The sequence below is a fragment of the Anas acuta genome, chromosome 4 (assembly GCF_963932015.1).
Source record: "Anas acuta chromosome 4, bAnaAcu1.1, whole genome shotgun sequence".
Taxonomy (NCBI): domain Eukaryota; kingdom Metazoa; phylum Chordata; class Aves; order Anseriformes; family Anatidae; genus Anas; species Anas acuta.
The window spans coordinates 5,479,429-5,551,517 of record NC_088982.1 but is presented as its reverse complement, the minus strand read 5'-3'; the positions used below and the strand labels follow the sequence as shown (position 1 = coordinate 5,551,517).

General features: G+C 41.4%; 2 long non-coding RNA genes across 2 annotated transcripts; one reads left to right on the top strand and one right to left on the bottom strand.

Annotated features, from left to right (window-relative positions):
• Window positions 1-1,689: 1,689 nt before the first annotated feature.
• LOC137855184 (uncharacterized) lies at window positions 1,690-21,124 on the top strand. The gene is made up of 4 exons (XR_011095570.1): window positions 1,690-1,808; window positions 19,401-19,535; window positions 20,222-20,399; window positions 20,723-21,124. It is a non-coding gene; the product is annotated as an uncharacterized lncRNA (long non-coding RNA).
• Window positions 21,125-41,495: 20,371 nt separating this feature from the next.
• Window positions 41,496-48,778, bottom strand: LOC137855445 (uncharacterized). The gene is made up of 3 exons (XR_011095732.1): window positions 48,663-48,778; window positions 44,257-44,803; window positions 41,496-41,630 (listed from the first exon to the last, which is right to left on the bottom strand). It is a non-coding gene; the product is annotated as an uncharacterized lncRNA (long non-coding RNA).
• Between the last annotated feature and the right edge of the window lie 23,311 nt (window positions 48,779-72,089).

Here is a 72,089-nt window from a genome sequence, read left to right as displayed (position 1 = left end):
TATAAACAGGATGGTTTTCTCTCATTGTGAAGCTCTGGAGCTTTTGAAGAACTTCATAAGAGCAATTCTTTATATAACTCCATTTGAGGCTCTTTCCACCCATATGTTTTGCCCTCTCTTTAAGATTTCTTTGCATTTCCATTCCCTTAATCCCATTTCCTCTTTCCCTCAATGTTCTACCATTTGCAGTCATCTTGCTGACATGGTAAGTTTTTCATTTTCCACTGAGAAATGACTCATTTATTACAGTAGGGGTTCCAGCTCTTCACCGACTGCTTACAGACGCCTTTTGAATTGAGCTTTGAAATGGACTTCATGAATAATAACCCAAAAATAACCTAGTGATGTGATTTGACTTGGGCTCTTGGAAACTCATAAATCATCTTGAGCATCATCAGTTAAAAAAAGTCCACTGTGGGGAAGAGCATGCATTTGCCAAGCCAGAAATAGGCGCTGTGCAACCTGTTTACAAGACTTCTAAATGCAGACGAGTGGGGAAAGTAGGTCATTTTGGTCGCATGTGGAGACTTGGATGGAGCATCCAGTGCTTTGAGAGCTCGGAGACATCCATATCAGAGCTGGGAAGATGTCTCAGTCCAGATGGCTTGTGCCCAGCAGGGAATGGCACAGCACAGAGGCAGAAGGAGTTGATGGACACCAGGCAGTCCTGCAGATGCTTTATCTCCCAGGGTGGCAGAGGGTCAGTGTGGTCGCACACGTGAGGCTAAGTTCTGGAGCATCAAGTTGAATGCCAGGATCTCTTTGAGGTCTCTTTTCTCTTTCAGGTGGCAGCACAGGTGGATGGTGAATGATGGCAGTGGTTGGTCATAGGGCTTGGCACATGAGGTTACCAAGCAGGAGGCAGTGCTGTGCTGTCTCTTTGGGCTGAATCACAGGGGACTGAGAGGAAGACACCCAACAGTTTTGGGTCTCCCTCTTCTCCCTCACCTTGCTCTGACCTGCATGTAAAGGTGGGCAGGGTCTGGAAGCTCGTGGAGGTCCATGAGGATGGGAAAACAAAGAGAATTGATATGATTCACAGGATATGCTCTGTGCAGTTTATTTGTAAACAACACTTCGGTCTCACTGGGCACATCCTCATGAAGGCTTTGGGAATCAAGATATGGATTTACCATCTGCGGAACTGACAGCATCACTGTCAAACAGTATTTAAGAAGAATGAAATCAGTTCATGATAAATGCCAAGCCCACTAACGACTCAACAATTCTTATGTGTAAATAAGTTAATACAGTGTTGAATTGCATTAATTCAATATTAATATTGGGGAGGAGGGAAAGCCGTTCTTTACGAGAGATGCTCTTTTGTGAGAATAGTCTGCTTATAGTTCTCTTTTTATGGGTGCCATGCCAAGCAGGTAACATCTATAGTACCTGTAGTGCCTTCCAGGCTGAAAGAGTGTTAGTGTGGGATAAGATAGACATGGCAACACCAGTGCTACACACAGGTGTTCTTCTATTTTTCCTGACAGCGTAATCTGAAATGTGTATGAGGTCAGTGGCAATGGCGAGTAAAGGCCAGAGAAGTGGACAGGGAGAGGTGTTTCATACCTGGTCAACTACAAGATGCCATTAAGCTAGCTCAAGAGGAGCATGTATCTCAGCCCCCCTAACACCTGTGTTAGTAGAGAAAGGTACAAGTGCAGCCCAAGCAGGGCAAGGCTCTCAATAGGCAATTTTAGCCCCATGGGCTTCACCTGTGTTGGCCTATGACTGCACCTAAAGCTGATGCTGAAGGAGCTCTGATTTGTTGGTGAACTGATTTAAGAGTTTGAGCCCTCTATCACCTGGTAATGCCTTCCAAATATCCTTTTTGACCTCCAGCTTGCTCCTCTCAAGTGCTATGTTGGCCTTGCAGAGTGCTGTGGGTGAAATTATACACTTCTCTCATCACAGAAAAGCAGCAGTGTGTTTATTGATATAACGTGGTGATCTAACAAAGCTTAACTGCAAATAAGACAGCGGCTTAACAAGATTTGAGAGGGCAAGGTATGCTTGATAATTTACTGCATAGAGGACAGGGTAAGTCAAATGTGTCAGGGAGACCCTCCTGTTGACTCACGAGGTTCAGAGTGTACCCTCTTGTTTTCTAAACGCCTCAAACAGAAGATTTGAGATCTAGATCTAGATGCAGCTGGATCCCCTCCTAGTCCCAGATGTGGTTAATGGTTTATGTCTGAGGATTATATGTGCACAATTGATTTAAGATTTAATCTTAGCAAAGCTTACAAAGTTTAGCAGGCTATTAACCTCTTACTGAGGACCTGCTGCAGCAAGGAAGCACTTGCAAGGGGTAAGGGATCTCCGCAGCAGGTGTGACCTTGAGAGATGTCCCTACTCAATGGGAGATCCCACCATGAAGAAGAGCTCCAAAGGCTCTTGGTCTGCTCGCTGTTTATGGGGTAAGATGATGGACTGGCAGTCATATGGTTGTTTTGGTTTTGGTGCATGCTCCAATGGCCCTCAGCTGCTGAGCCAGATGTCTGCCAGGTTCTCTAGCACCCAGCTTGAGCTGATGCTGTGGTCACTACCTGCATGAGCAAGGCCAGTATTTGTACAAGGCAATGGCCACACCGAAGGTGAGAAGTGTTGTGGGGGGAGCACAGCATCACACAGGGAGAGAGGGGAAAGGAAAAAGTGCTGAATGTCTGTACAGCTGCCCTGGCACTACTGGAGCTGGTTACTGCAAAACTAAGTCTTTTTGGCCCTAAAGCACTTGTTCTTAGAGCTTTAGTGGATGTGTATTTGTGTGAAACAGGACGGTGAAATGTGCTAGGCAAGCCAGGTTTGAACCGTCATCACTGCAGATTCAAGGATCACTTACAGTCCTTCCCTTCATGGCCTGGTGAACACAGCAGTGTTCAGCAGTGACTAGATAAATTATGATGAATACAGCTGTATGATAATGGGCTCGTTGCAACTCTGCCAATGTCATAGATCAAATTCGGTTCAGCGTTTCAATGTTTTGTCTAAATTGATATCCTGAAATATTGTGTCTGCTAATTGTGACTTAAATGCTTGAACTCAGTAGAAGCTTGGCAGCTGGCTGTGATTAATTGTCATATTTTGGTACCACTGATGCTATGGACCATAAAGTTTGTTTCAACAAAATGCCAGCTAAAGGGAAAGTTAAATGTATTAAAAGGCAGGAATGGTAAAATTGTCTGGGCAGAACACCAAGCTCAGGAGTGGCATTTTTTTCCTTGCTCTGCTGCTGAGTAACTATAATAAATTTCCCGAGCCTTACTTTGCCTGCTTCATCTATACTGTGCTCAGAGAAGGTACAGTCTCTTCAAACCCGTCTGTATGGTGCCTTGTGAAATGGGGCTGTAAATACTGCAGTGCGCCTACTTACTCCTGTAGTAAAAGCAATTGTAATTCGGTCTCCCCATAAGCATGGCTAAAATATGGTTATATCTTAGAGCATGCACCAACTGAGGTGCGAGAAAAGTCAACTGAGGAAGGTCGTGGATGAGGCTGGAGTAGATAAATGGGATTTCCGTGGTGACCTGAGTGACAGGAGCCAAGCGAGGTGGTGAGGGTGGTGGGACTGGTCACTGCAGCACCAAAGGAGAGGGGAAGGCCTCTGGGCAGTGGCACTGGGTCTCTCCCAGTACTCACATGGCCACTGGTTTCTTTCTACTATCTGAAGCCATAGAGGCATGACTGTGTCACGGTGAGCAGCCTCTCAGGAGACTTCTGATTTCTTATTTTCATTGCCCCAGCTGCTTCTGCTGGCAGCTGGCCAGTGATTAGAGCCCGTTCCCTGTGCTGCTCCATGTATTAAGCTGAAGACCATTTCCTTGGAACACATCTACTTCTTTCAAGACATGGTTTCTTGGCAGTGAGGCCAGTTTAAGACCAACTTCTCCAGGTATTTGTTTGCCTGTGCTGCTGCAGTTTCCTGCTCTGTCAGTGAGATGGATCATAGATCAGGTTAAAAATAACCCAATTTCCACAGTGTCTTAAGGGCAACAAGGAACTTATGTTCTCCTCTTAACAAAAAGAGCAAATTTGGAAAACCCATTGCCTTTACTGAACTTTAGGACTGTCTGTGGACTCCTGACCTCTTCCAAAACATCTCTCAGCATAATGCTTTAAAACAAAGGTTATTTGATATCCCAGTGTGTATTCCAGATGGCCATGGTGCCAGTTTTATCATTGAATTGTGCCTCTATGTTTCCCCATCTTCTTTACCTTGGACGGGGGATCAATGCTCTGCTTCCCATTAAACCGTTTGGGAGCTGGATAGATCCACCAAAAACTTATGCTCATTAAATCAGTTCCTTTTTCATTACAACCAAATCTCTACTGGAGCAATTTTGAGAGGCTTTCAAGGCAATTGAGACAAGCTGTCTTTGTATGTGCTTTTCTATTTTTCTGAGAAGGGCACAAGTTCCTAATTTGACTGTAATCTCATCACTTCAGTGCTTAGTAGAATGCCACTAAGTATGTCAGAGACATATTTTAGCTCTAGGAAGTCCTTAGCAAAAGATCTTAGGCAGTACAACTGCTTAAGCAATTTCTAAATGCCCCATGTAGCTATTTCTACTGTATCTTTCTCCTGGTTGTTTTTATTGAAAATTTGAAAGAGAAAATTGGCAATTAATTATACAATAACAATGATGATGATGATTATTAGCTGTAATAAGAATAACGATAGAAGAGAGCTTTCCATCCACATAAAATGCCACCGAACCTAGATGAATGAAATCAGTACAGAAAATATATGGGTATTAAATTCATAAAGTAATTTCCTTCAGCGTTGTTATCATATCTTCTAGTGTAATCCAAGAAAATAGATGCTCACAATGCAGCTATAAATATTCATCTGGGCAACAAGCTTTCAGTCTCTCATCTCCTGTGATTGGCTTTCCATTGTCAGTGATGGCATTACGTTATTTCCTTCGAGCCGAGCATGCGAAGGCATCAGGTGCACAATGGCAAAGTTAGAGATAAAACTTACTGAAATTAAATTCACTCCTGTTGAAACCTGATAAACATTTCCTATCTCCAGAGCCACTCTTGTGAAGAAATGTTTTTATAATCTATTTGGCCATTAAGTGGAATAAAAGGGCTCTTGGGCCTGGTTCATCCTGAATAAAGGACATGGACATGTGCAATGCCCTGTACGAGGGGCCCGACATCCTGGCTGCTGCTTCCTAGTTCCTGAGTTAATGCAAACAATATTATGTTCCCTAAAGGAGTTTTATAGTTAGAAAGAGTTATATGGTAATAAGAGTTATATAGGTGCAATGCACCTGGGGTGTATAAAATGCTCAAATTGCAACCCTTTCAAAGAAGTTATCATCCTTGGAAGTGGCTATAAATATATGTGAAAAGGAACTGAGGACTGAAGGGGAAAAAGTCAGCTGAAGTTTGCTATTGAAGTTTCCCCTGCCCCCTCCTATGAAATTCAAAGTTATATCAAAACCTATTGAAGTAACCCAGAGCCCCTGTAAGATGGAGCAATAGCATCTTATGAGAAACCATAATCCTGGTAAGAAGCCATAACCATACAAATAACCCTTTTCTCTCCTGAAATAAATGACTAACAAAAAAAATCTATAAATGCAGCTCTACACACACAACTATATTTCATTTTTCTTTTTAAGAAAGATGTCAGGAGTCCTACTGATGTTGTTTTAATTCATTTTATTATGTAGCTATTTATTTTCTAAGTCTCTAAGGAAAATATTAAAGCAAAACAACACATGCTTGTAATTTTAATTTAAAGCAAAAAGTCTTGTTTTCATTCCATTTCTACCTTTATTTTGCAATCAATCCTTTGAAAACCAAAGGAGGTTCAAATATTTGATTTATTTGGAAATTTCCTGATGAAAAAAGGTTTTAAAGGTTACTACAGAAAAAAAAAATCATTGTAGAATATAAATTACTTTTGACAAAAATCTGTTTTCCAGAAACAAACTGATGTATAACTAGTCACCCTCTAAACATCACAATGAGCTTGCATGGTATTTCGTAAAAAGTTGATTTTAGGGATGAGCTTTCCCAACTATTCTTGAAGAAGTAACATGGTAAGACCTTCAAAACAAACAAACAAGGCTACCAAGATCTTCATGGAAACTATCAGGCAAGCATGAAGCCACATCTTTGTTAAAGGTGCATATAAATCTCACTGCTCTAAACTGGAAGGAAGCTGGAAAATTTTCCATCCAAAAGGCACAATGGTAGTGATGAGAGGGAATATTTTCCTGTCACTTGAGTTATCAGTTTTGGATTAGTTCTGCTTTTAGTTGTTGTTTTTAAACCTCTGTTGTGGAAGGCAGAAAATAAATCATAATGATCTCCCTTTTGTATTGGCTTTATGTCATAATACCTCTCAAAGTACATGACATGGGTGAGCTGATATGGTATCTGGCTTCCTGTCTCTTCTTGTGTCTTCACGCAGCAGCATATGCAGAAGATGGTTTCCAAAGACATAGACACCTATGGGAGTCATTTTTATGCAGAAAAAAGAGGGAAGGCAGCTGTAGAAACAAGACATACTGGTTGCATAAATATACTAATTATATTATTACAAACAACTTTATTATTTATCTTTTTATTAAAGTTTATACCGAAGTGAGTTGTTTTTCTGAGAAAAAAGTAGATTCAGGTTCTTGCATGAAATTAAAAATATCTTTGCTTGGCTGATGGTTTTGAAAGGTTCATCTCTTTAAACTGAAACACGTGGAATTATTGGGGAGTTGTGCTTGCGCAGCAACAAAACAAGCGATATTCAAGCTACTTATTTTTATTGCTGAAATGAAAATGCCTCTTTCAACATACTCAAAAGCCTGGCAAGGTGGACGGAAGATGAATGACAGCAGTTGCAATACAGCCTTGGGGAACTGTTCCGGAGTTATTCTTAACAACCCTTTTACCTTTAAACCAGGTAATGTAATAACCATGAATTAACTATTTATGCTGTTTGTGACTGCTGTAAATTTAGGCTACCATATTCTATTGATTTAGTGTAACTACAGTCATGCTTATGGTACGTTGAGTTAAAATGTCATATTTAACCTCGTGCATTGATTTCTAACAATATGAAGTCAAAACATGTTGTCTTGTGAAACAGCTAAGTTATAAAAGTCAAATAATTTTCTGGATAAAAACCCTATTCCAGAATTAACCAGTCAATATCTTTCAAGATTTTTTCCTTGTTGTCTAATTAAGAAAACCCAAATATCATTTGTGAAAGGCAAGTCATTCGTATATTGCTACCTATGCTTGTCACCAAAGCTTGTTTCTCACATAACTTCAGATAAAACCCTGCAAAGGAAAGCCCTTCTGAACAGGCAACACACCAATCTAAAGTAAATCAGAGATGAAATTAATAAATACATAAACAGATCCACTTGTCTTGGCTTTTGGAAGAAGGTGGAAGGCATGGAGGAGAAATGTGTGTAGTGCAATCCTCTGGATTTGGCTAGGCCATTGCAGGTACTAGTGTTGGTGCTGGCCCTACTCTGAAGATTTGTGACACAAAGGCACAGAGCATTGGAACAAGATACAGAAGAGTTGCCCTTGGCCACAGTTTGTCTTAGACTATATGCAAGAGTCAGCGCTCTGGCTTCTCTGGCTTGCATTTCTCATTAGGGATGTCATTGTTGTAATGAGTGTCTCAGGCTCAGCTGCAGTGTGAGTCTTGGGGTATTCCTCCCCTTCACATCTGCTGCCAGGGCTTTGCACCAATTTGTCTTTAAAGCTTCACACTAGCTGCAGTAATGCAATCAGAGAATAGTAAGAGAGGAAGGAGGTATCTGGGAAGATGCAGGGCACATCCCTGTAGAAAGGGAGATCTTTGAAGGGGTAAGTTGATCTTCTACCCTCCTCAGCCCATGGGTCTCACAAACTGGTTGAGCTGGGAGGAAGAGACTCACCTTGCAATGAGCTCAATGTGCTGAAGAAGCAAAATGTCTTGACCTCCTATTTCTCTAACGTAGAGCAAAACTAAAAAAAAAAGATGGGCAGAGAATGTGAAAGTTCCTGTTTTATCTCTGCTTGTGTGTGAGTTTCCTATTCTGCCTCTAAATTACACCTGATATATTTTTATTGGACCAAGATGTAAAAGCTAGATTTCATTGCAGTCATGATTTCTGACCCACTAAGTGTTACTGAAAATTATCCCTTGAGGCAGAGCAACTACTTAATACTACATATCCCTTGTGTTCAGTCACAAATACTGCCTACAGGGTCTAGCATTGCTAAACTGAGTGATTATCTATTGCTAATTGCAGTCTCTAGACAGACAGGGGGAACAGACATATGGTTAGAAGAATGGCTCCATTTTTTTTTTCTTCCACTGTTTCGGCTGCTTACTGCTAACTGCAGCACTTTGGTCCCTGAAAAATGTTGTAAAATCTGAAGGAGTCAGGGAAAAAAAAAAAATTTGCAAACAGCAGCTTCCGTTGGCAGAAACATTGTTACTCCCAGCATTTCAAGGTGTTTTTATGCCAGGCAGCTGAGCTCAGGAGTGGCGAAGTCATTAAAATTGTTCTGGACAAAGCACGGGAAAATGTGTTAGGGAAAATATTGTGTTGACCCTGAGACAGGCTTAATGACCTAATCGGTCTCTTAATGCAGTGGCAATAGCTGCAAAGAGTGCATTTATCTCCCTGCAGGGAGATCAATCTCCACGGGAGTGCTGGGCAGGAGCAGGGACTCTCTTTAATGCTGTAGCAACCTGTTCATGGAAAGCCTCTGAACGTGTATGTGGTGCAGGATCCAGCGAGTCCAGAGGAGGCCAAGAAGATGATCAAGGGGCTGGAGCAGCTCTCCTATGAAGTCAGGCTGAGGGAGTTGGAGTTGTTCAGCCTGGAGAAGAGAGGGCCCCAGGGAGACCTTACAGCAGCCCTCCAGTACCTAAAGGGGGCTACAGGAAAGCTGGGGAGGGACTCTTTGTCGGGAGTGTGGTGACAGGACAAGGGGGAATGGTTTTAAACTGAAAAAGGGGTTTAGATTAGATATAAGGAAGAGATTCTTTACTATGAGGGGGGTGAGACACAGGCACAGGCTGCCCAAAGAAGCTGTGAATGCCCCATCCCTGGAGGTGTTCAGTTTAAGGTTGGAGGAGACTTTGAGAAACCTGGTGCCTCAACTGCACAGCTAGAATGTAAATGAAGAGAAAAAAACAAACAACATCAAAACACCTTTTGCCATTAGTTTTACAGAATACCAAAAGCAATTGCATTTTGTGTATGCAGTGAATCTCCTTTTCATCTAAAGATCTAGGAAAGGGAAAATGGTAACAGTGTGTTTTTTATTTAATGCTACTGTTGGAGTTCCCTTTTAGGTAAACATTATCTTCCTCCCCTCCCCCCCCCCCAGGTTTAATATCATGAAGATATGCTTTTAAACAAAGCTAAGACCCAATTCTGAGTAAGAGAGCAAGAAAAATGTTTTCAGTAGGATTCACCTTGTCCCTGGGCATGTGATTTTCACAAGGTTCAGCTCCAAGATCCACACTGCTCTTAAAATTAAGTGCTCATGTAAAAATGTATTAGGGAGAGACCCCACCCCTACCTGACATTTGATCTTTCTGCAATGCCTGAAAAGCATTATTCATAGATTAAGTCCCAATGTAGTTTTTAATCCTTTGGCTACCTCCTTCTGAGCAAAAACTCAGTCTGTCCTGAACTGTGTAAGGGAGCCCCAGCCATTGCCACCCGAGTGTTGCTAATTGCTGTATTGTTTTTCCCTTGGCTGAATGGTTTCTTTCTATGTAGTTGATTAAATTAACTAAATTGATGTTAGTGGGACAGAGTGTGTTCTGGCAGGAACAAACCCACTGCATTAAAACAAACAAAAATAGGCATTTTTTTTTTTTTTACTTCCAACAGCTTCTGACCAATTATATAGTGTACAGCTGAATTCAGTACCCTGAAACTTTGCTGTTAGAGTGGTAATGATGTTTTGATTATGTATCAATATTATATTGATACTGATAATGCATCAATGTTAATATTCAAAAGATGCTATGTGCCTTCAGGTTTTCAATGCAAGTGACTAAAGAGATGTTTATGCTCCTCAGGTTTGGAAAAAAAACCAAAAAACTCTTTCCTTCACAATCCCACTAAAATTACTCAAAAATTGCAGTTATGCTAATCTTCTCTTATTTTTAACTTTGTGCATTAAACACATTAAATATCCAATGGACTGACTTCTGATGCTACATAGCTCAGAATAAAAAAGAGAAAAAATAACCCACTGTATAACTTATCTGGGGTTAAAACTTCAGATCCCCCTGTTGACAGGCCAGCAACTCTTTGATGCCTGGGACGGACGGGTCTGTTTGTGATCTGCCTCAGCAAGCCCAGGGGGATGGCTTAGAAATAGCTGGGGTTCTGCTTGTTACATTTGCCTTTCTGCTCTCCAGTCTCACTCATTTCTGCTGTGTGTAATTCTAGATCAACTTCTCTCTCTCTCCTGAAAATAGAATTTTGAACAGAAAGCGTTAAAAGCAAAATCTTCCTGTACTCAGAATGAGAATATAGTAGCATCAAACTCCAATTCTGTAATCCCCACAAGAGTCTTAGTGAAAGCCCCAAATCACAGAAACATTGACTTGGAAATGGATCTTGGTATAAATCTCTCAGTAGCAAGTGGATTCCTTATCAAATCAGTGTGCATGTGAGATCCAAGGGCATCATGTATACCTCATAAGAAGGTGAACGTTTGGATGCTTTTTTCTTGTTTACTCCTTGCAGCCTCAGATCCATGGATGTGAAGTGAATGAAGTAATTAGGATGAAATTACAGTTGAAGGCATATGTGATGAACACACCCATGACTGAATCTCATGAGCATGCTAAAGCACTATAAACCTCCTTGTGGGTCAACTCATTGTAGAGTTGGGTGCTTTCTTGTCACTGCAGTCTAAGGTCACTTTCCCCAAGGCTTCAAGAACTGCATGTTTTCAGAGGAAAAGACGACTTCAGAGCATTCCCTGATTTTTCTGACTTTCCTCCAGGTCCCCAGGTGTGATCTGCTGATTGCTCTGGAGCCACTGTTCCTGACACATGCTTTTCTGGTGAATGTTTGCCTAAAATCCCTTATCAAGAAGTAGGAGCTGAGCCTTTGTTGTGGTTAATTAAGTGTTTTCTCTTCCAGAACAAATTCCTCTAATGTTTAGCAGAAAAAAAAAAAAAAAAAGAAAAAAATGCTGATGTTAAAAGGGGAATGAAAACACTAAGTATTGTTTCAAAACTGTGTTGCCTGACTTATTCAAATATTCTCCCCTTCCTGCCCCAGGATCAGCAAGGGAGCACACTGTCCATGCTGAATAAGCAGGAAGATTGCCAGTTTTCTTCCATTTTTTAAATGATCCCATTTCAAATTGTGTAGAACCAATAAAGTGGTGGGTGTTCAGGACCGATCCTGACAGTGGAGCTGCTGTTACCTGCAGCATTGCTGTATCCTCATGGTATCTTCCTACTCTTTGTTATCATTTCAGAGGGCTGGAGCACCTCACCTATGAAGACAGGCTGAAGGAGTTGGGGTTGTTCAGCCTGGAGGAGAGAAAGCTCTGGGGACACCTTATAGTGGCCTTACAGCTTCCACAGGGGGCTAAAGGAAAGCTGGGGAGGGATGCTTTGTCGGGGGGTGTGGTGATAGGACAAGGGGGAATGGCTTTAAACTAAAAGAGGGGAGATTTAGATTGCATATTTGGAAGAAATTCTTTACTGAGATGGTGGTGAGGCACTGGCAGAGGCTGCCGGAGAAGTTGTGGATGCCCCATCCACAGCTGGAATGGGATGGGCTTTAATGTCCCTTCCAACTCAAACCATTCTATGCTTCTTTTAAGTCATCTCTCTGCTATGGTCATCCAAACTGGTCAGTCCCTTCAGAAATCACCAAGGGCTAAACTCAAGTTCATATTATGTCTCTGCTGGCCTCACAAGACATGAGCCCTTTTATCTGGCTGCTCGTCATTTCCAGTGGAAATCTGTACATGAAGCAGTATATATAGCTTGACATTTGCATCTTTGGTTTAAATAACTCTTCTTAGTGAGTCTTGTCTCCTGTCATCTTGTAAATAGGACTTAAATACAGCTTCTTACAACTTGAAGAATCACAGTTTGTTTATAATTCTGCTAATTTTAACAAAACTCAATATGTCAGTAATGCAGGGCAGGTATCCCTTAAGGTGCCAATGTATATATATTTTAAAGGTGTTAATAACACTGTGGGCAACTTAAACATACAGTTATAGAAAGAAAAGTTGGGAAAGTGCTTGAAGGAGTCATATTCATTTGCACTGTAACGAAGTTAGGTTAACAGAACCTCAGCTTTTGCAGAGCTGAATTTTTGCGGAGTTTTGGGGAATTTGTACAGGGAAGGTGCTTAGGGCTAGTATAGGGTGGACAGGCTTTGTCCCATGGATACATGATGTCTACAGTGGTGATGTTTGCTCGTGTCCCTCAGGTGGGTCAAATCTACTGGAGATGGCTGATTTGCTGTTGATTGACAGGCTGCCAGGTCACTGTAGATAATTCCCTAAAGTTTGGTGGGAGTCATGAAAACGTTTCTCAATATCTCTGTTACACAGCAAGCCTTTCTTTAAGGGAGGGACAGTCTCAGGTACTATGTGTGCGTGTATGTTAGCTAGTGGGAACCCTACTAGTTACTGGCTGCCAGCTTGATGTAACCCTATTTACTACAAGCCTTTGAGCCTGACCTGTCAGCCAATTGTTCACCCATTGTATTCAGTATTTATTTAGTTGTATGCTGTACACTTCATCCAGAAGGATACTGTGAGAAACAGTACTGAAAGCTTTACTGAAGTCCAGAAAGATTACATCAGCTGGCTTCCCTTGGTCAACTAGATGGGTGACCTTGTCATAAAAGGAAATTATTTTTGTTAAGACGGACCTTTCCCTTGTGAACCCGTTCTGGCCGTGACCAATGACTGCTTTGTCCTTCAGGTGTTTTTCAATAACTCCCAGAATAATTTTCTCCATAATGTTACGGGGCTCTGCAGTGAGACTGACAGGCCTGTAATTACCAAGGTCCTTTTTCTTGCCCTTCTTGAAAATTAGAACAATGTTTGCTGGTTTCTGGTCAACAAGGACCTCTCCAGATTCCCAAGACAATTGAAAAATAATTGAGAGAGGTCTTGTGATGACATGAACCATCATGTCTGACCCTATCCATGTTTATTAGTATGCGAACTAGGGCTGGATGGCTTGTGTGGTAGTTACTCAGCACAAAAAGGAATGATAGGAGAAGTTGTATCAAAGTGTAAAGCTTCACGTTTGTGATTCCTATATGTAGACTATGCCAACTACAGGTAGCTCCTGTAGACTTGCCCAAGACTACAAGGGGATTTGCAATTTTCCTTCTAATTATCAATGCTCAAGTACTTTTCAGTCTCTTTAGTGATTTTACTTTCTAGTGATTTTACTAAGTACTTTTAAGTAACTCCAAAGCCTAATTTAATGCATAGAAAATTTGTAACTAATACATATATGAGCCTGCAAAGTCAATGCTTTAAGCCTTACACCCATGGAGTGTATTGTAGCTGTGAAAACTTCATAGTTACCACCAGAGCAAATAATTTGAGCCATCATCAACTGTGTTCCTTGTGCGTGAGATTATGGTAGTCCCCTGAAATCTAAGTTGTCTCCTGAAGTCCCTGGAGCAGTGCAGGAAAGGAAGAACAAAAAAGTTAATCGGTGTGGATAAAGATGTTGAGTTAGGCCTTCAGCGTGGCAAAGTTACCGTTTTCTCCCCAAAACAGTTAGTTTGGCTGTAGATGTACACAGTTACGTAAGTGTACATTTCAAAAAGACCTGAATCAAGGTCTGTGAACTGCTGGTTGTTCCTGAAACCTTAGAAAGCTGTTTGCTTCTGGTCAGTGGTATGCACAAGGCTTCATGCTCAAAAAGGATCTTAACCGAAACCAAAGAACCACTCCAGCTGAAACTCTCACTGGGTGGCTTTACCCTGCCATCGGGTGTTGCAGACCAACTGTTTCTTGCTACATGACACAACATGCCAAGGATTATTTCTCCAAGGTGGTCTTTGAGATGGGGAGCTGCTTTGTAGAAGGACCAGTGAGGATGTGGTTGTCTAGTGCTGTATGGCTGGTTTTTGGTATGATGGTGTTTGATGTGTAGATACGAATTAAAGGATTATAAACAGGTTTTTGGATTGGGAAAAATCTTGCAATTATGAAAAAAAAATATGACTGGTGGTTATGCAGTTAAATGGGTCTGTGATCCTGAACTGTATAACCCCCTTCCCCCAATATTTATTAGAAATGTGGCAAAGATATATGTTAATACTAAAACACAGTGACATGTTCATAGATTACAGATAGAAAGAATTGTATGTCCTTCAGAATCCTCATCCCAGTTTGAATTACTTCTCTGGGAAAACTAAAACCCCAGTGTGATAAATTGCTATGGATGGCAACTGAGCTGCAAAAATCAGGTGGCCTGTCCAGTTGTTACTTGGCCTGATGACAGAGTGAGAGGCTTAGGTGCAAAACTGAACTGTGAGCTCTTGTGTTTTCAAGCAGATGACCCAAAATGTTATTGCCTCTGTCTGCTCACCTCATCCCTCTGGCAGAGGAACAGAGAGCTGTGGCAAGGGACCTCCTTAAACCACCACAGATGGTTACCTGGTACATCTGAGTCAATACCTTTCATTCACAGCCATCCCCTGCCCTGCAAAAGGGCTCAGTGGCAGCTTGTTCCTCTAGCCCTTCAGACATCAGAGACGCATAAGGCCCCCCTCCCTCCTGCTCTGCATGACCTTGGCAGTGCTGGTCCCCTTGATGCTCCTTTTCCATCTGTTTTTCTTCCAAAGGACAAGGTGGTTTTTGCTCCTGAATGTTGTTCAGGCAGCTGCCCTGACTCCAGAATCAGCACCTGGGTCTTTCCTTTTGGCCTGTTCTCCAGATTGCTGTTAAGCCTCCCTCAGATGTTTTCTATGAAGATTTTCAGAGTCCTCATCCTGTGTGCTGAGACTTGGTGGCACCGAGATGCCTGAGTCTCTCCTTCGTGTTTCCAGGCTCCTAGCCCTGCTCTTTGGTTGTGTGCCTCAGACCTGAGCTATGCTCTGCCATTGTGGGAAGGAAATAATCCCCTAAGTTTTGATATCCAAGAGAGTCCAAAAACAATGTTGGGAGGAAGCAGGGGGGAGTAAATAGACATACTCCTCTGGAATTAATCCCTCCAATTGAAGTTCTATCAATAGCTGGAAAAAAATGAATCCTTGGAGCTTAAGTTCTGACCGATTTACCTTTAATCGCTGTAAGTTGTAGTTTGCTTCAGAGAGCTTTGTTGGGGGTGGATTTAACACCAAAAAGGCAGCTGCAGCCCCTCCCTCAAGTCTGCTCTGATGTCTGAACCACAAAATCAGTGGTGACTTGCAGCCTGCCCATAAGGAAAAGCAGCAGCACCTGAATTACAGAAAGTTATAGAGAGACTTGAGCAATCAGTCTGGAGCTCAGCTACAGGGTTTTATGGAGAGTGGGAAGGCTGGGAAGGGTCATTACCCTTCTAGGGCTCTCACTGGGGCAAGCAGTTGCAATAGTTTGATTTTTTCCTTAGAAGGGAAATTATTGGAGAGACAACCATGGCGATCACTGGCTTATTCACTGCCACTTTGCAGGGCAGTCTGCTGAAAGCTTGCATCTTGTTTTTCTTCCCTTTGCAGATGGATTTTCTACTGCAGGAGCCTGTGGCTTGGATAGCTGAGGTTAGCAGAGCTGGTGCAGCTAAATCTGAATTTCTTTCCAGACAGTGCAACCACAAGACACAATCAATACAACAACACCCGTGAATCTGAGCAGTCTGATTTATGTTGTGGCTTGTCCCTGGGTTAGGTGGGCTGATGACTTTCTTTATAGTAGCATCTCAGTCCTGTACACGTATCTGGCTGCTGTGATCTAGCAGTGCTGACCTGATCCAGCCCCTCTGTCTCTGCCTCTAAAACAACTGCTTTTATGTTGTCTGAGTCTCCTTCCAAATCCTCCCCACAACACATCATTCTCCTCCCTGCCAGCCTTGCACAGTTAAAAGTTAAGGACCGAAAGGAAGCAAAAACCTATCTAGCAAAGACAAATAAATGAACAACACACGTGAAAACGGCTTGCCTTGAAACTTAAATTGCTTGTTAACTTTCTTCTGGCTTTGGCAGGGAAACAGATTATTTCCAGCGTCCCAGCTTTAGGAGTTTGGCTGCTTTTCAATGTCTGACTAGGGCTTCAATGATGGGAATTTTATTGTCTTCAACACCTGCAAAGGCAAAGCTAATAAGTAACTGAAGTTTCAAGGTAGTTTGATGCTGTTGGGTTTGTTAATTGAATTTTTAGCTTGATTTCCTAAGGAAACAAATCTAGCTAGCTAGTTGTGTGCATGAATCTTCCCATTACATTTTAAACAAAAAGTTGACTAGAAACAGTAACCAGAGGTAAAAGAAGTGTCCAATTAGAGATCAGAACTTATCTGTAGTCCCAAAAAAGGGGGGAAAAACACACACACACACAAATAACTAAACAACAACACAAAAGCAAGCAGCAATGTAAGGACTTCTTCAAGTATCCCCAGGTGAATCCACATTGAGACATACAGCCCAAGTGCTGCAAACCACCCTGGTCTTGTACCAATTTCTGCTGCTGCTGAGGCAGTTTGTGCATTTGAAACCTTTTCCCAAGCCATTTGAGTTGTAGGCTGAGGACTGTTAATCCCTGTCATGGCAAACATTGTGTGCCTTCCCTGCAAGGGCAAGGCATGGATCATCTTCCTTCAGTTCATGTTCACAGCACCTAAGTCCTGGCCTCCACTATGTCTAGGACCAAAAATATTTAGAAGCATGTAAGGAAGATTTTGGCTGATCTGTTTTCACTGGAGGATGGGCTCAGGGAGGTCTTTCCCACTGCTTTTGTGTAGGATTCATGAGTTGCCATTTCCTCTATGTGATATCATTCCTCAGGGATGGTCAGATGTCTTCAGTGAAGGCTGAGAGCTAAGATCTACTTGATCTCATCATCCTCCTGTACCTCACCAATTCTGATCAGTTTATTGTTTTACATCTACTGGGTAATTAAAAGAAATATTTTTGCTTGCTTTTTGCATGCATTAAGCAATTTCTGCTTGTAAGAGGAAGAGATAATTATGCATAAGAATGACACTATAACCCAATTAGACACCAACTTGCAATATTTCCTATCTCGTGTAACAAAAAGAAAAAAAAATCCTCATAAAACCATCAACATTGTACTAAGAAGAATTTGATTTCCCCCAGGAATACATGACAGACACTCAGAGTTCACCAGGGACTTTGCTATTTGTATTCACATATACAAGGTGCTGGGCTGTTATGCAGAGATTAGACTAAAACAGTTGGATGGAATAATAGCTGATTGCAGCTAATGCAAGAATTTCTGAAAGAAATATCTCAAATTCCTCTGAGCAGGGTAAATAAAGAATAAAAGCAACTGAATGTGATCCTAACTTGACTGATCTTATGCATGTACCTGGCTTTACAAACAGGGTAATTTTCCATTGCCTGTGCATTTAAAGCACATTTGCTTTTGCGGGACTTTGCCCAGAGCATAAAGTTAATTACATGTCACTGAAGCTTTGCAAAAAAAAAAAAAAAAAAGGTCTAAATAAGGGTGGCTGCAATAGCCAGGAGGAATTGCAGTTGGAGAGATGATATCTCCAAATGTGCTGAGCCGAACACCCCCCACATACACACACACGCACCCGTTCAGCACTGCTCCTTGTTCTGGAACAGCTCTTCTGTGCTTCTGGGGAAACTTGAGGACTGCTGGAGGAAGAGAAATATGCCTCTCACCTCCTGGCATGGCTCTCCAGTCCAGCAGGAGTTATCTTCCCGCTGGAATACTTTGTTGGAACTTGAGGATGGTTGCTGGAGAGAGCTCTCCTTCATCCCCAAGGAGGAGCAGAGAGGCAGTGAGCTGGTCTTTCTCTTTTCTTTACCCTCACTGCGGTGCATAGGTGCTTCCACCCTGCCTGAACTGTGCAGGGTACAGAGAGGAGACAGAAAGGGACCTGGGATAAACGAGTCTCTGTGCCTTTTCTTGGACAAATTAAATTGAATAAATCTATGAGGGCATGATCGAGACCTGCCACCTAGCAATGCTCTTTAACGTCACTTCACTATCTGCTGGCATAAAGCTGCTGTTTTTGTAGTGGACGCGATGAGCTTCAGTTGCTGTACTGCAGCAAGAATGGTGCTGTGACTGAATGATTGCTTTGGAAATGCTTTTTGCAAGTGTTGCTAATGGAGCCACAAGCAGCGTGTACAACTCCAGTAAAGCCCTGATGCGGGAAGTCTTTGGCCTTAATTTCTGTGCAGAACAAAATCTGGTTTAATGCAGATGTAGGAAAAAATCTCAAAGTTCAGATAGGGTCCAAGCATGCCTTTTAAATAAATCCAGTTATCAAAAGTAGACAAGCCACAGCTTCTTTTAGGTCACAGTAATTAATAAAGCTCACCATCTGAATGTAATGCCAGGATTAACACCAAATACCCACCAGGTCTCTCGTTCGGGTGCTCAGAAATACAGGAATATTGTCACTGCATTGTAATTAGCGCGTATGAGCAGCAGAGGGAAGTGTATCACAGAGAAAAACCTTCCGTCAGGGTAGCACAAGCTATTTTTGTGAGCGGTGTTTGGAAAAACAGATTGATAGCAAGCATTTAAATTGAAAGCAGGGCCGGCCCCTCCCTGCTGCAATCCGTGTGTGGCAGGCTTTGCTGTCTGCAAGCATTAGCTGCCGCATTGTTTAAAGATGATTTAACGGCGATGTTTGTTTGGGTGCAGAAAAAGGGTTGTCTGAGATTAAATGCTCCAAACTTCACTGCGCAGAGGTGAGAAGCTGTGCCTGAAGTTTGGTTTTCAGGTTCCCAGAAAGACTGCATGCTCTCAGACCAAGGATTTCCAGGGGCACAGAGGCACAGATGCCTCTTGTGCATCTCAGCTGTGTCTCCTTCATAAGCAGAGAACTGAGTGTGCCCCTTCCTCCTCCCCTACTGCTCTGATTTCTTCAGAAGAGCTGGGGGTTGCCCAGCCTGTGTCCCCCAGGCACCAGGCTGTGGGACTCATCCCAAATTGTGGCTGCTGCTCCGAGTAAATGTGGCTTTACAAAGGTCAGTCGTGGGCATCAGAAAACATTGGTAGCTGGATATCATCTGGGACAAATACAGGGGGCTACCCGTGCACCCTCCTCTCCCCACCTTAAGTTTACTGAGATGATTTCCCCTGTCACCACAGAGAAAATCTGCAAGTTCCCAAGCTGGTTTTGCTTTTTCAATAGTGGTTGAAGAATTAAAGAGGTATTTAATACTATGCCTCCTTTGTGCTGCTATGTCACCTATATACCTTTCATGGCTCAGGATAAATTGGAATAATCTTGGCAGAGGATGTCTCACCTTGTCATCTCAACGGCTCTGGAAAGGAGAGCTCTAAGCAGCTCATCAGTGATTACAAAGTTTCTCTGCCTTTCTTACAACTCAAGAGAATGAAATTTGGTAAGTGGTGCTCAACAGCTGTGCTGTTTGAGATAATGCATGCATATTTGCACATTAATATTTACAGATAATCTTAAATGTGAGAATTCCTACTTTTTTTTTTTTTTTTTTTTTTTTTTTTTAATCCCCCAAGGAAGTCATAGACACGAAGGGGACTATAACATAGGAAAGAGCGCCCAGGACTGAAGGATGCTGGGGAGAATACCAGCCCCTCATCACCTGCTTTCTCCCTTTGATTGTTACACTAAATATTGCCCTGGGAGATGTCCGTAGACAGGATGGTCTTTCTTGTGTCTGCTTTCAGATGAATGAGGTCAATGAGCTCTTCTCCCAGGCAATAACTTTCAGAGAGGCTGTCTTAGATGTCCCTTTCTGTCAACGTGCAACATGCAGATGGATCTTTGTAGAGCTCGGCACTATCTTTCATGGTCCAGATTTTTTGGGGAAAACGAGGCATGGCCATAATTTTCAGTCCAGCTTTGTCATCTCCAAGCTTGAAAGATGGTCAGATAAATAAGGAGAAGGGCACCATGGCAATCTGCTCAGTCTACATGAGAAATGTCACCGGGGCGTGCCAGTGACAGTCACAGATAGCTGTTATTGAGCTTTCCAGTTGGTTACCTTCACTTTCAGCATGCACTGACCATTTTGGACTAACCACTCATCAACTGTGTCTCCTACTGAAGGTGCCTGCAGTTAACTGCACCTCCATCTATCCAGGCCATAAACTCTTGTACAAAGCCAGCAAGCTCCATCTGTCGGTACCTCAAATGCAAGACAGGGATGAACAGAGGGTCAGCCGTGCCTCTCCAGGTTTGGTGTGGTTTGGACTAGTGATTTCAACTGCAAGCAGCTAGGGGAGAGGTTTGTGCTTTTCACATCGTTAAGTGGCTTAGCTGGGTCTAGCTGGGGAGTTGTGGGATAAATGTGAAGGTTATAGTTTTAGAGGGAAGGAGGCCAAGATGTTTCAGTACGAAAGTTTTCTTTTGGTCTCTTTGGGAGAAAAAAAAAAGAACCTTCAATTTCAGTCATTCTCTCATTTTCTTAATCTTTAGTAATTTGGAGGAACAAAGGTTTCTGAAGAAAATGCTATTTCACATTAGGAAATTTGAATGTTATTTTCAAAATTTCAGGGAAAAAAGCACAACACAAACAACTTGGAAATTATCTTCATTCCTTTTCTACAGATATATCTTAAACTTGGATGAACTGACATTGTGAAACACTGTTTAATCAGAAAATCCTTTCCAATTTCTGCTGATGGGTGACGATCTCCTTACAAGTAGTCATAATGGATATGAAGCCAGAAAAACTAAGCGATGCTAGGGCAACCATGTAGATGGTGCATAGAATGACTTCTGGGCAACCAGACTGTGCCTGGATGGATTATGCTCTGATAAAACCATGGCTCTCTCTGCTGCTGACTTTTCCTCTGATGTACTAAATTCAAAGCAACCTGCTCTTTTTGAGTCAATAAAGTGGATTTGTTGCCACAGTTTCTTAATGAACTTCCTGAACACCCGCCAATATGCTCATAACAAGAAATGTTATGAAAGTCATTTCCTAAATGGTTTGGCGTTTAATTTGGTCCTTATGGCCCTAGATAAGTTAAAGACTTGTGATCTGCTTAATCACAGTTATTTGTTTTATGGTCTGTGGCCTTTGGGGCCTGCAGCAGTCACTCATTCATTTCTTGTGATAAAACACTACATTCTGTCCTTAATCGTTGTCTTGGTGATAAAGGTGATTTATAACCATGCTTTTTCCTGTTTGGAGTGGGACACGACAGCTACGGTCTCTCAGGTATATTGCACCCTCCATCAAGCAAAGCACTAATTCTAGCAGAGCGGAGGAGGCTACCTAGCTGGTTTGGAGGTCCTGAGACACATGTATCTCCCCTTAGATAAATGAAGTCAATTAAATCTCCCATTAAGATTTTCTAGCTTCCACAGATGGTCTTTCTTTTTCTCATATGATAATCATATTAAAATTGCATGCAGAGCCATTTGTACATTTTAACGTTAGCGTTTGCCGCTCTGAATCAGCTGGGGGAAGAGGGAATTGTCACAGTTTTCATCAGCCTCTTTTGCTGTCATCGTAATCCTTCCAAAGGGAGCCACTGCAGCCGGAGTCATTATCGGCTAAAACGTGTTTGCACTAGCAGGTGAAAAAAATAAAATGGCTAATCCAGGACTTTCCTGGGAGTCTATTGTAAAATGGAAACATGTTTTCTGAGAAATTATTTCAGAAGAAATGAACAGGGCTAGGGAATGCTGTGCCCAGCTGGCTTTTTTTTTTTTTTTCTTTTTCTTTTTTTTCTGACTCTGTTGAGCCAATACTTTCAGCAATTGAGAAAAGCAAATTTGAGCCTTAGAGCTCTTTGCTGCACAGGGATCTAGGACCAGTCAGTGCTGAGTGCCCTCAATTTCCACTTGTAATGATGAAGGCAATGACAGCGTTGGAGAACACAGTAGCGTGAGGTTGAAAGGGGTCTCGTGGGTCAGCACATTGAGCTGCCTGTAATCAAAAGCAGCACCTCATATCCTCCTCTTCACAGTACCAAGCTCTATCTTCGAGTCAGTTTTTCTCTCTTCTTTTCAGCCCCATCAGGGAGTTGATTTAATGGAACTTGTTTCTAATCGCCGGCTTAAATATATTAATGGTCAATTTTACACTGATTTTTCTTTTTGTCAGTGTTTTCCTTCAGCTTCAGAGCACTTTTCCCTGTCTCTCTGTAAAACCAAGAGAAATTAGATCTCCTCAGCACTCCCTTTGCCAGGATAGGCAAGTCCCATTTCAGAAGAAGAATCATCCTTCCTCATCTTGTCCTCAGAATGGTTTTCTATCACTTTTCCATTTTGGCATTGCCCTCTTGAAGAATAGCGATCAGAATTTCATTCCTTTGTGCAATGGCTTTACTAGATCTTTATTTCTGCCTGGAAATACACGGATGCCTACTAGAAGTTAGGAGAGAGGAATTCAGTTCTTACTGAGGAACCTATAGTAGGATCTTAGGGTGCGGTACAGCTCACCTAACTTTGGATATTCAATAGCTATGCCTCCAGTCTCAGGTTTCTTTCTATTTAATAAAGAAGGGTAAGTATCTCCCCAAAACAATAGGAGATACCTTACAAAGATACCTACACTTTACAGAGTATAAAGTTCATTGTGGGAATACCTATCTCTTTTATTGACAATGAGGAGCTGAGATAATCACCTTTGACATAGTATTGGCTAAAGGTAGAGAGATGAAAATTTAGAGCTAAGGTTAGACGTAAGGTACCGAATACTTGGGCATGGCTCTTCTTGCTGCCACCCCTCTTGGTTGTACTGGGCATATTCAAGCCCATCCTTGAAGATAAGTGTTCCGGGAAGAGGTAGAAGAAATTAAACTCTGGCTCATATGCACAGGTCTCAGTGATTTCAGCAGTTGCATGAGAAACCCACCAAGACTGTCTGTGTTGCAGATGGTTCCTATGGAGATGAGCATGGTAACAGTGGGATGCATAAGCACATGCTCCATCAGCAGTACATCATATACATCTCCCAGACAACCAGGAGGGTCCACAGGTTAATAATGGTTCTCTAGAACAGAATTGCCCTGGATTTACAGCTCAAGGACAGAGTCTTCATCAAAACTTAATGAAGAATTAATTTTAATTCCCATTTATTTTATTCTACAACATTTGCTGACAATGAGCTTTACTGCACTAATGAAATATTTCTTATTACAGACCTGTCAAGTCTGTTACAAAAAAGAACATGGATTATTTTTCCTGTGTGTGACAATGGGCTTTTACTTCTCTTTTTCTCACTTTCTTTCTTTTTGATCATGTACTTAGTTTGTCACAGTTATCAAAGAACCTAAACCTGAGGTTATTCCATCTACATTGGCCCATTAGCAGCAAAAAGGATCTCACAGTAAGAATATCAACCCCAACTTCTCTTTTTGGTGGTGGGGAGGTACTTAATGCTCACTAACTGTTGTCTATGATCTATGTATGTATGGGACTAGGGGCAAGGAAACTCAGATCCTCTAAAGCTCCTTTATAGCCTTGGGCAAATGATTTCATGGCTCTGCATCTGCTTCCTCATTTGTGAATGAAGAACATCATGGAAATGCAGTAAACATTTGGCTTTAAGATTAATGTTGATACAACTGAGGAATATTTACACAATACTTCATCCACTTCTGAAACAGAGTTCTCACTGGAAGAAATGTACATTAGGAAGTCAATGCGATCTAATACCACATAATATGACATGGCTATGGCTGGGCAGCAGTTTGGGACAGAGAAGGAAGAGTGGAACTCAGAACACTGAGCTTGGTACCTCCTTTCTGTGTATAGCAAATTGGAAAAATGATGTATTTGGAAATGTTATTCATAACCACCCACCAGGCTGATAGGTAATGGGAAATGTCAGAGCCTGGTCTGACCTGTACGTACTTCCTTGACTTTGGTATCTTTCTAGGGGTGTTGGTGAGCTGTCTGTTTGAAGGCAGATTTTCACACCTTCCATTTATTTATTTATTAGCATAGAAAACTGGCCATTTTTTTCTTTAAAAGACAGTAGGTTACAGTGAGTATAGGACTCTAATAAGAGTCCTTGGTCCAGAAGCAGTAAATTGGTATGTGGTGATTTTCTCTTCAGCCCCAGGGGATTAAACTTTCTTCATTTTGCTTCCCAAGCTCCCAGAACTGCATGCTATTGCAGAGCACTGCTGGATCACTGTGTGGCCAAGGGTCCAACACATGGATCACAAGGAGAGGGCAAATGAGTTTCTAGCCCTGTGCCTAAGCCATGGGCTCAGTGAATGGTGACGCAGGTGTGGCTTGCTGACCCTGCTCCACACATCAGCTTTGTTTTTTATCCAGTAGCAGTGTCCTACAGAGCATCCCAGCAGCCCAGGAAATCAATCTTAATGTACCATTTCTGGCAGAGGGAGTTGGATCTGCTCTGCCCCATGGTCATGGAGAAGTGTGGTGTGTAGACATGTGGCTTGAGCCTTGGCGCACCAGGAGATGGAGCAGCTGGTCCTTGGGCTGGCCAGGTCTTCTCTCTTCATCACATCCTGGAGCCTGGACCTTGTGCACAGCAGGCATCACAACTTTTGTTGGCTTCAGGTGTTTTTCAGATGGAACTTGCTAAGAGAAGTGGAGCTTCTGACATGACTGACAGAGTGAGCTCTAGAAGATGTCTCAAGTCAATCCTTGAACTATAAATGTAAAACTACCCATCACGGCTGCTGAGGTGATGCATCCCTGCAGAAGAGTGACTCTAACACAACCCACAGCTCTTTTCTGCCTTTGAGTCACACAAGCTAAAAATCTCAGAAATGGCTTTTGATTTGAGACTTGGAGCTGAAGGATCAATACAAGTTAGGGCTAAACATCACAGTACAATTGACTGGGCTCCTGGGTTCTTGCAAAATGCTGCTACTGTGATGACAAATAATAATAATGACAGCCATCATCATTATGGCTTTTGGTTAAAAGATTTAATGGACAGAGTTAAAGAACTTAAATGTCGATAAACTTAATGTAGTTTCATAAATGCTGAAGTTCTGCTTTCCAAAGAAAATATGCCCGGTGTTAATTTGGCTATCAGTATTAAAATGAGTTTCTAAGGTGGGGATAGCCTCCCTCAGCTGTCAGAGCAGATCTCATGTGGTTTGCATGCCCAGCTTCTCAGCTTCTCACTTATAGGGAATCTGCCCAGGCAGTGTTGTATTTTTCTGATTTCCTTCACTCTGCGCTGTGCCTTACTGCTGTGTATGTCCTGCTACATGCTGAGTATGCCAGGCTAATGCTGTAAATTACACCATTGTGTAATTGTTCATAAAAGGCCCATCAAGCCACATGTCCCTGCAAATGACACTAGAATGCCTGCTCAAGTGGCACATAAGTCAATGATGACTGTCAGGTCCAAAGTAAAACCTCAGAGGATAGAAAGAAAAATTGTTGATACTTACAATCTTATCTCCAGCCCTTATTGTTTCCATGTCTTATATCCAGAGCAAGTGGAGGGCAATTACCAGTGCTTTCATGTAACTATTAGCTTAGAGTTATTACCCACTGTTTATAGGGCTGTACCATTCTGGCTATTCCCTTTCAATTGAAAATAAAAAAAAATAAAAGGAAAAAAAGTAACTTGGAAACATGAGCCATTTGTGTAGGATGGGTTCTCTACCCTACTACTACTATTTTGCCCTATGTAAAGTTAACTTATAGAGGCAGGAGGAAACACAAAATGGCTACAGAATTGATCCTTTAAGATGCTTTTTATAAGGCAAATTATGGCTGGCACGAATCTGGAACTACTGCTGGCTTTGCTTTGCTTGGGGCTGTCCTCATTAATAGAAAGCAAGAATTGTATCAAGGAGTCTATGGGACATCAACTTTCCACATAGATGCATTTTGCCTAGAATGAACCTCCTTGCAGTTTTGCTTGGGATAATGCATCCGTAAATCACCGGGGTTTAATCTAATCTGTTTGCATTCTCAGCTGGGGCAGATGTGGGACTGGGGTTGTCGTTGCCAATTTCATGGGTGTCAGCTTGGTGGGGATGGAGCAACAAAGCAGCTGCTTATGGTTGTTTGAGCATGGGGATGTGCATCTATTTCTGGACACAGCTTTGCTGGCTGAGAAAGTAACCTCTATTTCCCCTAACCCTATTTCAGTCCAAAATGAACTAGGAGAACAGAAATCTATTATTTAAATTGGTTTAGATACTTTGGGAATATTGCTTCTGTGAGAATGAGAGTGTGTGCCTGGTGTGCAGAGGTGGGATACTGGTGAAAAATGAAGTTGCAGTTCCTGCCTTGGCTTCCTTCACCAGACCTTCCCATGGTGGCTAAAACCTAGTAAAAGCTGTCAACTCCTGCCCTCAAAAGCCTGATTTCCATGAGGAGGTGGCAGTGAATTTCAAATATACCATGTGTCAGGAGGTTTCCTCATGGATTTTGTCCTTTTGGGATGAGGAGAATGGACAGTTGTGGCAAGCTGAGACAAGATGGAAGAAAAGAAAAAAAGAGTAGTCAAAACATTTCAGTTTTGCAGATTGCCATCTGATGAAGTTATGCAAAGTAAATTTGTGTTCTCTGTTGCCCACTGAAGTGGTAGGAGGGGATAGTGGTGGCACCATCTGCCCATCACTGCTAGAAGGAGAGCTCCTGAGGCTCCAGCTAATGCTGGGTTAGACACCCCAGGTCCCCCCTGACTGTAGGTGCAACAGAAGCAGTAAAATTATCGTAGTGCCCCAAACTGCAGTGATCAGGCACAGGGCTTCTTGTGGGGCCCATGAACAACCCTGATTGCATGATCTTCTCTCCCTTTCCCCTGCTTATTCCCCCTTCACCCTCATTCCTTCCCAAGTAACTCATAACCTAATTACCTTTTTTTAAAAGCAAAATTGTGACCGAAGCAATGTCCACATGCAGATTTGCTATTTCTGATATGGTTGCCTAGGCAATCTCAGCTTTACACAGTATTGCTGATACTGTCCCCCAGCTATTGCTGGCCTGGCTAGTCTCAGCTTCCCACATTGCCCCTGGTGCTCCTGTCCAGCTATCTGTGTACCTCAGCCATACCTCACACCGCTCTATCTGTAACTATTTTTTTTTTTTTTTTGCATTGCTATTTGTTACATTCAGCCCTTTCTTATGTCACACCTCTCAGTTTTCCAGTTCACTTTGCTAGAGCTCAGCCAGAGCCTCGTCATCTGTCTGTAGCCCCAACACTCCCAGAAGGATGCACTGGGCAGAGGCACAGTAGGAAGTATTGCATCTCACTATTTCAGTACAGATCGGTTTAGTCTCTTTGGATTTTCTCTATTACAAAAGTTAAGTCTTCTATCTCATATGCTATTAAAATGTAGCCTTTGGGTTGAAAAGCCTTTTTGATCTCTTCAAGGAGAACATATGCAGAAGGTTGAGGCACATCACAAATCTCTGGCCAACTCAGAGTCCTTGTCACAGACATTGTTGCTTCTCTGTTCAGGATCAAATTTCTTTAACAAGTCCTTTGTTTTACTTCTGGAGAACATTTATGGATTATGTCTCAGCTGTCACTCAGATCTCTGCCTGGAAAACACCTGTGATGGGAACAGCTTGTCTTAAGTTCCTCCAAGAGAAGCTATTCTTTTGGAAAACATGTCTGCATTTGGAAGAATCCGTCAAGCACAGTTTGGGCAGATTACTTGGCATTCATTGCTGTCCAAGATAATGCTTTACAGCTCAGCCTTATTAATTTTCAAATGAGACAGAGCAATGCTTTAGGAAGCATGCTTAGCTTGATCTACCAGTGCCTCGTTCCGAAGCAACACATCTACAGCTTCAAAGGTGAAAGAGAGGAAGAAGAGCACCCAGGAATTATTCACTGACTGTTTACTTTGGCGGAGGTACAAATATTTTAAATGAGGAGCTGGTAGGTCATTACTTGCACATCTTGTACAGCTCTTGTTTAGGGCTGAGAATTTTGCTGGAGAAAGGAGTGAAGGAATGATCTTGCAAACCATATTTCAATTATCTTGTTTCCTCCTTTATTCAATACAAATAGCTCTGTGACCTTCCTAGGGGCTGCTTGCATAAGTCATGAATACGTCCCTGTGGCAAGTATTCAAGGATGAAGCTTTTCATCTGAAAAGAGAGAAAGAAACAAAACCACCAAAAGTGTTTTGGCTATTGAATTTAATGAGAGAAGGTCAGCGTGGTGGTTTTACACTGAAGGGCTGCTGAGCTCCACCACACCGCTCTTACTCCCCCTCCTCAAAGGAAGAGGGGAAGAAAATATGATGGAAAAGGGCTCAAGGGCTGAGATAAGGACAGGGAGATCACTCACCCATTATCATTATGGGCAAAACAATCTCAGCATAGGGAGATTAATATAATTTATTACCTATTACTAATGGACTAGAGCAGTGAGAAACTAAAAGCAAACTAAAAACACCTCATCTCCATCCACCCTCTTCTCCCTCCTTCCCCTGAGCAGTGCAGGGGAATGGGGCTGCAGTCAGTCCCTGAAACTTCGTCTCTGCCGCTCCTTCATGGTCCCCCTCTGCTCCTGCTCCACGCAGGGTCCCTCCCATAGGAATCTGTCCTTCCTGAACTGAGCCTGTGGGGGCTGCCCATAGGCAGCAGCTCTTCAAGAACTGCTCCCACACGGCTCCATACCACGGGGTCCATTCCCCAGGAGCAAACTGCTCCAGCACGGGTCCCCCACGGGTGGCAGCTCCCCCCAGGCCCCCTGCTCCTGCGTGGGCTCCTCTCCATGGGCTGCAGCTCCGGCCCGGAGCCTGCTCCTGCGGGGGCTCTCCATGGGCCGCAGCCTCCTCCAGGCCACATCCACCTGCTCCACCGGGGGCTCCTCCATAGGCTGCAGTGTGGAGATCTGCTCCATGTGGGACCCATGGGCTGCAGGGGGACAGCCTGCTCCACCAGGGGCCTCTCCGCAGTCCACAGAGGAACTTGTGCTGCGTGCCTGCAGCCCCTCCTGCTCTCCTGCTGCACTGGCCTTGGGGACTTGCATTTTCTCACTCCTTAATCCCAGCTGCTGTAGCACAGCAGTTTTTACCCCCTTCTTCAATATGCTGTCCCAGAGGCCCAAACAGCGTCACTCATGGCTCAGATCTGGCCAGCAGCAGGTCCCTTTTGGAGCTGGCTCTGCTCTGACATGGGGCAGCTGCTGGATTCTTCTCACCGAGGCCATCCCTGCAGCTCCGCTTCTACCCAACCCTAGCTTCATAAACCCAATACAATCACAAAGGAAAACTATAAGGATAAAGTTCTTCCTATGCCACAAACAAATAAAAGGAAGGCAAATCCCTCGAATCAATGATTAGGAATTAATTTAGTGAACTGAGGTTATCCCATACATTGAGTTCCTGTGAAAGGATCGTGCAATAGTGGATGGGTAAGTGCCAAATGTTGGCTCCCTATAGGTAGCAGCTATTACAGCCAGCCTATGGAAGGGAAGAATGCTTGGCTGTCCATAAGTGCACCTGGAAGGCATCCATCATCATTACTTACATCGTGCAGGCTCATTAACATTCAGCTCACAGAAGCTAATGGCTGAAAAATCGATGTTGCTAGTTGAGGAGAATGGGAAGGAAAGAGACTTTTTTCCTTCAGGCTGTTTGGAAGAGAGCTGTTTCTACCTTGAAACATTGTCCAGAGGGGTGAAAAAGTAAACAGGAAAAAAAGGTTAGGGGAGGAAAAGAAATGAATTCCTATTGCATGCTGTGAAATAGCAGGCTTTGAAAAGCTGTTTTGGTCTGTGTTATCATGAAGAAATGGCTTAGAGTGCAAAAAAGTGGAAGAAGCTTTCTCTATCCTTTTGCTTTGGCAAGAAATAAATATTGTAGACTATTTGGACCAGAACTGCTCACCTAAAGCATGTCCCAGATGGTGGCAGAAGTGTAACAGCCACAGCAATGTGATGTGTTTCGTAGCTACACTGATGCTTTTTTTCCTCTTTTCCTTTTTCCAAGCTACTTTGGCAACTATTACCTAGCTTGTTTCAGTTATTCCTTGGAGCAGGGTAGCACTGGAATATCCCTTCTGGATTTAGATCCAGCAATTGCCAGAGATGAAAAATCTGAATCCAAATACATAAAACAAAGAAGAGGAGAAAACCAGGTTCAAGTTTCCACCAGGATTTAAAGCCCAAACCCTAAAAGATCCAGGATCTGTTTATACTGGGATCTGCTTGTGAGAAAACAGAGCCATGTACTGGGATAGACCTGCCTCTGGCACTGAACACAAAGATACCATGAAGGCATGAAATAGTGAGGGTTTTGGATGGTGCTGTACAGCCCTGACGAAGAGACAGTGCATAGTTCATTAGTCTGCAATAGTGGCCTCTAACATTTCATTTAACATCTTGGTGGAAACGTATTCTTGACCACAGGCTGCATTTTTCTCAACAGGGAGAGCTCAGCACCTCTGCAGAATAAGCCATTGCATCTACTTAGTTATGGTGTGGGTTGTCCTAGAGACTGTGTGCCTAGTTAACACATCTAACTTTTAGCTGGTTAAAAATTGGTGAGATTATTCTGGGCCTAAGTTATTTATATCCCTTAGGAAGTCCAAAAAAGTAGAAAAGACATACAAGTTTTTCGTGTTTATTCAGCATCTGAATACCAAGGGAGTATGGATTCTCATAACTCATTAGCAGGGCATAATGTCTCAGAGAAAGGAATTATATTATGGCTCACTTGGGACCTTCAAGCTTTTGTGTGACTTATTTTTTCAATGTCCCAAACTTCTTTAAGAGTCTAACTTCTCTGACACATTTTTCATGAAGCAGAGCCAAAAAGAAGGAAATGATTTTGTAGCCATAATCATGAAGGTCAGGAAAAGAAATGAAAGTGAGGTGCGCAAGATTTATACTCACTTGTTCCTCGGAGTTTCTCCCAAATAATTTGGGAGGAACTTGGTTTCAGGTATTATAAATTTGCTATGACGAATAACATTGCAACTTAAACATTATCAGTGTGACCTGGAGGTGGATTCGGAGATCACATACAGGCTGCTGAATGGTAGAAATGGAGCTAGTTAAAATTCTGAAGTGTTTTCTGCATGAGTCAACACAAGACTGAGATGGTAGGAGTTTGAATAATCTGCACACCTTTTATGTTATAGATAATATAATTATGTTCTCACTTCAGCTCACCTATAAAGACAACTCAAATTTGCACTAAAAAGATCTTTACCCCTTTTCTGCTGATCACTGCTTAGCAGAATATTTCACACGAGAGGTTTGTTATCTTTAATAGCACTAAAATTACTTAAAGCAATTACCTGCATCATTTTAAACTCTATGGAGGTTATTAAAATATTCTCCTGGCAACTGTAAAGAAATATGAAAATAAGTAAAGACCAAATTTTATTTCGTCTCAAAGTCATCTGCCTGAAGTATTATACTTGGTCTTTAATTTGTAAACAGGCAGCTTTACTTCCTGAATACCCTCCCATGTTTTGCAAAATTAGAGGTGGGCTTGATGTTAAAGTAACCATTTCAACTTTAGGACAAATGAAACCACCAAACTAAGTATCAAAATAAACTGCTTGGCAACCTCACAATGATATCTTTGTATAGCAACAAACCTGAATTTTGAAAATCTGTTAGGACTTACTATAATAATAAATATCAGAAATTAACTATTTCAAAGAAGGATTGATGTCATGCACCTCTTGCATGCACGTCTTTTTTTTTTTTTTTTTTTTTTTTTTTTTTTTTCTTCTTTTTTCTTTTTTGTTGCTTTAGGTAGAAATCTTTTATAGAATCCAATGATGTAGGGTCAGTAGAGGAAGAACTCTCCACTACTGAAGTTTATTAACTGTAGGTCTAAGATCCCAATGGACAGAGATTACACATAAATTTGTGGAATTACCAGGAAATTGTGCTGGTTAACACCATAGAGAAAAATCCTCTGTTGGCAAGGACAAAGTCTAGTAAGAGTTTCATTGCTAACTGTGATGCACCCCTTGTTCTTGGGTTCTTTTGATTTCAGTCTCCCACATCAATGTACAAGAGCAATGTGGAGCTGGAGGTGTGGCTTTTTATACAATAATGATGTAGAAGGAAATTAGCATAGTTCTAATTAAAGGATGAAAGGAGCAATTAATTTAGTGGGTTTCGACTTCTATGCTGGAGATATTACCCCAGCAGACCTCCTGGAGCAGGGCAGGAAAATGTTCAAAGCATAGTACTGCAGCATGACAATAGCATCAGTGAACATGAAAGCAAAATTAATTGAAATAATGGAAAAGCTAGAGTAATTATGTTACCATTTCATTTATTGTTACAAGTACTGTTGAAATTGCATATTTGTAATATCTGCTGCAATTAATAATCTCCCCTTGCTGTATAGTTGTCATTAAACCAAGTAGTTATCTTTGTTTTATGATTTTTCCTCCACTGAAGAGCCCAGTACTAGAAAACTCATAGGAGAGACTTCTCCAAACTTTATGCAAAGTCCAAGGTTAGGTGATGGTTTGGTAGTGAGATGGTGTTTCTTCCCTGTTAAGCTGTTACTTTAAGTCAATTACAATCATAGTGTAAAAGCTAAAAGTTGTTGATTCAAGCAGTCCTTTTCTGGCAATTTTGCACTTAATGCTTCCTTCCCTTCCACCTCCACAGATAAAAGCTGGAATCAGAGATTAAAACTTTCTCAGGTTGTTAAGCTTGTGGCATCTGCAAAGCCCAGAGTTCAGAGACCATGTCAAAATCATTACCTGTTATTGAATGAGAAGTATATCTTTTTGTTCACAGTCAAACAGCCAAGTCCATTTTATGTTGTTTTTGTATAGTTTCATGGAGTTTGATGACAGGAGGGGTGATTAGATCATCTAATCTAACTTCTTGTGAATTGCAAGCCATTGCATCCAACCTAGATTCTCCCCAGTGACTTTGAACTGAAGCATTCATCTCCTCAGGCAAAAAAAAACAAAAAACAAAAAACTGTTGGGAAATTGCAGCTGAAAACACAAGAAATGGAAGTTCCACAAATATCTGAGGCCCCTGCAATGGAAAGGAACTAACTCCTAATGCTGGCTATGACCAGGTGAGCATCAGATTATCTGTCCCAGGGCTCCAGCAAATGCCAAATCCAAATAAATAAATCATCCCAACAGCTCTGAAAGTACAGGATGGAACAAGCAAGGGGAGATTTTTCTCCTAGGCATAAATCTGTTGAAACTCTGCTATGAACTCTGATCTCTGTTCTCCTGGTGATGTTGGCCAGAATCAGAAAGAAAGAAAGTCTGAATATTCTTGTCCATCTGTGTATGCAAGAGATTTCCTTCCGGTTGATGGAGTAACTGAACCTCTGAAGTCCAATCTTGATATCTGCTAATATCATGAGTATTCAGACTAGCATTTTCTTGCCCTAATATAGGAAACAAGAGGCAACCTTTTTTTTTTTTTTCTTTCTTTTTTTCTTTCTCTCTCTCTTTTTTTTTTTTTTTCTTCCCAGTTTTCCTATATATTTCCTAAACAAGAGGCAACTGATCACCGTTTTTTAAGCTTGGAAGAGATTAATATAGGGTCAAATCACCCAAAGCTAGTTTGAAGCCTGTCTTCTCCAAAGTAACCCTTTATAAACATGGTGTCACCATCTTGCCAGTTTAAGCTCACAACCCTATTTCTAAGCTGATTTAATTCAACACAGCTTTGTTACAACCTCCAGTCTTCATTTCACCTCCCCAAGTCTGGGTAAACTCAATAGATTGAGGCTGAGTTTCAGTTGGGTACTCCCACAATCACAGATGTTTCAGGGTATCCCAGGTGGCCTGCAGCAACTGTTCCAGAAGAGCCAAAGTTTCCTGTAGGTGCTGTGTCACATCTGCCAATCCTGTGCTTTCCAAAACACCCTAGAGTATCTCAGATGTCTACATCTGAGGCAGTTATTTAGACAACTGAATCGTGCTCTGGACGTCATACAATAAGACCTGTACTATAGATGTAGCATGTGAAAATGGTGAGAGCTCTCTCTCCTCTTCTTAAATACACATGGTATTTCCTATAATTCTATAAAAAAAAATAATCAGATATGCAAGCACAGGTCTAGAAGATGAAAAGATTTCAATTAGAAGACTAATTGGTTTCCAGCTCAGAATTCAGACAAAGCTGGCATGTGGACTTGCAGGTCTGGTGTAAGCCTAATAAAGATAATGATATACACTTGTCAAGTGACAAACCTTATACATTAAAAAGGGGAAAAAGTGAGGTTGAGTGTATACAAACTTTCTAGTGTGACAGTGATAGTCAGAAAGAGTTCAACTTTTTCACAGGAATAGTGGAGATCAAGAGAACGAAGTGAAAACAGGGATTTAGTACATATAAGAGTTCTATAACTTATTTTCTTTTATAGATTTTTTTTTAGACATAATGATAACATTCTTAATGTGTCTAGACTTCAGTGAACATTTGTATCACACGGAGAAGTTTGCGATTAGTACACAAGTCATATAGGAGATAAGGTTCTGCACAGAAGAGAAATAGCAGTGTCTTTGGCGCAAACAGGAGGGGTGTTATTATTGGAATTCTACAAAGACCAATCTTTCGATCAAGTGCATTTAACTTTAAATCACTGTTCCTAGCACAAAAGGTGAGATGATGTGGGTGAAACTTGCAGATGACATTGAGCAAGGAGGAGTGTCAGGAAGGGGGAGGACAAGGTAAGATGGGGGAGGAACTGGGTGACAGCAAGGAGTGGAGCAACAGCAGTTGAATGAAATCCAGTTCTACAAAGTGCAGTATCATTTACTTGGGAATGAATAACAAGAGTTTCTGCTGCAGGCTTGCAAGTTGTCACACAGAAGTAATAGAGAAGAATAAGGACCTGTTTGTATTCATTGATCGTGGGATGGCTGTGGGCCTTCAAGATGATAGTGAGAAGAAAATGGCATGACAGTATCTCACAAGGTATTACCAGTAGAAACTGGGAATTATATGGTGCTGTAAGATCTCATTTAGAAAGGTAACATACAGGCCTATTCACAAATATTCAAGAAGGATGAACCCAAACTTGAAATGATGGAGAAATGTACCTTAGTAAAAAGAAATATCAATAATTCTGCTACTTTAACTCAGAAAACTGTACTTTAGGGGGGAATGAGACTATATAGAAACAGTTCTATAAAGGACTGTAACTACATCATGAACACAAGACAATATATAAGATAAACAGCTATCCTAGCAGAAGTACAATTATCTTTAAAAGGACCATGGGTAAAATTTTACCTGGATGTTTGAAGGAAGCTGATAACCTGCAGATATTTATAGTTCTGGAATGACTTTTCCATAGAGATGATAGGATTAAAAACATAGTTTATTGTGGACACTAATGTGTCTGAGGTTGTAATTTTAGGATGCATTTGTCTCAAAAGTTTGGAGAATGAATTGGCTGACTGAAGAAATTTCCCTCCATTTTCTGTTCTACATTCAAAAGTATAATTTTCTGTCTCTGATCAAACTAACCAGTGGTTTGTTTGTTTGGCTTTTTTTTTTTTTTTTTTTTTTTCATTTTAACTTTTCATTCCACAACACATTTAGGCTAGAATTGATTTGGTCTTTTCTATTTATATCCCTGGAGTTGATGACAATTGATGTTCTTTCATTTGGGTTTCAAAAGTGTGAACCACATGATCAATTTATGCCTTGCCACAACTCACCTCAGGATACGATATATACCTGGCATCTAGTTCCTGGGTAACAGATCTTTAGGACAGCTTAATGACTGATGCAGCTGTGCAAGTGGTGATGATGAAAAGAAAATCCATATTTCAGCTTTCGCTCAAAATAGGGGACATTCAATCAGTAATGCTGGGGGAGGACAAAGACAGAAATGTGAGAGATTTTGGACTCTGCTCATTTTTATACGTCAGTAGAAATACTTTATGTTAACTCCTAGATTTACTCAAAGACAGGGGGCAAATAGCCTGTTTGTTACTAAAAGAGCATTTTAATGCAAGGTTGATGGGGTCTGAGATGTCGTTGCTGGGAAACACTACAAAATGTCACTGACCTTTCTTTACAGAAGTTTGATGATCAGAGATGAAATGAAGAAAAGAACTGCATACATGTCAAATCCGTGGCAAGGAAAATGGGAAAAATCAGAGAAACAACTCTGGGGTTAATGGCCCCAATTCACCAAGCTTTATACATGTGTCTGACCTAAAGCACGCCAACGAGTCACATGGACTGAAATAAAACTAATCACCTGCCTGAACGGGCCCCATTTTTAATCTGTGGGATTAGACCAAAAAAAAAAAAAAAAAAAAAGGATAAAAAAAAAAGGATAAATACAGAACTTGTCTAGAAAAGTGAAAATTATGATACTCACTGTTCACTGACATTATGAAATGCCACCAGAAGGTTCACGGCTGTGTGGAGCTCGACTCAGCCTGTGTGCAGGAACGATGGTCATGCTGAAGGCAGGCAGGCAGAGGAGTGGATTATTTTAAGTGCTGTTTACAAACCTATAGTGTATTAGGTTCTGGAAGAGAAATCCTGCTAGATTTCTGAGGAGGAGGACAGGGAGAAACATTACAAGTTCACCTGAGATGCAATCTGCCTCAGTGTGCAAGTAGGCAACAGAGAAACTCAACTAAATGTGAAACTCCAGTTAAATGGTCAAATGGCTTGCTCTAGACTCGTGCAGCTGAGTTTTGGTCTGGTTCTCTGTCTGGGCTTGATTCCATGTTGCACTGCAGAAGAGAGCTGGGAGATGCTACTGAAAGGAAAACTTTTATCAAAGTCCTTAGAGTAATGGGGAATAAAAAGAGGGCAATAAGGAGGGAGATATTTCAAACAGACAGCACTGGTTAGGAGTGATGATTTAAAAAAAAAAAGGGGGAAAAAAAAAAGAAAAAACATCTATAACTTGGTTTGAATCAGGGAGAGGTTTCATCTTTCCCTTTGACAAGGAGGATCAGGGTAGCAGCTTTCCGGTGCAGCTCAGAAACAAAATAATGCTTTTGCCTGTCTCCCTGGGCACCGAATGCCTGGCACATGTCTCTGAGCAGAGCTGTCACCATATACCTGGTCTCACAGGTGCCAGAGATGTCCCATAGTCACTATTGCAGGACAAGATAAAACAAGCAAATGAATAACTCACCACAGTGAGCTCTCTGCAATTAGCACCCATCTGGAGCCATGGGTGGCCAAAAAATTGATGTTCTGCTGCTCTCTGGCCTGCAGCATTCAGCCCCTACACCCCGTGGGCAGGTAATTGGACTCCAACGCCTTTTCTTTGAACTGTTTGCTGTAGTGCTGGAGGATTTTGTTAGATGTTTTATCTTTTATGTATCATTCACATCATTTTGGCGGTTTTCCCAACATTGCAGTGATATTTTTTTGAACTTGTTTCTGATTTTTCTTATTTTTTAAAAAAAGAGAATGCTCCCTGCTGGACCTGAATTAGGAACAGCTCTTCCTTTAAAGTACTTAGAGATGAATTTTAAGGGGTAGAACAGAAGTAGAGGAGGGAGTTACACCTGACTTCACAAGACAAAGAGCAGTGTTGTAATATTCCTGTTTGGAGCATTGCAGAAGCCTGTTTAAGCTGTTGATCTGTGTTTGGGAGGGAAGACCATTTATTCAGCAGAGAGACATAGTAGGTAGAAAGGAAAAGATAGAAGAACTGTTCCCATCTCTTTGTGAAAAAACAAAGCTAGTCCTGTGAGGAGGAAGGGAAAAAAATCAGGGAAACTCTTGCTGTCTGCAAGCAAAGAAACCAAAAAGGTAACCCCTTTTCAATAAACTCTTTCACTGAGAGGTGTACGGACAGCTTCATCCTCCTTGGGGAAACATCTCCATGGGACGAAGCCATGGCTGCTCTCAGCAGCAGTTTTACAGCACTGGAAACTCGCGGGGTATCTCGGCCCCACAGATGATTCAGACTGCTGAGTACTGAGATGCTTTCATTTCAGGAAGTGCTATGAAATTAGGCTTTTCATTGCGACATTGAAATACTCGGGGAAAATCTATTAAGGCAGACCTAATTCAGCTGTGGGACTGGGTCAGCAGGCAGCACAGCGAGGAGAGCAGGAGACTCTAATTTACACAAACTATCTACCATGAGCAAACACACCAGGGGTGACATTTAAATGGTCTCTTTACTCTAGCTGTGTTACTGAAACCAACAGCATAAAAAAAAGCAATTTGTGGATGATACTAAACTAGGGGGAGAGTCTGATGTGACAAGTGACAGAGTGGCTGCCTAGGGGAGCTGGATTAATTTGAAGGCAGCCTAATTGAAACCCCATGAGGTTTGGCAAGGGGAAGCTCAAAGCTCTGTGCTTGGGGTGGAGAAACCAGCCGAGAGCTGACTGTCCCAAACCAGCCCCAGTGGAGAGGACCTGGGGTTAATGAGAGACACTGGGTAAATTACAATCCAGAAATCCAGATCAGCCAAGCAAGGGATGCTGTTATCCCCTGGGGCTGGTGCTGCTGAAGCTGCATCTGGAGGATGGTGCCTACAGCTGGAGAGGGACACGGAGGGGATCCAGCAAAGAGCACATCCTGGGAGGCTCAGGCTGTGTGTTAAGGAGAGCTTTGCTCACCAGGCAGGTGGTGCAGTCCTGGGAGAGGTACCCAGAGAAGCAGGGCAGTCTGTCTAGGAAGGTTTCAAGGCTCAGCTAGATGAAAGCATGCCCGAGAGGATCTGTGTTACTGATGGTCCTGTTTTGGGCATGAAATTGGGCTGAGACCTCCAGAGATCTCTTCCAGCTAACTTTTCTGTGACACCGTGAAGAAACTGGAAAAGTGATCTGTAAGTTTTATCCCGTGAGTGACACTATAAAGTGCTGTGCTAATAAATTTTTATATTTAAGCAGCATTGCCAAGGCCCAGGGATTTTGCATGAATTAACGTTTGGCTGGGAGATTTGATGGCTTGAAGCAAGACTGCAGGGCATTAAGATAGTTGGTCACCGGTTTCCCTGGAAGTGCCCAAGAGTGAAGTAGTTGCTGCAGTTGGAAGAATGTGTTTTAAAAGGTACTAAGTTTTGGAGTTTGTTGTCATATTTTATTTTCTTTGCTGTGAAATAACTCCTGAGGAAACGGATGCATCAAAATGAAGTATCAAAATGATTTTGCAAAAGGTGGCAGGGAGCCAAGCAGGGAAGTGGAAATGCCTCAAATGGTTAATGCCAGTGATGGAAGAAAGTGATTTGACAAGGATTATAGGAGATTTCTGCATGCTCGCTGCAAGAGGTCATCTAATGTGATTGATGCTCTAGCAAAATTTTAAAAGGTTGGACAAATGTAGCCATTAGCAACTTCAACCAACCTTGAAATGTTATTTGCAGAAATTTATATCAAGTTTCCTACATTTATTCGTAAACAGATTTTATTTTTTAAAATTATTTTGGTTGTCATTCAAAATGATTCAGTGATGTTTTCAGTGAGAAAGCTCTGTTGTGCACAGAAGCACAGAAGTTTACTGCAATAGTGGCTTCTTTCAGGAAGCACTATTCTGAATCTTTTTTTTTTTTTTTTTTTTTTAAGTTTCTTTTCCTTGAGCTTTTCTGTGCGTAGATCTGAGCTGGAGAGGAAATTGCAGAAAATCACTAATTAACTTTGTAAAACCTGTCCAGTGAATTTGTGCTTTTCATTCTAACAAATGTTTGAGGAGAGTTGGCATGTTGCAAAGCTGGGAGGCTTAGCTGCAGAGAGACAAATGAGATAATTATAGCCCCTACTAGCTCTTTCTGGTACAATGGTTTTGTTCTGGGTCAGGGGCTACGTGGCCACGTGCCCTTTTTCTGTCTCTTCCTGCCTTCTGTCCCTCATTTCTGGGTCAGGATTGTGTCTGGCCTTGTAGGAAGTGTTTATTTAGGAGTAATAGGGGGTATCTTTCCAACCTCACTTACATAAATTACAGTGGTGTTTTACACAGCACACCAAATACTGTATTTTTGTTGGATTATCTTGGATTTGTCTGTGAGCAGTCTGTCCTTGGAGTCCTTCAAATATACAATCAGTAGCTATATGCTTGAGCTGGCTTTCCAGGTTGCATGCGAGTTTGACAAGAGGATCGAAGCTGAGACTAAATGAAACAGAGCAACTTGGGTCTGGTATGGGGAACCCAAGAAACACAGGTAGTTGTTCGTAGTTGCAACAGCTTGTGATTGAGCACAGTGGATGTTTCTTTCCAACCACATGTGCTACGATGGAAATCAATAATGCTTTAGAGACCTGACTCGTTGGTAAGTTGGAGAAGCCCCTCCCAGCACCCCAGCTTGGCATGGTGCTCTGGTCATGAAGGAGGGACTCAGGCAGTGCAGGAGGTGCTACCAGTCAGACCTGTGCTTTCCAAATGAACCAGCCCCTTTGTTCAACATTCATTCGCCATTTCCACCTGAGAAAACAGAAGCCAAAGTGGATTTCTTAATTTGTTCTCTAGTGCTGTCAGTCACGGCAGGACCTGCACACCTGCGTGTAGCTCTCCTCCCAATTATTTCAGCATTGCCAGATGCATGGTGAATGTTTTCCTTTCTTCTCTTTTCTTTTGCAACATCAGGTGCTGATCACTTCTGGAGTCAAAGTCCTAACTTGATGGACTAGTGATCTGATCTGATCTGACAAAGCCTTGCCCCCATTATTTCTGCCTGATGCTATTTCCCTGATAGAAATAAATCATTTGTCATTTTCTGAAAATCTACACATTCGTCCCCAGAATTTTGAAGCTAGCTCTAGTTCCTTTGCTGTTGTCTCAAAGTGATCCTTTTTGTTCCCCATGGATTGTAATTTTCTGCTACTAAGATAAAGTTGAAGACTAAACCTCTTTCTTTCTTCCTTCCTTTTAATTCCCCAGGACAGATGCAAAAGATTCCCTTGTCCTGCTCTGTTGTTTTGCTATTACCTTGTGCAAGATGAACATCCTAATAGGTACATAGGATTTGCTGTAACAAGTCAGCATATTTGTTTATACAATTCCCAGAGGAACACAAAACCTCTTGAAATGTATATCCTTTTTTGTACTTCAATATGGGATTCAAGAATAGAGTTTGTGTCACTGCAATGTAACTAGAGGATGTATGTGAACCAGACAGTAACTGTTAAATAGTCTGTGAAGCCTCCCATGGAAATCTTCACTGTAAATCACCTTAAATTAATCAGGACAACAACATGCACAAGGGTGACATATTTATGGATGTTTAATGACCATTATTTTGGGACATAGCTTTACCATGATGTAGTGTCATATGCCTTGCAGCCTATAAAGTACAAAAGACACAAGAAGCCCACAGCGTGATCCATTTCAGCCCCTCTTCGACCTCTGGTTAACTGTGCAGGAAAGCCTCAGCACACAAATGTGCAGGTAGCACCCGGAGCAGCCTCTGGGTAGATGGGACATTTCCTTCTGTCTGCTGCAGCACAGGACTCTGCCCTTGGACACATGGAGCGTGTTGTGTCGTCTATTCACAGAGGTAACAATTCCTGTGATCACTGCACACCAGGGATGCTTTTTGCCTTGCTTTTGATCAGTCTTATACAAAACTCCTTATGGTGTATCCCCTTTGCCTTCAGCATTGTATTCTCATTTTTCACTAAACATTAAAGTCTTTCATGCTGATTCCAATACCTATGGGAAATCAAATGTGTAACTGTTCTCTTGCATTGCTTACAGGAAAAAAAATCAGACTTCTATCTATTGCCAGTACAACTATATTGAATATTTATTGCAACTTTGAGAGCTGATCCTTTTTTCCTAGACCCCCAAATTAATTTCTTCCTCTTCTAATTGATTTTATTCTTTCCAGACCTCCTTCCTACCCATCTACAGATGCCCTCTTGTCTTTGCTCCATGCCTTTCATGAATGCTATGGAACATCAGCTGGAATCAGGTGGTAGCAGTAGGCTTCTGTAAAACCAAAAAGCCACAAGAGTTTTGGAATTGGAAGAGCATGGTTGGGGCAGGATCAATGCCCACCTGCCTTGCTCTTATATCAGACTGAAATACCCATATTAACCACTTACAAGAGACAAGGCATGGGCTCAGAGGAGCCATCCTCATGCTCTGATTCCTTATCTTGTTCTTAAAGCAGCTTCCCTCTGCTTGAATTCCAGAAGATATCAGCCCTCCCTTTCTGTTTGCTTCTTGAATTGTTCTTCTGCAAAACTTTTTGATAAATATCTTCAGGCTGGACTCCTTTTAGCTATCTTTTCTCTATTGAACTAAAGATGTACTAAAATAGAAATTCCACCTGCTGTTGCCCAAGATGTGGATTTTACTTTGGTAACAGTGCGTGACAAGTAAAATAAAAATAAAGCATAAACACATACAGGCACGCCCACAGATGTAACACCTTGGTTCTGCTCAAGTTGCTGTGCTTTGTTTTGGACAGAGTGTACAAATTAATGGACAGGTTAATATCATGTTTCTGTTTGCTTAACAGCAGGGTTGCTTGTTGTGGCGTTTTCTGTGGCTTGAGCATGCTTTCTTTCCAATGTGGACCTTGTTTAACTGCTTTATGTACCTGTCTATGATATTCAGTGTTGTGGATATGCATATCATTTACAGAAGAAAATGACTGCTTTGGAAAAAATAAGCACAAAACAAAAAATAAAGCAAGATCCTAGTGGCATGGGCAGCGTTGCTAATAAATTGTCAAAGTATTTTCTATTCTTTTTAGCAGCCAGTTGGAAGCAGGGCTCCTTTTCACAAAGGCAAAGGGGAACACTTTGTCCTGCTAGACACTCTTCTCAATACCCCTAAATAAACCTTTCTTAATGACAATGGAGGAATACTGTACTTACGTGCATAAGAACTCCTGCTTTTACTCTCTCTCGACATCTTCAAGTGTTTTCTAGCCTGTCTTGGATGGCAGAGACTGGGAAGCAAATAAAAGAGGTCAAAACAGCATGGTTCTGTCAGCTGGATGAGCTGTGGTTTTGATCAAAACTTTCTCCTCTCTCTTATTAATTTAAATAATTACAGCTGAGTGTTGAGCAGAGATTTGGCTTATTTTCACAGTTTGGGAACAGGGAGTGAAGCACACCGGTGTGTGAGTGATGCATGTGTGGGTTCATGTATGTGTTGTGTGCATAAAGGTATGCTCATGTTTGGTTGGACTTGGCATCAAGCATTTGCTAAATAAGACCTGACAAGTTGATGGCTTTACTTTCTCTTCCCCAAATTGCTCTGTTATGTCAAGTTGCAAGATGTCATATGAATGATAAACATGAAAAAGTACCCTCCATACAAGCCTAGAGGAATAAATTAATGAGCTATAAACAGCAAACTAATCATGAACGCTGTTTTGGGCATCTGAAGCCTGGATCTTCACATCCAAAGCCACCAGCCTGAAGCTCTTGAGCTAACGGCAAATCTCTAACGCGTTGCAGCAGCAGGTTTCCTCTCCTTGCTTATCAGCCACATCACACTCAAGGGAAATATCAAGTTAGAAGCCAGGAACAATCATAAAGTTTCAAAAGCAATATAAACCCTTCTGCCTGGTTGTGTAAACTGCAACGTGAGGATAGCTGTCCTACTAAAATATGGGTTGGGAGACCAGCAGCTAGTGCAGATCTCTTAGGGCTCTTCTCTGCTACAGCTCCCTGTTGTGAAACGGGGTGAGCATTTCTGTTTCCATGAGCAGAAGGGTGTTACAGGCCAACATTATACCTCTTAATGTTGTCAAGAAAGGTGAGACATCCCTAGGGAACAGCACACATCCCGGTGCATGTGCTTCCACTTACCTCTAAAGTGACCTGGACTTGATCCTACTGCTGTGATCACATTAAACTAGCTGGACCACTGGCAAGATGCATGAGGACACCTTTCTGTGCTTTAGCACGTCATTTAATCACTCTTCCCATGCAGCCTCCCACATGGTAGTGCTCTGTACCTACCTCAGAGGCTATCAGCTGGAGTAATTAGTTCATGTTCACTCAGGAGTCTGAATAGGGAACAGGCTGTAATTCTGATTGCTTCTGATCCATTAAACTGAATTTTAAAATTAAGCTTTCTTTTCTCTCCTCTCCCTGAAGTTGTCAGTGCAAATAGCAAAGCATTTCATGTCAGCTCTTTGTATGGCTGTGCAAAGGAGCATTTCTAAAAGGCCGCTGGCTGGGGCTTGGATGTTCTCTGGCAAATACCCACGTTTTACCTCAAGGCATCCACAAGAGCGGCAGGGCAGCCAGATCCAAAGAGACAGCGCTGGCTTTGGACCAGGCAGGCAGTGCCACTGAACTTTTTTAAAACTTACCGATGTCTGAAAATGCGACGGTAACCTCGCAGAAGAGAGCAGATGACACTCTGCCCCAGATGCCTCAGTCAAGGGCTTTGGATGAGAAACGTTTTATCGAGAGAGTGCCCTGTGCCTTAGCTGAGAGCTGCGGTCCGTCCTGGTGAGAACTTTTGGGTCTTACTCAGCTCAGGATGCTGCTTTAGTTGGCAGGAGCAAAAGCAAATCCTAGGTTGGCAATCAGCTGGCCATTACCTTCTTCTCCTCCTGCCTGTTTGTGGTGGTGGTATCAGGACACTTGCTGAAGACAAGCTCCATTTCTCTTTAACACCTTCCAGGTAGGCTCCAGTATAGCTGCTGGTTTTATTCAGGCAGGACAATGCAGCCCCTTGGAATGCTAAAGCATTCGCACAGGCTTGCGTGATTGGAAGGATTGTTTCTGAGGCCACAAGAGCAAAACCTCAGATGTTTAAAGACTCTCTTTGCAGGGTGTTTTCTGTCATCTGCAAAGAACTTGCTCTTTGATTTCCTTTTTCCCACCTTGCTCGGGCATTGTTGTCAGGAGACTCTGCAAATGTCAAAACCATTATCAGTCACAGGCAAGCAGGCTTTTAATTGAACTTTTATTCTCCTGTCTAACTTGCTGAACTCCAAAGAAAAGGCTACGACGCTGGCATGGAAATGGCCTTTTGGAAGTCACTGACTGTTAAAAGTAAGTTATTTAAAAAAGAGTTATGTAAGTAATGTATTTTTCCCCATTCAGACCTTTCTCCATTTGTATATATATATATGTACAAGTAAGTGCATAGATTTTTATATATTCATAGTATCTGTTTGTGTTTACTTACATATATAAAAATAAAACATAGGTCTAAGTGTTAGAATATATCTTCCCCCTCACAACTTCACTCAGGCATATAGCATCTCCCAGCTCATGAAGCATACTGTTACCTTGTGACAGGAGCCCACAGAAAATAAATAAAAAATAGGAAAAAAAAAGTGTGAAATAACAGTCTTGTTTGATGCCTTGTGCTGTCTCCATCCTTCTTTTTTATCCTTTGTTCACATTGCTTCCCTTCTCCATCTATTTTGATCGAAACATGACAGGCAGACCTGATATTCAGCTGCCTTAGTCCATAAATGTCTCTTTGGATGATGCTGTGCTCCAAACAAAATTCAGGGCAATTGGAACAAATATCCTGAGTCCATTATTAGTCTTTCTGCTTTATTAGGGCATTTTTTCCCCTTTGTGTCTCCCAAAGTGATTATCTCCGGTCTCGTCAGGTCTGCTTTGGCTTCAGGAGTCTACTGGATTCAGCTGGATGGCAAATGCTGTTTTTGCCATTAATCACCCAAACGACTGTGAGCCATTAGATCTTCTTCTGATTTATTTCTGGCATGCTGTCTGACTGTCCAGGCTCTGTGCTTTCATATTCTGTCTTTCATTCCACAGGAATCGCAAATGTCTTACAAAGAAATAACCTAATCCTGACCATTTAGGAGCTGAACTCTGTACCCAGGTTTTCTTTGCATCTCTCTCAATAGCCTCTCTTCCCCTTCCACACAATGTAACCTGTGCTGAACTCATTTTTAATAGCACGTAACATGTTCACAGCTAAACAGAAAAACCTGTGAAATACATCTCATTTTATATCCTATTCAGACTTGAGGTCACGTCTGTAAAAAGGCTGTTTTGGGACACTCAAGTTCAAGCAGTCTCTGATTTGTATTGTATTCATATTGAGTGGAGATATTTGCCATTTCCTGTGGTTTCCAGAAATAGGACAAAGTGAGGTTGTCAACTGAACGTGGCTTTCGGATGCTGAGAGGCTGAGTCTTGCAGAGCCTCCTTGCAGAAGGTCATAAAAGGCAGAACTGACCTTCCTGCTTTTGATCCTGTGCAGGTGTGCCAGACCTGAGCTGTTGCTTTTATGAAGAGCAGGTCTATTAATCTAATCAAAAGCAACTGCTTGGTCCCAGCTTGTTCTCGCACAGCTTCTCTGAAAACAGGGGCATCACTATTAGTTTAATCCCTCAGGCTCCTTTGCCCATGACCATGGTATTACCTGCTCACATCCTATGGTTTTTATAGTATCAAGAAGCATGGCAAATGTCTGATGGGCTGCCATTAATAGGATGTAGGAGGAGAAGGGACACTTCCAAGACAAAGATGCTTTTTGGTACCCATGGGAGCTGTTTTCCACCTGTGCAGCAAGGTAGTAAGCTGGGAATTTGCACTTTCCACCACCAGATGTTGAAAACTCAGTGGAAGTTGGAGAGCCCATGTTGAGTGGGTCTGGTGGCAGCTGTTTGGGAGTGGCAGAGGGGAGAGCAGACCAGGCGAGAAAGCACAAAGATCGCAGCACAAACACCATAGACCTGGGATAGGTCTCATATTGCCTGTCTATCCTTAGAGGTTTCTCTTTCAGGAGCAAACCCTGGACTCCGTAGGAACTCACCAGGAAACCACACAGATTCGGTTCCTGCTGTTCCTCGTGTTTTAGCAAGACCCCATAGTTTTCAAGGGAACAGCTCTAGACTTAACCTTCTGTGGATGAAGCCAGCAGCCTGATCTTCAGCTTTCCCTCTCCACTCTGATGAAACAACCTATATCTTGGAGCACAGAGTCACTAACAAGCAGCCAAGGGCAGGAAAATGGCTGGCAGTCAGCTCCCAAGCTGCAGCATCGTTGCCGGTAACAAGAAGTAGTTCTCTCCCATTGCTCCTGGCGTGCTATGAAAAGCAAGAGTTAAGAAAGGTCATGCACGTGGATTTTCTTCATCTGTGCTCCCCACAAACAATAATTAAAGCTTGACGTGTACTTTAATTAGGCTCCTCGCCTTTTCCTAGGTTGCAGTTCATGAAGGGTTTTTCAGTTTGCTGTGGGTAACCATAGCTACCATTCATGGGGAAGAGGCAGGGAGGAATATTAAATATGCCTCAGTTCTGTGTAAGAGCTCTGGAGCTCCTATAACTTACATGGACTTTTTTTTTTGATATCTTCACTAAAAATCTTTCTATCACTTGATGGCAGTAGAGTTATAATATAAATTTATAAGTACTCATGCTGCATAGATGCATTGAAGGAAAAAAACACAAAACACCTTCATATTTATGTTTGTCCATATATTTTTCTATGGTCTCTGTTTTGTATTATGTTTTAAAAAGACATAAGGCATAGGAAAGCCTTGTGTTTCCAGAAAGGATTAATGCAGAGGATATTTCATTCATTTGCAACCATCATAAATAACAGTTGGTACAACCAAATATCCCCTAAATTTCTTCAGCTGTACTTCCAGACTCTGCAAAAGTAAAATCAACTTTCTTATTGCATTTTAACTTCCGTGCATATAATTTCCTTTCTGCTGTGAGTACTGTGGCAGAGGCAGCAGCTCCTGTAGTTATGAGCCTGTGAGTTTCACGCTACTGGAAATGCTTCTGCTTGCTCTTTTACGGTCAAAATACATATTAAAAGCAACAATTCTGATATTGAGTTACTCTCAGCTCTCATTTCCTGAAATTCAGATAAGTCCCCAACAAACAGTGAGACTTTGCTATATAACCAACAAATGACAAAGTCTTCTTTCAGTAGTTCTCTCACAGTCCAGGTGAAAATAATCTTGGATAAAATCAAGACCATCCCCAGATATCCATTCTTCCTTGCCCTGGAAGGTGTATCAGGGCATACCTTGTTTCACAGTATAACCAAAATCTGGCTCTATCCCTCATAGGTAAGCCTCCAAACCAGCTTGTGTATAATACTGCACTGGAGATGCAGCAGTGTGAACTTATTGCCAAATAGCTAAACACTAAAACATGAGCTAATTGCCCAGCCTGTCTTTTTTACCCAAGTGACTGGCATGTGTTACTGACTTCGTTACCTGTGGCAGTGAATCCAGTGCCTACCTTGCCAGAACCAAGCCTTTATTTTGCTGTGTAGATGCTGACATCCAGTCCTCCGTGAGCTGGGAAACATTCCCTCTTCTGGAGTTATGAGCGTACGATTTTATGGGCTGTCCAAATCTCCTTGCACAAAAATTGCACTGCCTTCCAGAGGAAAAATACCTCCCTATCCCACTGCTGATCGCTCCTGGATGCTCGTATATATTTACAGTACTATGAGGTTTCAGTCAGATCAAGCTGTTTTTTTCCCTCTTTTTCTTTTTTTTATTTTTTTTTATTTTAAACTTCTAGTCTGAAAATGCTTTGGAAAAGTATCTGCCAGTTGCACAGCTGCAACATTGCTCTGCACAGGGCACTGGTGGCCAGAAGCATCAGAGTCTTGCAGAGAGCAGCAGCATGTCATGATAACACCTGTCTGCAGTTTTGGGACCCATGCAGACCAAGGCCCCCTTTGAGAGTTTTCCCCAGGCACAAGGATTTCAGCACTTCTTCCTGCTGCTCAGCAATGCTTTTGCTTTGCTTACCCTTGCAGATGTTGTTTTGGCATGGCTGTACCCAAGCACCTCACTGCAGAAGCAGGGACACAGAGCCAGGTCTGCTCTTGCAGGCAGGGCACCCCAGTGAGCCCTCCCTCTCCCCATGAAGGTGCTCCAAATAGCATTTCTTATGCTTTCCTTCCCTCACGAGTCTCTCTGGTTTGATTAATATTTAATCCTTCCACCTGCTGGGACAACTCGACCTGGGGAAACCAAGAAAACCTTGTTCCAAGCTGTTAGCAGCCTGCTGAGCAGCTGCCTGGGGAGGTGGAAGACATGGATTCATTTCTAAATCAGGCAGGATGGACTTGAAAGTATCTCCCACCACAGCCACATCTTAGATATAAATGGATTTAGGACTTTGGCTTCTTTCCTCCACCTCCACAACTCAGAGAGAACACAGGTGAGACCTAGTTGGTAAACAGTCAGCACCATCCGTTCCCTCTTCTAAACCCTGTTCAGGGATGAAAAACCCTTTAGCAGGGCCCTTTACCCTGAGGTTTTGGCTTCGCCCTTGAGGACAGGAGCTCACCCAGTGTGCAGAGCCCATGGCACCCCCTTTGCATGGTGTCTCTGGGCCATGTCCTCGCCCTGAGCTGCTCGTTCTGCTTCTGGGCTGCAAGCATTTCCCCCCCTAGCAGGACCTGCCCTTTCTATTCCCCATTACTTTATTCAATCCTCTGTTAAGTGAGGCAAGCAAGGAAAATAAACCACCCTCTTGATGTCAGATAAACTGCCTTTATTTCACTCCAAGGTATTTTGACATTAATAACGTTGAGAACATTCAAATAACTGTGCCAAGGGAATGGAGCAATATTTAACTTTCATTTTACCTTGATCTCATTACTTGTTAGAAAGCCTATTACAGAACAACTGCTTTCTTGTTTACAAAAGAAAGAGAGGAAAAGTAACTATAATTTTTAAACCTGCAATGGCTAAAGACAACACGGAGATTATTTACCCCAAATCAACAATCTCAACTTCAGCTACAGTAACTTTATAGGAGCTGCTGCAGCATTTCAGTTATCTGCATTTTATGGCTGGTGAGGACTTTTACTATAAATTTAGATGCTTGCAGATCCTTTATCTGTCATAAGAAAGTAGTTGGTAAATGACTGAAGCGCTCTCATTCCCGGGGATGTTATGATCCAACATCTGCTGAAGTCCATGGAAAAACTCCCTGTTGACTTGTGCTGGTTTTGGAACAGGCACTTTTGAAAAAAATATAGAAAAGGGAGAATATTTTTTGCCTCTGTCATTTAGCAGTAAGAGGGTGGATAGTCTGAAAGCCCGTTGCTGTGCCAATGTAATTGTGTTGGACTTGGTCTTCATTGCAATGGAGTTAGGTCAAGGAATATTAGGGCTGCATATCTAGATAATGAATTATGTTTGTTTTTATGTTTCATGCTCCATATCTATGCATCCTGTGGGAACCAATCACCCCAAAACATTGCTAATGCTATCTAAAAATGGTTCTGCTGGCTCTCATCCCTCCAGATGGGCTTTCTGCACTAAGCTCAGATGCTACCCCAATATATTTTAAAAGATTACTGAGTTTGTCCAATTTTGAGCTATCACCCTTGTTTCTTTCAGAGAAAAACATCAGTCTTCTTTGCTTTGACACCTCCTGAAAGCAATTCTGCCTCCTTTCACCTGCCTTCCCGGAGAGGTCAAGTAGTCCAGGCTGATGTCTGTCACCCTTCATCAAATCAACCCTTCACTCACTTCACACTGAAATCTGGGACTAAGCTTCACAAATCCCCCATTAAAAAGCCACTGTCACCACCCCTTGTCCCAACCCCTTCTCTTTGTCATATCCCCTTCCTCTTTAGCTCATTTGCAGCAGTACCATCCATCAGGATGGAGCTAACTTGCTGTTCTCAGAGTATCTAGCTCTGCCTAGGTCTGGTCTAAATTTCTTCAAGCTGTCCTAGGATAACCCTGAGTTATTAAGAAATACTTCATGTTGCCTCAGCCTTGAACACATGGCCTTATAAAGATCTTTTCAGGTCAGGCAGCTCTAAATCAATACTAAATTGCAAATCCTGAGATTAATTGTGCCTATTTCAGAGTCCAAGCTTCTTTCATGATTCTCTGTATCTTTTCCCCTAAAAATTACTACATAAAATTACAAGTGTCCATTTTCTGGGAAACAGGTTAAGTAGTTTGCTTATATTCCCTCCCTCCTCTTTTTTATTTTTATTTTATTTTTAATTTTATTTTAAACTTGTTATCAATTGCATTTTCTATAAAATAAACCAGTTTTGACTAAAGAGAGTAAAAAGACCTTACAAGCATCTCAAGAGGCCTGAAACTGATAAACCAAAGTGTTTCCCTCAGGATAAGGCACAGGGTTTATGATGCCTTTCGACAGTGACAGGATTTGGGGGTCAACAGAAGGAAAGTACAAGGAAAAAGCTAAGGGTAGCTCCCTCGCTTAATGTATTTTGTATGTGCTTTTGGTCCCTGTGCACCTGTACAGAGTGAGGGCTCACAGGTGAGATGTGTGCCTATGGTGCTCAGGATGCTGAAGCCTGGTTGGTCACCAAGGTTTCCCAGATAGTTGGGCAGCCTCTGGCTGAGCCTCCCACGTTTGCTCCGGAGGTAGAGTGTTACCCGCATGACACTTCACACTGTAAGCTTCTGCAGTTAGAAAGCTGATAGTCTGAATTTGGGCACATCTGATTTCTGTCTGCCTTTCCTCCCTCTGCTGTCCTTACCCCTTACTCAAATCACCAAAGTCTTTGTCAAGGTTAATCCTCTACAAGACTGCTACAGAAATTGCTGGTTAAATCCCAATGTTAGCACCTATGCTACATCCAATCTGGGGAATGGCGAGAAGGGAGTTGCATTCCCTAATTTTCTGGACTCCAAATATTTCTCTGATCTCTTAGGAGCTTTCTTCGCTGATAGCAAAGTTCCCAGCCTCAGCTTGTTCACATAAGACCCTTAAAATGTTTTTGTATTTTTCTGCTGGTTTCATAAAGCAGGCATGAATTTACTTTAGAAGAAAAAGCTGAGAGTCTTTATAGCAATATCATTGCTATTCCAGTGGTGTCTCTTCTATGTCTCCACGGACTTAGAAGGCTGAAGGTCTTCTGGCAGGCTGAGCTTTGCCTCAGGTTCAGAGTGAGCCAGCTCCTTACATAAAGTCCAGTAGGAAGGGGAAGAATCAGGAGAAAAAAGTCTATATATATTAATAATTGGCCTATTTCAGTCTGGTTTTCTGCCACACTAATAAATCCTACCCTTTCACACCAGCTTTTCCCTAGATCTGAATGGGAACACATTGTATTCTTAGTCTTCCATCACTCCCAACAGCAGCAGTTGCAATTACAAGGTTATTTTAAGTTCAGGAGGAAGCTTACTGGTTCTACCTTGTCTGAACCCCACTATTCCAAAGAAAATGAATGGGGTCAGTGGGTTTAGGCTTCTAGGTTGCATGCAGTCTGAAGCAGTGGCTTAGCACAGCTGTGATATATATGTGCTTCTGTGCCCTGGAAATCTCCTTCCTCACATGTGGGATCTATTACAGATGTTGAAAAGTTAATTGTTCAAGCTGAAACAGTCTGCGTGGGCTTTCTCTGCAGTCAGTAAGGAGAAAGTGTTTCCAGAGGGGCGAGTTTATCTCACCTGCTCTGGGGTATGGTCTCAATACATCAGTTTTAGCTGTAAAAGAAAATCAGTAATCCTATTCCCTCCCCTCTCTTGGCTGTATGATGCTGCGCTTGTGCTAAAGCTCCTTTTCCTGGGGAACCTGGACAGGGAATTGAGCTGGTAGAGAACTACCCCTCTTGTGTCTTTTGTTGTTGTTTGTTTGTCTCAGTTAGATATAAACCAGATCAGTTTCTTGCTCGGTGAACAGCTGAATAAAACAGCAAAGACAAAAAGAAAGAGAAAGGAATACCTGGGTAAGACAGGGGGCTGTTGAAGCAACCCTTTCTATGGCACCATGGGAAGATTAAAGGAGATGTGGAATTGCACCCCTAAACAGAATGCATGTTTCCTTGGGGTGTGTCTCTTGTACCCCAATTTTTACAGGATTTATGAAGCCTGAAAAGACAGGTAATATTCACATTTTTGCTCCAAAGGAATAGCAATAACTGGTGTGGATATAAATGCTGGAGCTGTATCGATTTGGCACATATTTGTCCTGCTATTTATCTGTCATGGTTAGGACGCAGCTCTCCTTCTTGCTTCTGGAGACAGCAGGCACGAGGCACTGCCAGTGCCATGCTCACATCGTATCTGGTGGACAGACAGAGGCAATGCCTCAAAAAGAAAACAAGCTGTTTTCTTTAAAATGTAGATCTTCCGCTGTTGCACATTGATTTATTTCCACTGAAGCCAGCATTAGTGAAGACATGCAGTGTTTCTTGGTGGAATAAGTAGCAGCTCCATTAAAACTGATAACACTTTCCATTAAGTTAACAGGCTTTGGACTGGGCACGCATTATTTGTGAGGACTGTACAATTTGTGCATTTCCCTGCACTGTACAGACAGGAGGACAGGAATGGAAAAAAAAAGCAAAAACAAAAAACCAGACAAGATTTAGAGCCCTCAGTCTCCTGGCAGCTCTGGGAGAACAGGGTGCAGATGACACAGGAATGCAGATATGACGAGGGATTTCTGTGGCAGCTGAAGTTGGAAAAAGTTCACCAGAAAGCAATCCTGGTAAAAGAAATCCTGGTAAAGAAATTGCTGCAGGGAGCTGCAACAAATAAGGATTATAATAAAGAACCAATGACAAGAGAGCAGAAATGACATTTTTTTTTTTTTTTTTTTTCTGGAAGCATTTCCTGATTTATCTCCAACCAGAGTCTCTCAGAGTGAGCATATTAGAGCTTAGACTATATAGCAGAGAAATAATGAAACTACCTTAAAATATAGGCACTCTTGCTCACTGAATAATACAGGTTGCTAAAAGATACTTAACAAGCTAATAACCTTGAAACACAAGATGACCAGATAAACAAGATTGTTTTTGATATGCTGCAACATGTTGGATCTTAGTAATATTCATGTGCTAGTTCTATTACAAGAGAGTACTGAGTATAAACAATAGCAGGACCATACTATTTTCTCTCTCCTGTATCTGCTGACTACATGAACTGAAATATTATTTAAGAATGAACATAACATCCTGCGACTACCACACATGCAGTGTAGGCACAGATCATGTCAGTTCAGCTCCTTCTACCCCAGGCAATTCTCCACTGCTCTGCCAGTGTAGTCTAGTTACCCCTCCATAGACACGTTCCTGCCATGTGTTGGGCTGCAATGTGCAGTCTTGACTGATGTCATGTTATGAAACCCATCCTGTAAACTCTGATTTCTTGCTATTTTATGCACTTTAAAACTATCTTTGGTCCAGCCACTGCAGTGAGATGAGGGATGCCCCTAGAAGACTCAACATCTTTCTCCATCCCATCTAATGTCTCACCAGACATTGGCTGCATCCCTTGTATGGTGGGCAGGGCTACTGAAAACCTGGAGATTTTTCCTAGAAAGGGGTGGAAACTATAATTATCTTAACCAAAGGAATTATTTTGCTAGTGAACGATGCCAAATTCAATATAATAGTTGTTTTTTAGGAAGAATGTCCCTCTAATGCACACAGGCGCACACACACACACACACACACATTAAAAAAAAGACCAAAGTGAATGAAAATTTTCAGAGAGCTAGTAGTTCCACTTTAGATACAAGCAATGTTTTTAAACAGACATTGAATGCTAATTTCCACATTTGTCCCCAACAGGAGGAGAGACAGGATAGGGAGGGAGAGGGTGTGAGGAATGAATAATGTGGCATTCTCTTTTTGTTGGGTGACCTTTTAAAACCCAGGGACTGAAATCCAGATACCAGGGGGGAGCCTGGGGGAGGAATTACAGACAGCATCACTGCTCTCTGCTCTCGGTTACGTGCTCTGTTCCTCTATTGAAAAGGCAGTACAGGAGGCCGAGTTAGAGCATGAAGAATAGGGTCACAACAGTGACTTTTTTTTTCTTTTTTTCATTTAAACAACCAATGTTATAATTCCACCCTTGTCAGACCATTACTAAAAACCAACTCATAAATCCTGAATCACTTGGCTTAAAACATAAAATTACAGATTTAGCTGCAGAGTACCAGGAAATGCTGAAACCAGAGTAGTATTTGGTATTTACATTAAATAAGACATGGCAAACAAAAGGGTTTACTCTGCAGGTGGGTGACATACTGAAGCCAATAACATTCAAAACAGGTTTGTGCCCCTTAATCTACCTTTTTAAGTCATTGTTGAAGTCAGTTGGTGCTTTGCATGTACTTGAACTCCAGTAACTAGTTCACAGGTCTTTATATGATGCTGCTGAACTGGCTGAAATCTTTTTTGCACCCAGCTTGTTAAATGACCCTGTTAAAAGCCCTAAAGTCATAGGACACTACATCAGAAATCACCCCTCAGATATAATGATGAAAATGGAAAAAATAGGTGTTGATAGTGTTTAAATTGACTGGAACAGATCAGAACACAAAGTTCATTTTATTTCTTACTTTTATTTCCACAGTAATGTGTATCTGCATTGTAACAAGCCTTTGTATTAACTCCAACCGAGTGAACATATTCTAGCATTCATAGTTGTTGGCGTTATAATTTTCCAAAATAGCACTGAGAAAGTAAGTTCCCTAAAGAAGTTTAGCCTGAGAGCCACGTTCTACATTTACTAGTTGATACAAATCTTTCTACCATGAATAGGTAAAAGGATAGTTAGGGACGTTGGATAGGTAAAAGGATAGTTAGGGACTGTCCAGATTGGGCAGTTGTTTAACTCAGATTTGTCTATACAAATCAGTCATGTGCAGCATCTTAATTCTAGAAAACCACCAGTAGGTTGAGATTGGCCTCTGTATCCAGCTGTGCCTGATCTCTGATAATCTAAAAGGCTAAAAGGAAGAGTAAAAAACAGTAGAAAATACAATTAACCTCTCATATCCACACAGTAACAATATCAGAGAAAATTTGCCCTAGGATTCACACCTATTTGCAGTAGTTCAGCTCTGTTTTTAACAACATATAAAGTTACATCTCTTCCCTGACTTTTAGCTGCAGAAAATCAGCAAGAAACATAAAGAAATTCATGAGCTAGATTGTGGTCAGAGTAACTTGTAATGCTGCAGTGAGACAATAACAAAGATCAATGAAAAGGGTACTCAAAAGAGTAACAGTCATGGGAAAAAATGAAGGAAATTACAGCTCCTTAGCTGAGGGGCTGGTTCTCTTCAGCAGAATTTCGAGTTTGGTTTCAGAAATTTTTCTTCAGTTGACTTCACTCAGAATCAGGAAAGCATCCTACACCGGCAAGACAACCTGTGTTGTTTGTGGCAGGCCATTGCCAGGGAAGATGATCTGTAAGCGTCAATCCTGCCTTCAGGAATGCTTGGGTAGTACCATTGACCTGAGCCTTACAAATGGCCTTAGGAATCAATCTTCCATCCAACCTGAAAATGTCCTTAGAAAGGATGCCAACGCATAATGAATGGCCAAAAGTTGACCCGGAAAAAAGTTGAAAGTTGTTTCTGCTGCTTAGAACAGGTGAAGCTCTAGAAGTACGTGGATTTGTGTGAAAGCTGTGACATGGTGAGGACAATATGGCCCAAATAACTGCTGATACCCACAGTGTTACCAGTAGGCCTGGGAAATACTGAAAAACAGCAAGTTTCTGGAGCGTATCTCAGATATGGTACAGAGGATAGACTACACTAAGCTTTACCAGACCCACAGGTCACTGAAGGGATCAGATAGTTTCTTTTTGTCTTTGCAAAAGAAGTGACCATTGGCAGGCCGCAGCTGGCTCTGAAGGCTTTAAGCAGTGTCTGTCACAGTTTGACCTGCCCTGAGCGAGCAGTGACAGAAGGTGCACTGAAGCATCAGAATGACCTGGAGACCTGGTGTCTGGTAATGAAAGGTTTAAAGTTTTAATTGTCCACAGCCCCTGGCCTACTTTGAGCTTCCCGCTGAGTAGCAGAGGTCAGTCAAGTCACAGCGCTGAAAATCTTTGCCTATAAAACATCTGCCGTCTTTAAAATGACTTAAATAGGTTATAGTCACACTGTGAAGCTGTTTGTTTCAGCTTCCTTGTTTAGATTATGCCAGAGAATTGCATTTGGGGATGGAGGGATGCTGGAAGTGAATTAGGTAAACAGGGAGAAGATGCTCCAAATCCCTCCCTCTTCACACAGCAGGCCCTGAAAAAAATACTGCCTTTTTTCTGTCAGTACAGGATTGTGGGGGCAGCAGGGAGTCAGATTGCATGTGTCACCTTTCTGAAAGTTTGATTAACTGGAGATTCACGAGATTGTTGCAAAACCAGCCCCAGAGTCAATGGAGAGCTCTGCTGCAAAGAGTAAAGCTCTGATAGCGGCAGGTGGGTTGGTGAGGCACAGATGAGAGAATACAGGCAACCATATCTGATAAAATCAGCCCCTGTTGTGGTAGGTCAAAAACCATCATCAGTCCTATTCATGTGGTCAGATAACAAGGACTCGGTCAGAGAGAGGTAAAAAATGAGTCTAGAATTCATGAGCGTTAAAGTAGGTGTTTTAAACGATGTATGACAACTCATCTGCATGTTTCCATTCAGAAGATGGTGGAGGTTGATTTGGGAGAGAAAAATAAAATATCTGGTGTGACCTAGTCACCACAAACTACCTTTTGACATGGAAACAAGGTTGTACCAAAGGAATAATTATCCTCATACTCCTAAACACTCCAAATGTTCCTTAGGGCAAATTTTATAAGCTGAGAGACATGTCAATTATTTTTTGTAATGTCATAATCCTTTTACAAGCACTTCCTTTTGATGCATAATCTCTACAATGAAGTTCTGTAAATAACCAGATCAGATGAATCATACCAAAAAATGTTAGAAAAACCCGACACGTGTGGCTTCAGAATTGCAGTTGCATACTTTTGCAAGAATAAGAGGCCAAATTCAGGGTAATGTATGTAAGGACTATGTATGATGTATGTGTACACGTCAAAGCAAGAACTGGAGCTTACTTTAAGAAACTTTGGAGTTTCTTTGGACCTTAGGTCCAGTCCCCCATATTCTCAAGAAGTTGTACTGTACTGTCCCTTTTATGAGAACCTACAAAATAGAGAAAAAGGGGAACTTTGAGATATCCCGTTTGTTGTGCAGTCTTTTGCAGGGTTCAGCCAATCTTGTCTTGCTCCTGGCATACCCTTTTCTTGTCTTTCTTTAAAAATCTCCAGTGTAAGAGACATTTCACGCCTTATCCAGACAACCTATTTGAATGTTTCACCTATCGTAAGACTATACATCCTCATGTCTTGATGGTATTTCTTGAGGTAATTGAAGATTCATCCTCACTCTCCTGTCAGAGACACTGAGAACAAATTATCCTCTTTCTAGCAGAATTTGATTGCCATCTCTCGTCTCCTCATCAGTACAAACAGCTCTAGATCTGTTAACCTCTCTCTCAGGGGACATGAATCATAAACCTCTATGGGTTCTTTTAACCCCCCCCCCCCCCCCAAGCTTGTCTACATTTAGTCTATATCTTTCAAGAGTGGCACCAAATCTAGAGAATTGACACACTTCCCAGCAGTTAAGTAAAGTCAAATGATTTTTGTCTCAGTCTATACCATTCAGCATGATATTTGACATTTTTAGCAGCACCAGGATGTTTAGTTGTATTCTGTTTGGATCTCCCAAAGTCTCCCAGATACTGTGCAGTGGTTTAAGAAGTCAAGCAATGGTTTAAGTAGTTTAGTCCCATACTCTATTCATCTAACTTGATTTTTGCTGAGGGTTATTAATCTGTACTTGTCCACAGTGAACTTCTCCTCCACTTCACAAAGCTGGTTGTTTTTCTACTCTTGTAATACCTACAAAATGGGACAAGTATTCATTGATGAAAACACTCAGCACCTCAAGACCAAGTATAAACCCTATGGAAAACTCAGTGTAACATTTTAACAGCAAAAATTTGAGACCTCCTTTGTAAGCCTAATTATTCAACTAGTTTTACATGAGTTCTCTGATCATTTCTTGCCAATTCTTCTTTATTCACTTGTTTATGAGGCTGTCACATGAGCTATTGTCAGAAGTCTTGACTAAAAAAAGCATCTATCATTACTCCCTTCTTTACAGGCCTGTTATCCTGTCATAATGGGAGATTATATTTGCTTTAAATGATTTCTCCTTAACAAATCTATATTGGCTGACAACCATTTCTTTGTTATTTGCCAGTAAGACTGCTTGATTATTATTTACAAACTGCTCAAGAATTTATTTCAGGACAGTGTTTATATTTTCACTGTCTTCTGAGAACTGAATTCACCCCAGCTTCCTTCCCTTTCCTTTCTTGTTTCCCAACCCCTTAAAAATGGATGTGTACACACTGTGTTCTGCTTTTTCCTTTAACCATGTTAAAGTAGTTGGTTTTCTTCCTGATTCATCTGACTGAACGCTGCTTCTGCACCTCACTGCTCTGGCTGATAGAAGCCTTTCCATCTAATTTTCAGACCAGATTCATTTCTGGCCATTTTACACTCTCTCTTTTGTAAAGTCTGTCCTTTAACTCCAATAGTTCATTCCTTCCCCATGGTGTTTGTCTCCAAGGAGTTATTTGCAATTTCATCCATTTCAGACTTCATTTTGCTAGACAAAACAAAGAAGTGGTCTCTCTCTCTCTCTCTTTTTTTTTTTTTTTTTTTTTTTTTTTTTTTTTTTTTTTTTTTTTTTTTTTTTTTTTCTCCCATGGAACAACATATCCTGTCAATCCCTGGAATATATTGATTATGTTCTTTGCACCTTTGCATGTTGGATTTCCTCTTTCTTTGAACAAGCACATCCTGAATTGTCCTGAGCACTCAAGGTAAGGGCTTGGTGGTCACTGAAGGTGACATAGCAGCAGCTCACATTCGCCTCTTCCATGCCTGCATCTGGCTGGACTCTCAGTCCAGCAGTGACTCACATCTTTCTAACTCACACCTTAGAGCAGAAATCCCCATTATTCATCCTGAGATGCATGAGATCATTTTGTGATACAGAGCATAATCCTTTTTTTATTATTTTGACAGGCTTCAAAGGCATGTGGTTATTCCAGTGTGATTTTCCAATTGTCTTTGTATTCGTGCTGCTCTCCAGCTTTGTGTCTCTGGCATTCTCCATGACTTCACTTTGACTTTCTGTACAAGAGTTACTCATACGAATATTTACTGACATCACTCCCTGAAGAAGTTTTGGAAGAATCATCCTTGTTCCCTGAAGTTTTTCCTTTCCATGTTAACAGTTGCTTTTGCTCCTTTCGCACCTTACTCTATGGGTACCCCTTCTGCTGTGTCTGCCTCATCTGGAAACTTCCAGTGTGTTATCAGAGGTGAAATGCAGAAAGAAGAGGGGAGATTTACTATATTCCCCACATCTGCAGCATCAGCTCTCAAATGAAATGAAGCCACCAGGCACCATTGGTAAGACCAGGGATGAACCAAACTCCTCTCTGCTGTGTTCATGCAATTCCAGGTGCAAGGTTTTGTCCACAGCAGCTTTCTATTTAGGGTTAACTTCATAAGGAATTATGAAAAATCAGGCTTGAAGGCTGTGCTCAGCATGTCAGTGCATTATCTGATGATTTGTGTAAGGCTGTAGCTCACAGGCTGTAATTGAGTCCTGGTGCAGGTATGGTGTGAATACACATCAGGTCTGAAATAGCCCACACCAGCAGGACCTGCTGCATTGTTCAATCAGGGAGCAGGAGGAGGTGAAGTCAGTAACAACACCAGCAGAGTTGGGAATAGTCACAAGGAGTAAAATCCTGGCTTGTTATAAGGAGAGAGGGAGGGGAGAAATTTCCATTCGTTTCAATGGAGACAAGACCTCTTTGCAGGTCCTCTGCCTCCCAGCCTGTTGTCTTCACTAGAGCAAGCTGTAAAATTCCCCAGGGTCTATCCTGAACAGAGAAAACTGATTGCTTTCCTTTAATTAACACAGTATGTCATGCTTCGGTTGTCCCTCCCATGCACTTTCAGCCTAAGTTCAACAGCAACATGTCTTGAAGCCTGAGTTGCATGTGTGCGGTGGTCTTTTTTTATTTTATTAATATTTTATTTTGTTTTAGTTTGCTTCTTCTTTGGCAGCTCTCTGCATTCTTCTTTCTGAGTAGAACATTATCCAACTAATATGTGAGAAACACCATTTTAAGTGTAGGTGTCTTTACAACAGCCCTGTGCCTTGGGGAAATAAGTTTTTCCCAGTCTGGGAACTGAATCTCAGAAGTGAAGGGTCAAACCTGTCACCACAGATTTATTCCAGTGTAGTCCAGTGAAGCAGACAGCTGTATAAAGCTGCACTTACACAGTGATTAACCAAGCCATTCAATTCATACTTAATAGCTTATTATTGCCTTTTAGTTTTGATATATTTACTAAGCCTGCCATGTAGTGACTGGGGGTCAGGATGCTAAATCATCATGATATTCAACTACTAGGCATCACATAGATTGTTGACAAACAAAGGTATTTTTACACATTGACCCGAAAACAAGAAAATCTAACAACTAATTCAGAGCTGGCTGCTTTGACCCAGCTGACTTGGATTTTCATGCACTTTCCCCAGTGCCTAATTGGACTCACATGCAACAGGATTTTTCCACTTTTCATCCTTGCTACAAGTTTAACAAAAATCTGCATTTTCTTAAAAACTGGACAGCTGCAGCCACTTCCCTGGCTGTTGTAGAGAAGGGCTAAACAGGTTTTCAGCTTCAGGCATTTGCTGGAGGGAAGGATCAGTGAGATGGCAGCCAGAAAGACACAAAATGCAAGTTCAAATTAAAAAAAAAAAAAGAAATGATGACCTTGAAAGGATCCTCTTCAAATGGCACCCCTCGTTTACCAAGCAAGGCTGTGAAGGTGATTCCCACAGTCAAAGACAATCTCTGGCAAATTTATTGACTCACCAAACCAGCTGATTTACAGCTGGTGGAAGCTGAGAAGTGAAACTCCCTGATCAGGCAATGTTGCTTTAGTTTCTGACATGGATTGAAGTTGCTAAGCCGTAAATAACATTAACATACTCCAAATTACATCAGGCAGTGGCGAGGCATCTGGTATGTCTTTGTAGGCTGTATGCCATCACGAGGTGAAGTTGTCTGACTTGTGCCCATTCATTTAGTCCCATGCAATACTTAAAAATATGTATGAGCCATGCTGCACTGGGAGACGGTGAGGCAATTCTGTACCTTGCTGCACATCTAAGCTGATGTGGTGGGAAGCTTCATCACCTTTTGTTCATGCCTTACCTTGTAGGTGATGCCACAGCTGTGCCCCAGTCACAGGTCCTTCTGCACCAACTTATTGTAATCCATCAAAAGATGCTTGGGGAAAAGTAATTCCTATGTAACAGCATGAATTTGACAATTTATGGCACAATGAAGCCCTGGGTTTCTGCTCTTGGAAAGGCCCTGGGGCTGATTTTGGTGGAGAGGGAAAGAAGAGCTGCTTTGTTAAGAAAGGAGCTGTTAGAAGACAATGATCAGAAATCATTGCTATGCTGTCATACTGACCTTTCCTTTAGCTATTCTCCTGTGCTCCAGAAGCAAAGAGATTTTGTGTGTTTATTTATTTGCTCTCTCCTCTCTTCATCCCTCTTTTTCTTGGGCCAGCATGAAGACCTCAGTGCCATGAAGCCAACAAGGGACAAGGCTCAAAGAGTAAAAACTAAGCCTTGTCAACCCAAAGCACATCCCAGGGCAGCCAGGATTTGGCGGGCTGAGCCTACTTTCAATCAGCTACAGCATAAATGGTTTGGGATGGTGACAAACCTTTGGTCACAGCTCCCCAGGAATTGGATCCCTCCTGGTGCCACAGGTGTTGGCTGTCTTACCCATGTCATTATCGAGCTGGAAAATGCGCAGGAATGCTAATTTAAATGTCAGCTCCACTTAGTATTTTATCATCGAAAGGACACTGTGCAGTGAGTTTGTGACCTGCACAATTTATCTCCGGGGATGCCTCCTCTGGTGACCCTATGCTGGTGGTGGCTCAGCACAGACGGAGCGTAAAAGTGGAATTTTATTAGACCGCTGTTTAAGGATGAATCCAGCTGAAAACCACCTCCAGGGCTGCCTGGACCCCCTTCCGACTGTTTAAAACAAGTGTCACTAAATCAGACAAATGTTGGTGCTGGGACACAGCAGGCACTAATTTAACCCATATGCTCAGGGAGTGCTCCTACATCTGTTTGTTCTGGGCAGAACTAAATGGTGGAATTAATTTTTTTTCTCCCCCCCTATCACGTAAAATTTTATCACAAGCTAATGGCGTAATTTTAGGAACACTGGAAGGTAAATAAAGAGGACAATTTTTGGCTCAGGAGAGCATTAGTAGTAGCTTACTAATTGGTGTTAGTGTTGTGGAAACTGAAAAACTGCTGAGCAGTCCAGGACTGGAAATCAGGGCTAAACTTGGCTGGGTTGGAAACAACTGCAACATGAAGGAATGATCCCTGAGATGGACAATAAGTCAGTTTATGTAAGATTTTATGAAACAAAATCTTTTGGTCTCTGTAGGAATTTGCCTATCAAAATTCTTCTCTCCCCCCAGCTATCTGAGTTATTACTTCTCCAGTGAAACCTTACCCTCTCAGAGCCTGATCACATTATTGCTGGTTTTGGGAAATATTTATGCTTCCCAGAGTCTGCCCTTCCTTTCTGTAGCCCTCTCACCAAACATCTCTACTCTGCCATCTTGTTCCTTCCCTATTTCATTGTACTTGCAGTCTTATTACCTCCTTTTTCTTTCCTTGCCTTGTTATTCAACAGCTCTACAACTAAGAAAGGGATGAGACCAAGCAAGACCAAGAGCTAGTTCCTATTCTTTTAAAGCCAGTATGAACAAAAATAAATATCATACCAATACCTGATCAATATATATAAACAGGTCTATTGCACATAGCTATAAATGTTGTAAGTATAGCCAAAGTGCTCAACAATTAGTTTTTGTATTATCTACTTTATTTTATCATTATGTGCTATAATGTATTTAGAAGTCATAGAAAATGAACCTTCAGTATCCACCTCAACTGAAATTTCACAATTTTATGATGAAATTGGATGAAAACAATCTCAAAATACTTCACAGGAAGAAATTTCAAAGTTGCTTTTTGAGAATATGAAAATACATATGACCTTAAAGGCATATTTTCTTCCAGAAATTTCAGGTTTTGTCACTTCAGAAAGGCAAAAAGTGCATATAAACAATAAAATGGCAGTTTGAAAATATACATGCACTTTATAGTGAGATAGTAGCATTTTGTATTTGTGGATATTTTCATGTTCTTTGCTGCACAAAAGGGACATCAAATTAATTATAATTAAGACAAGAAAAATAGTAATGAACATTTAATTGGGCTTTCTAAAAAATTAGTGAATATGGATTTTCATCAATAATTGTTTCTCACCTAATGACTTCAAGCTGAACTTATCTTTTTAGAAAGATATTTAGTCTTGATTTAGCAGCTCCCACATGAAAAAGAATTTACCATGAGCCTCAGTAATTTGTTCCAATGGTTAATTATCATGCCTTAAATATGTACATCTTATTTTCAGCTTGCATGAGGTTTACTCATATATTAATTGTATATTTGATTGTAATTCATGCTATCTTAGCTAGCTAAATGCATTGCACTTATTTTTTTAATTCCTTGATTGGATGACTTCCTTAAATAACCAACTTAGCATGAATTATGAAGTTTTACAATCAGTTATACAAATGTAAAATTCAAGAATTGAACTTCAACTGAATCATCCATGGATAGTTTGTTCTGAAGTAGCCCTCCAGGTTTTGAATATGCGCAGGAAGGAAATGTCAAAGAAAGCCCAACACACTATGGTTTTATCCAAGCATACTGGCCTCTTACTGTTGTTTTTCCAGCTGATTCACTCTAAATGAACATAACATAAATGTTGCCAATGTGTAGTTTCCAGAGATTGTAAGCACCGAGCTGTGCTTGTCTGATTATGACTGGTGGAGGCTACTGCTGAGTCATACATGATGACAACTTTTTATGATACGCTTGCCGAAAGGTGTCATACTGTGACATCATCACTCTTTATGATGCTCTTAAATCTTTTGGACAGGCAGCAGTGGGTTTGGGGGCATTACATTGGGTTAGGCATTAGATAATTAAATCAAAGTCTTCAACTGGAGATATCCTGTCTCTGCAACAGCCTTATCACCTATTCCTTTGTGTGGTGCCTGCAGACGTCTTAGCTCTACCTTGGAATCCAAATCCTTGTTTTTGTGGGAGAAAATTACCTTTGTGACTCCTTGCAGAAATATGCTTAATCAAAGTAGTCCTGCTACCGTACTGATTAATGTCCTGGCTTGCACTGTTTGAATGTATTGTAAATTTATTTATCTTTCTTGTTCAGAGCTGATTTACATAGATTTCTCAATGCTATACAGTCTGTCCTCTCACTCTGGCTGAAAAGGATCCATATGTGCTCTATTTACTGTTTTACTGAAAATGTAGTTGAATATTGCAATGTCAAAAGGACAATTAGCTGAGTAGGCTCCTCCAGACTTCCATGAGCTCAGTTATGTTTATATTGTTAGAGCAGTGTGATAGAAAATCTTATTTTCTTATAGTAAATACTATATTATAGAGACACACAGATAGGAGGTACACCTACATTTTTAGATACATTGATAAAGAGATGGATTGCTGAGCACAAATCTTGAACTTAATTTTCCTCTTATGTGGGCAGTTCTCTTGGAGACTCCTCAGTCAAGCAAACCAGTTATCTTTGAAATACTGTGATAACTGAGAGCAATTTCCAGACATTGCTAACTCTGAAACCTAATGGTGACACTGGAAATATTTCATTTACAAATATTTTATAGGTCTTGATAGGGAAATAAAAAAGTGAAGAAACACATAGGCTACTACAGCTGATGCAACTAAGACTTCAGTTCATCTGAGGTGCGTTCCAACATAAGCATGAAAGTATTCAGAGAACTTTCCTGACTTGGAAAATAAGCCCTGATGTTGAGATTTGGAAAAAAGGCCCTGGTATAGAGAAATAATATAGAGATAATAGAGATGCCTAAGATAAAATACCATTATTTTTTTCTCTTTTCCTTACATTAACTAAAAAGGGAGCCTAAGGTTAGAAACTCATATGTAAATCAAGTGAGACGAATTCTCCTCCTTGTTACATGTGCACACTTTGATTTGTACAAAAGAATCAGAGAAAGGGGGAAAAATGAATGAAGGTGGTTGGAACATGGGAAAAAAAAAAAAGATTAACATTCTCATTGAAGTGTTAACCTTCATTGAGATGTGCACAGTTCCATCAGGATTTTCCAGATTCATCTTGCTCTTCAAACAAATGTTTTATGAAGCAAACGATTCACTAACCAATTTAATTCTCATTGGTGTGACGGGATTTGGGGAGGGCTGGAAAGGATGAATGCTGTGGGGGCCAAGGTGGCACTGGAAGTGAGGCAATGTCCAGCAGTGCAGTTGGCAGCATTATAAAGCAGGGAATTAGAGGACAAAAAAACTATTCAAAGGGAAGCTGATGTCAAGGAAGAGCAGAAAGGCAAGGAAAGGATAGGTGGGAGGCACCTGCTCCAGTTTAAGTACCTGAAAGGTAGATCTTGAGGTCAGAGCTGACTGCTTTCATCCCTCTTGCAGCTGAAGGGAATAAATAAGTGACCCAAGTTGGATCTCTAGGTCAGAGCTGACTGCCTTCATCCCTCTTGCTGTTGATGGGAATAAATTAGTGACCCAGGCAACAACTCTTCTAACTCTTCATGTGGATAACATTTATTGCCTTAAATGTCAATCTCCCTACACTGACTATTAAAGAGAGCCTACTGTGCTTTGAGGGCAGATAAATCCCGTCCCCAGTATATTCCATATTGACTCCCAAAAGATAGCGTGGAAGGACCTGTTGTTTTGTCTGATCTATTCTTAACAACCTATTCAGAAAGGAGTTGTTGAACTGTGCAGCCTGTTAAGAGGTTTCGCCTGTTATCCTATGAAAGTCCTTGCTGTTGCACATCAGCTGGGTTGCATCTTGCACTGGGTTACACGAGAGGCCATACAGAATGACCGGTCTTCACCTTCTTTATTGCTATGTTTTATAAGTTGCCATACCAGTGCTCCTTTTCGATTTTCTAACTAAACTCAATCTATTTAATCTTCCCACAGACTTTATTTGAACTTTTATTCCTACTTCTTTATTCCAGAATCTGGGACAGTTCATGGTTCCCAATTTATTATAAATTCAATTTCCATAACACTGTCAGCTTTCCAACCTCTCTTGGACTCACTACAGTAGACATGATGAGCTCCTGACAAAACTCAAGCCTCGGGAAGAATAGAAAACCTGTATTTAACATCAGCATCAGCATGGGAACATTTTCCATAATACATTTTTTTTTGTTTGTTGTTATCTACAGGCATCTTTCTCTCACCTGCTCCCACAATAATATACCCTGAGATATGCAGGTGTGTTACAGTGAGAGCACATGGAGCTGCAATCTGAAAAGTGTCAGGGAAATGCCTTGGATCTTTCTCTGCCAAGAGAAGTGGCCAAGAGATAAATGTAACAAAGCACCACATAGAAATGCTTGATTCTTAGCACATGCCGTGAGACACACATATATAATACAGGCAGTAAATTGGGTTAATGGGTGTAAACAAAAGGTTAACGTTCAGAGAACAGAAAAGGGCTGTAAATTGCAGCACAAAGGGGGAATTTTATATGGCAGAATATAAATCCCCCACACTCTGGAAAGAGGTCACTGTTGAGATCCCCAGTGATGTATTTCCTGGCCTGAAACTAACGGAGCTGAGAGGTAGAAGAGAGCAGACCATCCTCTTCTGTGGAAGTAAGTTTTAGGAAGTACTTAGTTTATTTTCTAGATATTTTAGAAATGTTGTACATACACTGGAAAAGCCCACTTAAAGCCAGGCTTGGTGGCTTTAAGAAATTTCATCAGATTTCTGAGATTTAGGGTCAATAAGATGCTTCTGCTCCCTGATATAAAGCCTCATAATGAATGATATCCAGAAATCACTGCCAGTGTTCATTATTCTGCCAGCATGGTCTGCTCCTCAAGGCATTTTCTGGGCATTTGGGGCCCTCTGGGACTTTTGATTTTCATTTCTTATGTTATTTGTTTATACATCACTGTTAGCTTTTCTTGGATGATCAAACTGCAGCTAATGTCAAACTTGTCTTAGGACATTTGACCCCAAGAAACCTCCTTTAGCAGTAGATTCATCTATGATTTTCCTTTCCCACTACACAGGTTCTCAATATCTTCAATATCCTTTGCTGCTGCAGTTAGCTTCCAGAGTACAAGCTCCTGTTGCTTGTTGTTTTCATAGTCGTAAGTAAGCAAAAGCACGGAGGATGTCTAATTCTCTCTTCATCTCTCACAAAGGTTGAACCAGGTAACGATATATTAGTCAACCAGATGTTTTCCCCAAGTTTCTGCTTTCCCAGGTCCTTCAGATAGCAATGTGATGGATTCCATGTAAATAAGATGATTGGACTTTTTTTTTCTTCCTTTTTTTCTGTTAATCTTTTAGCCTCTTATTAGGTCAAGACGTAGGATTTCCTGAAGAGAGACACCTGGAGACATGCAGAGATATAGTAAAGTTTTAAGATGAATTCCGTTTACTCATATGTGATAAGAGGTACTGAATCAAGTAAATCATGACCTTATTTCTGATGTTAACAGGAGTTTGTTATGAGAATATGGCCTTCAGTTTCAAGGTCTAAACAGAAGCATCAATTTCTTATGTTTTTTAAACATTTACATTTCACCGTGCTTTTCTTTTGTTTAGGTTTCTAGTGATTGCTCTTCGGCACACATCGTGTTTGTATAGTTCATGGTGAATTCCTCGTTTGTCTAAGTATTTACCCACATCACTGTGATCACTTATTCCATTTTAATTGAATGTCTGGCAAAGTAAGTGTTCTTGAGTCACAAGTAGATATTCATCAATGATAAAGGTAAAAAGGCTAGGTGCCCCGGGATGTTTTCTTTATCGATTACAGAGAGTGCAATTTCAATGGGTGGTAATACATGGAGATCCAGAAAAAAGATAGTTACAAATTAACACAGAAAGACAAAGAGCAGCCTCAAAGTTCTATAAATGGCTCCTATTCTTCTGATGAGAAGCTGGCATTGAATAGCAAAACCTATGCTCATCTGAACTTTGCTTATATAACTTTCACTATTTTCTACCTTTATCATCACATTTGGAACAACCCATGATTCACATGCCTGCCAAATCCTCCCTGACTTTTTCTTCATTTTCCTGGGATTGGGGAAACAAAATATAAGATTAGCTTTTGTGAGTTCTTTTCTAATAATGCATCCTTATACAACAACCCGAGCTTTATGATGGTCTCAAATAAACAACAGAAGATGCTAACATGCACAGGTATTGACAGCAAATGCTGGAAATGGCCCAGCTGACACTCCATATTGGAACTCTTCTTGGTTGTGGTGACATGAATTGACTGGAGAAAGGATAATGTTTTCCTTTGCATTATGTCCAGCTGCAAACATGGCACTTGCCTTGCAGAATCAATTAGATCAGAAATATGTGAGCTCATATGGTCACTTTCTTAACATGAAGGAAAAAAAACAGAAATATAGCTGGAAAGAAGCAGTCCAAAAATTAAGAAGAAACCACAGCTGCCTCATTTCATTACACTGATATCAACTTGAGCTAAATAAAACCTCTTTTTTCTTTTTAAAGTTTTTCGTTTAAAACAAAAACAGCACCTAAAGGTTACTCCAGTACCTAAAGGGGGCTTATAGGAAAGTGGGTAGGGACAATTTGTCAGGGAGGGCAGTGATAGGGCAAGGGGGAATGGCTTTAAACTAAAAAAGGGTAGATTGTGTTTAGCTATAAGGAAGAAATTCTTTACTGTAAGGGTGGTGAGGCACTGGCACAGGCTGCCCAGAGAAGCTGTGGGTGCCCCATCCCTGGAGGTGCTCAAGGCCAGGCTGGATGGGGCTTTGGGCAGCCTGGTCTGGTGGCAGGGGGCTGGAACTGGGTGATTTTTAAGGATCCTTTCCAACCCAAACCATTCTATGATTCTGTTTCTTAACCAGAGTCACTATTCTTAACCTCCACATTCCATTTTTTTTTTTTTTCAGCTGACTGTCCTGCTCTCTCAGGCCTGTCAGTGGGTGGATGCCCTGGCCACAAATATCAACTGTTATGAACAAGAGAAATAAAATTCCAGGGTAACAACCTGAAAAATTTATTACCAGTGTACCTGCACACACCCTCACACTGCCACCAAGGCTGATTGCAACAACGGTGAGCTTCTTTAATTTAAAACTGCACTTTAAAACAAGACTTTGGTGTTAGTAAAAGCTATTGAAGTGGTTATGGCTTTCCTTCCATGAAGGTCAAAAGAATGTTTTTAGTTCTTGCAGGTTGAGTCTGGCTGGGTGAATGCCTAAGTACTCCACACACATTCACCTTCATTTTTAAAGTAAATTAATTTGCCCATTTCCAATCTTTTATGTTTGCTTTTTATGAATGCTATAGTGAATCAACTTTATCCACAAAATGCTCACTTTGAGTTTGAATGGCGCATTTCAATTGCAAATTAACTACATTGCAGCCTGCATTGCTGTCTTCCTCGGGTAGGACTTGGCATGCAGGAATGTCATTGCAAGAACTTCTGAGCACCAAGATGCACTCAGAGACTCAGGCTCAGAAGCCCCAGCACTGCCATGGCCTCCAGATATCTAAAAGTGGGTTCTGTAGCTGGTTCTTCAGTACCATACAGATGCAATTTCACTGATTGATTAACATATAACTCAATAGTTATGCAGAAACAACACAGGATCTTCAATAGCACTGTGTGTTGAGAATGCACACAATCGAGAAGCCAAAGATCATAACACCATGTATTAATTGATAAATAAACCCATGAACCACTCTGAATAATGGATAGTTTTCAGAATATGACATGTTGAAATTGGAAACAAGGCAAACTGCTCACTACACAATATTTATGCTTGTCTACGGGATGGAAAAATGTGAATGTTCAACTATAGAGGCAAGGAAAATTGGATGTGCTCCAGGGAGCTCATGATCCATGCATTTCATGAGATGAAACAGATGGATGAAGCAGACACATGGAGTGGGTAGGAGGAGGTAGGAGGATGTGTTAAAGGAAATGGTTTTGTAGAGTTAGCAGCACTTCATTTTCTAGCACAGATCTCCCTGTGACATCAAAGAAGTCACTTAGGATGAGGGTGGTTTTTGTGTTTTAATAATGTCTGAACAGGTGTTCAGAGGAATTTTAGAAAGTGAGGAATTAGGGAATTCTAATTGAGATCATGAGGATTTGGGGACCTTGGTTCTTCTGACATTGTACTTAAAAATCTTGTCTATTGTCTCTATACCAAATGTCCTAAGGGTAAAGGACAAAGTCACTGACTGAAACAGGCTTTGGAATGAGGCCCCACACTATTTGTGTCATTGAGTTTATAGAAATAAATCCTCTCTGTTTATAAAGCCCTTGAAAATCTGTGAGTGAAGAAGATGATGTTATAAAGTAGTAAAGAAATGCAAAAAAACAAACAAACCAAAAAAATAAACAAACCAAAAATCATTGTCACATATGCATACTTAGATACCTTTACATGTCCCTCTTCATGTGACCAATAACACTGGCATCTCCAGAATCATTCCTGTGCTAAATCACATAGAATATTTCTATTCATTCCAGCTAGAACTGTCCTAAATGGCTGGTTACATGCCCAAAGCAAGGAAATATCTTTCAACTAGTCCTGCCTGTTAGAAACTAATTACCCTTTTCCACTCCAATTCTGTATCTCTGCAAAACAGGAACTTGCCTTTTCATATCTCTAAACCAGCATATTGCAGAGGGTTTCTCGTGTCTCTGTGAAATAATACGCTTCTTTGGGTCCTAGTCACCGGTATTAGCTGATGGCTGTTTAGAAGCAAGAAACAGGTGAAAAACAACTATGTGAGCTGTTATGTTCACAAATCATCATAAACAAGTTCACCTGTCGTTGCTTAGCAAGGGTAGGGTTTGCCTCAGAAAAAGGCACACAGCCTCCATTTGGGTTCATAGGTGTTGCTTAGTGCAATTGGAGAGGCCCCTGAATATGAGACATCTGTGCAAGGTAATAAATATGATGTAGGATTAACAGGAGACCTGTGCCCTTCTCAAGCAGCTGCTGGATACCAGACAACATGTCCTGGAACTTCTTAAATCACACCAGACACTTGTTAGAGCAACTAAATTGTTTCCTTGATGTCTAGTGACAATGCTGGAACTCAGGCACCCAGCTCATGTATAAGGTTATGTTTAGGTGCATCTAAGCT